Source organism: Jatropha curcas, chromosome 1 (genome assembly GCF_041381405.1).
Source record: "Jatropha curcas cultivar XTBG-Jc1 chromosome 1, XTBG_Jcur_1.0, whole genome shotgun sequence".
In the NCBI taxonomy this organism is placed as follows: domain Eukaryota; kingdom Viridiplantae; phylum Streptophyta; class Magnoliopsida; order Malpighiales; family Euphorbiaceae; genus Jatropha; species Jatropha curcas.
In genome coordinates, this window is record NC_143151.1 from 10,772,852 (window position 1) to 10,844,940 (window position 72,089).

At 33.0% G+C, this 72,089-nt stretch overlaps 1 protein-coding gene, 5 long non-coding RNA genes and 1 pseudogene across 6 annotated transcripts; 4 read left to right on the top strand and 3 right to left on the bottom strand.

Moving 5' to 3' along the window:
* The first annotated feature begins 3,565 nt into the window (after window positions 1-3,565).
* On the top strand, window positions 3,566-6,130 carry LOC149498984 (uncharacterized). The gene is made up of 2 exons (XR_016318461.1): window positions 3,566-3,829; window positions 4,229-6,130. It is a non-coding gene; the product is annotated as an uncharacterized LOC149498984 (long non-coding RNA).
* Window positions 6,131-6,342: 212 nt separating this feature from the next.
* Window positions 6,343-7,445, bottom strand: LOC105643945 (putative CCR4-associated factor 1 homolog 9). Its single transcript, XM_012229191.4, has one exon. It carries the CDS (start codon window positions 7,270-7,272, stop codon window positions 6,442-6,444), a length of 831 nt encoding a protein of 276 aa, XP_012084581.1. The 5' UTR covers window positions 7,273-7,445; the 3' UTR covers window positions 6,343-6,441.
* Window positions 7,446-12,653: 5,208 nt separating this feature from the next.
* On the bottom strand, window positions 12,654-13,410 carry LOC149498985 (uncharacterized; annotated as a pseudogene).
* Window positions 13,411-14,504: 1,094 nt separating this feature from the next.
* Window positions 14,505-17,585, bottom strand: LOC149498986 (uncharacterized). The gene is made up of 2 exons (XR_016319660.1): window positions 17,023-17,585; window positions 14,505-14,734 (listed from the first exon to the last, which is right to left on the bottom strand). It is a non-coding gene; the product is annotated as an uncharacterized LOC149498986 (long non-coding RNA).
* Window positions 17,586-26,792: 9,207 nt separating this feature from the next.
* On the top strand, window positions 26,793-28,762 carry LOC149498987 (uncharacterized). The gene is made up of 3 exons (XR_016318972.1): window positions 26,793-27,174; window positions 27,780-27,845; window positions 28,561-28,762. It is a non-coding gene; the product is annotated as an uncharacterized LOC149498987 (long non-coding RNA).
* Window positions 28,763-33,595: 4,833 nt separating this feature from the next.
* On the top strand, window positions 33,596-35,576 carry LOC149498988 (uncharacterized). The gene is made up of 3 exons (XR_016320524.1): window positions 33,596-33,988; window positions 34,594-34,659; window positions 35,375-35,576. It is a non-coding gene; the product is annotated as an uncharacterized LOC149498988 (long non-coding RNA).
* Window positions 35,577-40,405: 4,829 nt separating this feature from the next.
* On the top strand, window positions 40,406-42,391 carry LOC149498989 (uncharacterized). Its single transcript, XR_016319603.1, has 3 exons — window positions 40,406-40,803; window positions 41,409-41,474; window positions 42,190-42,391. It is a non-coding gene; the product is annotated as an uncharacterized LOC149498989 (long non-coding RNA).
* The last annotated feature ends 29,698 nt before the right edge of the window (window positions 42,392-72,089 follow it).

Sequence of the window (72,089 nt, forward strand, 5' to 3'; positions counted from 1 at the left end):
GATAACGGTAGAAGTGTATGTAGATGATAAGATCATTAAAAGTACTTGGGCATCAAATCATCCCAAAGACTTAAAAGAAGCATTTGAAGTCCTAAATAAATTTAACATAAAGTTAAATTTAAACAAGTGCACATTTAGGGTGAAGGTAGACAAGTTATTAGGCTTCATGATATCACAATGGGGAATCGAGGCGAACCCTAAGAAGATCAAAGCGATCTTGGAGATGCAAGCGCCTATTAGCATTCATGAAGTTCAACAGCTGAATGGCCGAATCACAACCTTAGGACGTTTCGTCTCGTGCTCGGTTAAAAGATGTATGCCTTTCTATCGAGCCTTAAAACAATTGAAGAATTTCTAATGGGACGACAAGTGTTAGCTCACCTTTTACAAGATAAAAGAGTTCCTGTCTTCAGCTCCTCTTTTGAGCAAGCCTAAGAGGGATGAATCTTTATATTTATACCTAGCTACTACAGAAAGCACAATAGCATCCATCCTAGTTAGAGAAGAAGATGGAGAGTAGTACTCCATCTATTACACCAGCGAAGTCCTCCGAGGTGCCAAGCTACGATACCCCAGCATTGAAAAGTGGGCTCTCGCCATCCTCATATCAGCGGACAGGTTGCGTCGTTACTTCCAATCTCACACTATATTTGTAGTAGCAATGCCTAGTAGTTATACACCGATGGGGCCTTGCGAAGTTAGGGAGCTGCTGTAGGGGTCATATTGCAAGGATTGGCGAAGTTAAGGATACAATATTTCGTCTACGCGGGCTTTACCATAACCAATAATGGTGCTGAGTATGAGGCTCTAATCACAAGACTTAAACTGGCTCTTGAAATACAAACCTTGGTACTTCATATCTTCCTAGATTCATAGTTGATAGTCAACCAAGTAACATGCACATTCATAACTAAGGAGGCAAACTTAATAAAATACCACTCTCCAACTCTGTCGCTCTTACGAACACTTGGAAAATAACCCAGATGGATCGAGCAGGCAACAAGAAAGCATATGACATAGCCAAGATTGCAGCACGAAAAGAAGAGTTGCTTAAAGAAGTAATGTTTGAACAGTAGAACCAGCCGAGCTATGAACAAAATGAAATTTTCACCTCTTAACCTAGCGATAATTGGATGAGTCCGATTATTGATTTCATAAAGAATGATGTCCGACCTGACAACAGGCAAGAACTGATCAAGCTTTACAGAAAAGCTGCAAGTTATGTGCTTGAAAATGAAGAACTCTATAGGAGATCAAAGACACATCCCTAGGCGAAGTGCCTGACTGAAGAAGAAGGCAACTATATCATAAGAGAGACCCACGAAGGTGTTTATGGGGCCCATGAAGGCTCGGACGAAATGTTAAGGAAGATAATACTTTAACCTAAAGTGACATTATGTTTATATAGGTGGCTAGGATTTGATACTGTTTTATACATAAATTAAGTATGTAAATATGAGTATATGTTGGTCCTAGTTAGTTATATTAGGAGGTTATTGATCAACAAAGATAGGATTTATACCTTGAGTAATTGGGAATAAGATCCCATGACTATCTAGTAGTTCTTGATAGAAGAACTTGGCTAAGACTAATAGATTCATTGAAAATTGATTTTCTAGTAGGAATATTTTATCAAAAATTGGAACCAAGATGATGACATAATGTCTAAGTAATTAGGGTTCGACATAAACCATAACTCTAACTAAGACCACAATCTTTAATAGAGGGATTAAATTATAAATATTATTATTGATGGTTCGTAAATGTTACCAACCATATTAAAACTACCAGGTTAAGCGATTGTAGCTCATCCTAGCTCTAGCTACCAAATAAGTGCTAGTCCATAGCTTATACATACTAGGCTAGAAAGTCAAATATTAAGCATAGTGACTACCAATCACTTCAAAATGTCTATTCAATTAGTATTCCAATAAGATTTTTAACCAATGTTTTGAGAACCGGACCGGTCATTGAATTGGTAAATGTAGAGGTTCACTGAACCGGAGGGTTTAACTAGATTTAATACGGTTCAATTGGATTTTTATGTATAATATTTAAATATATTTTTAAAAAAAATCAAAAATATAGAATTTGTAAATATAAATTAATCTTTACAAAAATTATAAAAAGTTATATATGATATATCCTTTAACTTATATAAGTCTAATAACATATAAATAAAATATAAAGACTACTTAATAAAACTCTTAACTAATTATAACAATACACAAAATAAATATTGATTTATTTTGGAAAATATAACAATAAAATAAAATAATTATTATTATTTTACAATTATTATTATTATTAGTAGCGGTATTAATATTATTATTAGTGTTATTGTTTTACCAATATTATTATTATTACTTTAACATTATTATTGCTAACTAAATAGTAAAGACTAATCCTTCAATACTCAACACACAAAAAAAAAAAAGTAAAAACAAATACATAAAAAAAAATAAAAAAAAATAAAAAAAAAAAAAAAAGACAACAACATAATAAAAGCCACGTGGCTAAGAAAAAGTTGAAGCTTTGAAAAGTTGAAGTTTTGAATGGGGTAGCTTTGTTTTTTTCACAGAAAACGAAGCATTATATTGCAGGAGAGTTTCCTTCTCACTGGTTGATAAATACCCAGGAGAGAAATTTTCAATAGTGAATTGTAGTACAACCACTGAGAGGTGAGTCTCAACGTCGGCATCAAGCGAAGGTGGTCCGGCCACCATCCGCTTCCAGAGCAACCCACACACTCCAACTCTTTTCGTTTTTTTTTTTTTTTTTTCTTATTTGCTGGTTTGAATTGAACCGTAGTAATTACTCAAACCGACTCGCCAATTATCCGATTCACAATGGTTGTGAGCGATTTTTTTGCCTCTAATTTTATGCACCTAACTCGAACTGGACCACAGTCCGATTTCCAGTTAAATCGATCGAACCAGCTGATCTGATCCGATTTTCAGAACAATCATTTCAACTATTATTCTAACTAAGAGTCTTTCTAGCTTTATATAAAGGGGATAAACCACCTACATGGATATGCAGTATCAACCCTTATCTTTTTATTATAATTATTTATAATTCTTTTACCGAATGAAGCATCAAATTGTTGTATACCTAAGGACTCTTCTTTGCTCCCCCTTCTTTTGTCTATATACATAAATTTTACATTAGTGCAATAAATCAGTATTCCACAAAATGCCAATTTGACACCATTTATGGAAACAACACAAATTATTCAACCATTAAAATTTATAATACATGAAAAATAATATCTAGTTGCTCCACAAGTAATTATGCAATCACATAGGGATAAATCCCATGGATTCACATAGAGATGAATCTGTATAATGATATAGAGGATGAGCCTTACAACTATGTAGTGACAAATCCTACAATATCACGTAAGGACAAGTCCCACGAACACATAGGGAATAAATTCCACAATATCATGTAAGGATGAGTCCTACAGGCATAGTACTACTATTCCACTTGCAGAAAGATTAAATATGAGCTCATATTCCATAAATTCATATCACTTCTTACAAGTTACAAGATGTACAACTAACTTATAGGCTTTGGAGTAATTATAAATTATGCAAGTCACTATTCTGTCAATTCATTTTCACTTATGCAAGTATTCATGGTCGGGCCATACTTTTATTCATGCACATCAGTTTCGTTTAATACTCATATCATATACACTTACACTTACAGTTACAATTTATGAGATTACATTAAATTTTGTCCTAACCTCACCCATACGCCTAAGGAGAAGAATCTGTGTCGATCAGCGCTCCGGTCAATCACGTCGGTCTGACCAAAAGGTCCAGTAAGTCCTTTATGACTCTTAGCTTTTAATATTTGCTCTCTTCTTCTAAATGGCTCCAAGAGCCTTTCTTTTTCCAAAAATAGCGATTTAAAGCTAAAACCATTTTGGACCAAAAATTTGGTGATCCAAAGCCAAGAAAAACCATTTTCAGTGATCCAAAGCCAAAATCACTCTTTTCATGAAAATAACAATTCAATGCCTAAACATGATAATTAAAGGTCTTCAATAAACCTTTCAAATTTCAAATCAACCAACCCCTATTTCACAATGGAAAAAAAAATGTTTGGTCTTAATTCTCATTCCAATGGATAAGCAGGCATGCTTGACTCTCTACACTCGAGTTGTGTACTAAATCCACCTAAAAATTTTATTTTCTTTCTTTCTTCTGATTTTTTTTAGATTGGGAGACGTGTGACTGGCCTAGAATCCCATCAAGGAGCTAGAAGCAATACTCCCTAATTTTGTAGTTCCCTCTTTACCTTTTGCTTTATTTTATATTGTTTATGGCTTTTTCAATTTCTTTTTATCACTTTTAAATAAATTTCATTCTCTTCATCTTAAATCTTTTCGTTTGGATTGGACATTAACAATTGGCCAATTGATTAAACATTTTAACCGAAAACCTAATCTCCAAATCCTCTTTGATTTCGTCGATTATTGCACTTTTACAAATTGGAGTCAAATAAGATTTTTCTTTAATCTACCCCATAGTTAAATTTAAGTGGCGATTCTATAAAAAAATCATTTTGTGATATGAGCGTTTCAATCCCGTTTAATGGATTGAACTTGGCACTCGGTGGGAGCCTCACAGATAGTAAACCTTAATTCTGAATTTTAAACCATCTTTTTTATGAAGATTTTTCCCTCTAGTATTTCAAAGAATAAAATATTTTATAAGACCAACTTTGAAATATTAAATGAATAAAGAAAGATTATTCAAAAATATAGTTTGTGCTTAGAAGTTGCATTTTTAATCTTTTTTATTTTACATAAATCCTAATAAGTCTATTAACCAATATACTAAGCTATAATCTTCAGCAATCTTCATAGTATCTTCAACAAATCTTCAATATTGAAATATGATTAATTCTTCACTTCTTTGAACTTAAATATTTTGCAATTCGAACTTCAACACAATAATAATTTTCAATTTAGTTATTTTGTTATTCATCAAAACATTTGAGATTGTAATCTTAAGCTAACAGGAGATTCATGGGCTATTTTAAATATACCTCTATGTTTGAATGCCATTGATGACAATCCTATTTGAAGTTTAGAAAGAAAAGATATATTTAGTGTCAAATCTTGTTACTTTTTGTGTCACAAAATTCTTAGGAGCAATTTTGAGTTTGATTCCAATCCTATATAGCATAAATTATGGAATTTTAATGTGCTTTAAGGCAAAAGAATTCATTTGGAGAGTTTTAAAGGGGTGTTTCCTACTAAAGAGAGGCTTTTTAGAAAATGTGTTGATGTTGATATGATTTGTTGCTATTGTTATAATGTTGGGGACTTGGATCACGTACTTCTAAGGTGTTATAAGGCCAATGGGATATGGAGGAGGCATTGTTTTATGATCTCTAACCTCTTGTTTTCCTTTAAAGATTTTTTCACAGAGGTTGCTATTTCTTCAACATCTGGTGACTTGGCAAAATTAATTTTTATTGCATGGAAGATTTGGTTAGCAAGGATCAATTTGTATGGCACCAACAACTCCTGTCCACAGATGAAATACGTCACTTAGTTTCCCATTCATTGCAGAAATTGGTTGTTGCATCTGTAATTCATCATCAGTCCTTAATATTTGAATCTCGTGGTAGTAGCAGGTTACAGTTGCATAGTGGTATCCACAGTATCAGGTCTGCATGGTTTTCCACCTGCACGCGGTTTCAGGAGCAGCGAATATCTGGTTTTTGGGTTGTTTTCGAGAGTCAAGAGAGTGGTTTTCTTCATACACTTTTGGATCGTGTCCATGATGATGCTTCGTCGATTGAGGCAATGGCTTTGAGAACTTGTTTATTCCGGGCAGAGTCAAATATGCGAAGACCTAGTTTGATTTTCTGTAATTCTCAAACTATTGTTTATGATATTCATTCTCTTGACGAGGATTTTTCTGATTTGAGAAAGCTTGTTGAAGATTGTAAGCTTATTCTTTGCAAGCTAATCTAGGGGCTCATGCTTTGGCACGAGCATCCTATCAACAATTCAACATACTAGCATGTCTGTTTAGAAATCAACTTTTGTTCTATCTACTCTTCTTAATGAAGCTTCCAAATAATAAAGATTCAGTTATCTAGCTCATTAATTTATTTACATATCAGTTCATAAAAGGCAATGAAACTCTTTTTTCAAAATCTCTCCCAGTTTGAACCATTTTAACGGAAAAAAAGCCCAAAAAATGGACGGGGCTAAATAGAAGAGAACCGCCCGACGCACGCAAAAAATTCATCAAACAGTTGGGATCACCGGATTAGTTGATTAACTTCGTCAGAAGTAAGTAATAATTTAGCAAGTTTATGACCACAAAATAATTTCCTTAATCATTTAATTAATATACAAATTGTAATTTAAACAAATTAATTAATTAATTAATTAACAATTACTTTCAATTCTCAGAACACTAGTTCTAATCCGTACAGCACTCCGGCATGCTTCTCCGGTCCATCGTTAACAAAATAGACATCCCTCATCTTCTGAAATGCGTGCCACGTCAGCAAGCTGTCTGATCCGGCCTGGTGGCATTTACCGACTGCCCGATTCACCTCCAGTGTTCGGGCCACCCGGTCCAAACCACCGTATAAGCTATTGCAGAACCGCATCAAGTGTTTGATGTCGTATACTCTGCTTCCGAAAAACACCCTCATCAATCTCAAGAAATCCTCTAAACAAGCGGGCAAGCAGCGGCTCGTGAGGATCTTTACCAGGTAACCGAAATCATACGCGCTGTGAAACGTAACCCAACTCACTGAGTCGTTGCACACCAGTCCCGAAGACATCATCAATTCAGCGAATCGGACTGAGTCAACTCCTTCTTCTCTGTTTCTCTCGAAGTCAATCCCCTGACGCCTCAGCAACTCGATTGAGTCCGGAGCGTGAGCATCACGTGAGACATCAAAATCCCGGAAATTGAATTCCCAGATGAACCGATCTGAAGTACCAAGATGCGGTAGATTTCCATTAGAGTCAGAGAGAGTTAAGCCTACCTGGATCAGATTCAAAGCGTCGACGTTGGATTTGAGAATCTTGTAGTGATCAGACGGGCGGCGTTGACGAAAGTAGGACTTGGTGGGGTCAACGGAAGGACGGAAAACGAGACCTGGGAATTCAGTATCCATGGAAATGAAAGGAAAGTCATCGACAAGCTCTCTGATGAGCTCAAATTCGGATTCTAAATTACTGGACCAGACTTCTCTGATGACAATATTTGGCTTATTAGAGTCCATAGCCGCTGTTTCTTTTAGAATAATGGAAAAGATAAATAAATTAAAATATTATATATATATGTTTGATGCCGGTGATCTCGTCGGTTGTGGTGGTGGTGAAGAAGAGAGTGGAGAGTGGGAGTTAAATATGGAGAAGATGGAGAAAGTGGGGAAAGAAATGGAAGGATGTTGCGTAGAAAGAGGGGAGAGAAAAGACACCGGATGGAATTTGAGTGTAAGTTCAAAGGTTCAACGCGTTACAATTTGACTGAGGGAAGTAACGGATCAGCATCCAACCAGGACTTGGTCTTACCCAATCCATGTCAGCTCTCTTGCATTATTTTTTATTCTTTTAATAAAGTGATTCTGAGGTGGATGTTGTACAGATTGTTACTTTGGAGTGACCAATTTCAATGCATCAGGTGGACTAAAGATCGTGAAAGCTACAAGCCATTTGCTCATGCGTTTGTTTTGGTCTCGCGGGAACAAGTTGGACCCTTTTTATTTATTTATTATCTAATTTTATTTTCACATGTTCTATAGGATTCTTATTTCTTGCAATTTGATAAAAAAAAATGACATTTTTTCTTACTTCATCATTCAAACTTCACTAGATGATGATTAGTTCACGTTAATTCCTCTTAAATAGAATAAAATAATATTTTTAATAAAAATTATCTAAGAAATTTAAAAATTAAAAATAAAAGAAAATAAATTAGGTATAGATTTAAGATTATTGAAGGCAATCACAACAGATAATGATCCAGCCAGAATAACCATAGAGCTTTTTCAATCTCACTGCTAGTGAAAAATTGGAAACCAAAGGTTATATTCCTATTTAGCTTTCGTTACCCTTTGAAAACATCGCAGTTGGTTGAAAAAAAAAACGTACAATTATCATTTGTTTTATACACTTGGAAACGACATCATGTTTGTTGTTGGATAGCTGTTTGTTCTAACGCTTGGTAGCTTTTATTTTTTTTTTATCTGTTTATTTCTTTAATGATTGATAATATTTATTTTGGCAAAGATAATCTAGTGGCAGTGAACTATAATGATAGCGGTGGTGGCTTTTTATTGCAGGCTAGTTTATGAGAATAATTGTATAATGGAAAAAAGAGAAGAAAAATGGAGAAAAATACAACGAAGGATTAAGTTAAAAATGAAGTGATTACGTTTTAAACTTAAGATTTTATTTGTTTTAAATTATGATTTTTGAAGTTGAATAGTTTTTATTAGTTAAAACTATTAAACATATATTATAAAAGAATAATATATTTGAAAGATAGAGAAAATAGAGAGAGATTTCTTGTATTAGAATATTAGTATCTATATCCATAGGATTAAGGAACTATTTATATAATACAAAATACATTCCAAAGGACATAATCATAAATAAGATCATAAATAAATCTATGGAGAATATAAATAGTTTTATTGATAAACTTAATGAACATCTATTATTTAATATAATATTTATGACACTTTCCATAAATATTGATTACACAAATAATATGTCTCGTCAAAACCTTACTAGTAAAAAATTCAATAAAAAAAAATCCTAATGATGGAAAAAAGAATACAATATTTTTTGTGTGTTTAAAAAATTATTTCTTCCCTAATGACGGTTTGCTTCTAGAACATTAAGTTGGCATATATAGATCTTGTACATCATTTTCTTGAATGTTGAAGTTGGTAGGAACTTTGTGAGTAAATCAGTCATATTGTCACTTCAACGAATCTATTATACATTAATATCACAATTCTTTTTGAAGATCAAATGTGAAAAAAGAACTTTAGTTATATATGTTTCGTTTTATCTCCCTTTAACTGGGCTACGCAAGCTATATTATCTTTATATAACATTGTGGGTATGTCTTTGCAAGATAAACTACATTTTTTCCGAATAAAATGAATCATAGATTTCAACCAAATGCATTCTCGACTTGCTTCATGAATGGCTATTATTTCTGCATGATTTGAGAAAGTAGCTGTTATAGATTGCTTTGTAGATCGCCATGATATAGTTGTACCTCCGTAAATAAATAAATAGTCTGTTTGAGATCTTGCTTTGTGTGGGTCAGATAAATATCCTGCATCTGTATAACTAATCAAATCTGGACTAGATTCATTGGAATACAATAAACTCATATTAATTGTCCTTTTCAAATATCTCAAGATATGTTTGATCCCATTTCAATGCCTCCGAGTAAGAGTAGAACTATATCTTGCAAGCAAATTAATAGAAAAATGCTATATCTAGTCTTGTAGTATTGGCAAGATAGATAAGTGCACCAATTGCATTGAGATATGGTCCTTCAAGACGAATAAGTTCCTCATTGTTTTCTAGAGGTCAAAATGGATCATTGTTCATATCAAATGATCAAACAACTATTGGACTACTCAATGGATGGGGTTTATCCATATAAAATCGCATTAAAATCTTTTTTGTATAGGTAGATTGATGAACAAAAATTCCTTTTGGTAAATGTTCAATATGTAAACTGAGATAAAATTTTGTTTACCCAGATTTTTCCTTTCAAATTCTTTCTTTAAATTACTTACTGCCTTTTGGAGCTCTACTAGAGTTCCAATGATATTTATATCATTAACATACATAACAATAATAACAAATTCAGATGCTGAACTTTTTATAAAAACACAGGACAAATTGGATCATTTATATAACATTCCTTTATCATATATATAATGAGGCGATTGTACCACATACGTCCAAATTGCTTTAAACCATACAAAAATATTTGTAGTTTGATTGAATATAATTCTCTAGAATTTGACTTATATACTTTAGGTATTTTAAATCTTTCAAGAATTTTCATATAAATATCATTATCAAGTAAGCCATATAAATAGGTTATAACAAATCCATTAAATGCCCTTGTCAAAAACAAAAAAAAAAAAAAAAAAAAAAAAAAAAAAAAGAACACCTCCATTAAATGCATTTCAAGTTTTTCATACATTTTTAAACTGAAGAGGTAATGAAAAGTAATTGTATCCATAACAAGAGAATATATTTCTTCATAATCAATACCAGGTCTTTGCAAAAAAATCTTATGCCACAAGGCGCACTTTTTACCTTGTAATTTCATTATGCTCATTTCATTTTTGCACAAAGACTTTATTCTATCAGTTTCGTACGTCTAGACTACTGGTCCAAAAGCTTCACATTTGGCGAGTAATTTAATTCAAATTGAATTGCATCTTTCTATTTTGGCCAATCATGTCTTTGTTGACATTCTCTAACAGATTGAGGCTCAATATCTTCACTATCTTTTATTACATCAAGTGCAACATTATAGGCAAAAGCATCATCAATTACTGTTGTCACTCGATTTAGATTTCTTTTTGTACTGGCAAAAATTATTGATTTTTCCTCATTTTCTTGATGTTCATATAAATGATTTTCTTCAGGAATATCATCATGAGCAATAATATCTTGATATTTTTCATTTAATTCTTCAATAGTGCTATTAGGATTATTTGATGTTTTCTTTCTTCCAGGATTTTTGTCTTTATAACTCAATGGTAATAGCATTAGTAGATGCTCCTGCAGGGACATCAATTTGAATTGGAAGATTATCAACTAACTATATGATTTGATTATTCGTTTCGAATCAGTAAATGCATCGAGCATTTGATTTGTTATTTTTTGCAAATGGATGATCTTTTCAACTTCTTGTTCATATATAGCTGCACGAGGATCAAAATGAGATAAACACAATTAATATATAAAGATATAGTAATGATATTGTGTTTATATAAAGTAATGATATAGTAAAGATAATATAAAGATAATATATAAACACAATATAAACACAATAAAGTAATGATATAGTAATATTGAGAAAGCTAATATAAAAAGTAATGATATAGTAATAAAGTAATGATATAGTAATATTGTGTTTATATAAAGATAATATATAAACACAATATATAAACACATGATTGAGAAAGCTACAAGGCATTTGCTCCTATGTTTGTTCTGGTGTTGTGGGATCAAGTTGGATCCTTTTTATTTATTTATTATTTATTATCTATTTTTATTCATATATTTTATGGGATTCTCGTTTCTTGCAATTTGATAAAAAAACTGACATTTTTCATCAATTTATCATTCAAACTTACTAGATAATTAATTTACCTTAATTTTTCTCAAATTGAATAAAATTATATTTTTAATAAAAATTATTTAAGAAATTTAAAATTAAAAATTAATAAATTACGTATAAACTTGGGATAGTTGAAGGCAACCACAACAGTCAATGATCAAGCGAGAACAACCATAAGGCTTGTCAATCATAGTGCTAGTGACAAATTAGAAACCAAAATTATATTTCTAATTAATTTTTGTTGCCCTTTGAGAACATTACTATTTGTTGAAAAAAAAAAAAAAAACTTACAGCCATCATTTGTTCTATTGAAGGGGCATACACAGTTAGAAATGACATCATGTTATTGTTGAATAGTTGTTTGTTCCGATGCTTTAGTAGCTTTCGTTTGTTTCGATCTGTTTATTGCTTTAAGGATAAACAATATTTATTTTGACCGACATAAATCTAGTTGTAGTGAGATACTGATTATAACGATAGTAGGTGTATAATGGAAGAAAGAGAAAAAAAAAAGGGAGAAAAGCAAAAAAGAGGATTAAGTTAAAGATGAAATGATTTTGATTTGAAATTTAAGATTTTATTTAATTTTCAAATGATTAGTTTTGGAGTTGAATAGTTTTTTTAGTTAAAACTGTTAAACATATTTTTTTTTTGGGCAAAAATTAGAGTTAATTGACCGTTTGATAAAGTTTGAATCGTAAATTGATGAAATGGTCCTTTTTCCATCTAAACTTTGCAAGTTGTTTCATTTTCTCTCAATTATGTCCTTTTGTCTGTGGGACCATGGCTAATCAAATTATGAGATTTCATAACAAATTGGACATTTGGGGTCAACTTACACTCTCATATAATATCATAGCTCTCATTGCTATTTCATAAAATTTGTTTTTCATTTAAGGATAATTATATCTTTAGTGTCTAACTTTTTATTTTTTCTATTTTAGTGGATCAATGGAAAATAATAATAATTAAGTGTTTAAATTTTTCAAAATTTCTATTTTGGTGTTTCGGAATGACATGGCTTGTCGGTATTGTAAGTGTGCATATGTGGGACCTTTTTTTTAATTATATGGAAGCTGAATTGGAAAAAAAATTACAAATCTTGCCAAATAAGTACATAGTGATATGGAAAAGCTTAAAAATTCCACTAAAAATGCTCCCCACCTATCTCCTTCCCTTCAGAACCCATATAATCAAATCCCTAAAAAATCAAAATCAAAAGTTCTAGAACATTCAACCTTACACCTAATTTTGGATACACCTAATTTTGCTTTAATGTTTTCGATCCTCAAAGAATGCTTTAGGAACAAAAATTGCACACAATATGAGACCACAAACCATATGTGGTGGGTTTCTTAACTCTATCTTTTATTGGGCATAAGCAATGAAAGAATGATGCCTTATTCTTTTTTTTCAATAAGTTTTAGAATGCAAACATTGGTACAAAACCAATCGCCTTTAGGAACACCCTTTATCAAAGGATTCCATAGCATATAGTGTATACCATTAAGCACCCATCACAAAAAACTATGGGATCCATTGGATCTCCATATGTGCTTCCACAAATAGCACACAAAATCCCATCATCTTCCTCTTCTTCTACTTGTTGTCAGCTTTTATGGACTAAATGTTAATATTAATGTCATCAAAAAAGCGAGAAGCTTTATACTGAAAGGGGTTGCTTGATATGAAATCTGCAGGTTCAAATGTCCAAACCCGTTTTTTTATCAACAAGCAATAACTAGTAATGGTGGCTTAGGGAGAAGTGGATGGCAAGACTCTTTTCGCTTCTTTACCAGAAGTTGCAGTGAAATGGGCTGATTTTCTTTATTTTCTTCAAGTTGATGTTGTTGTTACTGGAGCCTTATCTTTTGAAATGGGGGCAAGGCTTGAAATTTAGACTCCATTATTAGATTTTGTGCATAGACACGAAAAAAGAGTATTAAATGGATTAGCAAATGAACTTTTGATTTTGATTTTTTAGGGATTTGATCCATAAGGTCATGAAGGGAAGAGATAGGTGAGGAACATTAAATGTTTCACGTCAGTATATTTATTTAGTAAGATTTGCAATTTTTTTTGCCAATTCAGCCGCCACGTAATTAAAAGTGGGTCTGACACATGCACAATCACAATTCAGGCAAGTCAAGTCATTCGGAGACACCAAAATAAAAACTTTTGAAAATTTATACACTCAAATAGAAATTTTAGAAATTTGAAGCACTCAATTGTTCATTGAACCACCGATTAAAAAAATAAAAAGTTGGAACACTAAATATATAATTATCCCTTCACTTTATTAGGAAACCTTCTATCACATAGCTATAGCACTCTTCCGTTTCATCCATTATACTTTAATTGGCCAAAAATACATAAATTCACCAGTGAACTTTGTAATTTTAACCCTATAGCACTCTAAACTTTGTGAATGATCTATCCTATACTTGAACTTGCAAATTTTAATAATATTACAAACATTTCCACACTAATAGCAATATTTTTTTAGAAATTTTTTTATTTTTATATGCAACATATTGATTTGATGTGTAGCTAGCATAACCTTTCCAACAATAATTTTCACATTTTTCAATTATTTAATGGGTATTTAATTGATCTAATTTTTCAAGTTGAAGTATTCAATAAAAAATAATTATATAACTTGAAATGTGTAACACCCGCCACCCAGTCCCGAGAGACCCGACGGCGGATGCCACATTCGGTGCCGGAGACACCGTCTTAACTTAACATATAAATCATAAAACTAAAATTATGAATTAGAAGTAAGTGAGTATTCACAAGTTTAGCGAGTAAATTTTTTTTTTTTTATAATAGCGATTTCATTTCATTTTCCTTGCGTTTTTTTTTATATACATTGGGAAAATTCCTACAGAAATATTGTAAGAATATCCCTTTAAAAACTGAGCTCGCCAAACATGTGAATACAAAATACTCCCATTTAAACTCTAAACTTCCAACATCTCCAAATAATCTTTATAATATAACAACACTTTTATATTTTCATAATTGAATAAATCCTCAATAGTATTTTAGATCCATCAATTAATTGCATTCATTATATCTATCAAGTCTTAATGAACTAATCATATCAACTGACTTCAAATATTTCATATTCAATCATTTAATAAATCTTATTCTTCTCTCCAAATATATACATCAAAATACTTTATAATTACATACTTCAATTATATTTCAAATAACATAATATCTGGAAATGTAACAATTATACATGCCATAATTCTTCATTATATAAATCTCAATCGACTACTCCCAAATTAGTCACTTCTGCTTTGATACTATTCTTCTAATCTTCAAGTAGCAACAACATCTTCAACCTACGCGTGATAAAAATCGACGCGCTGAGTATAAAACTCAGTGGTGCTCATAATTCACATACTTACCAAGTTGCGATAGCAACTTACTTTAAAACAAATTTCATAAAATTATTTACAATCATAAATGCATTAAAATTCAACATACATTTCCATTTATAGGAAAACAAATAGCACATATACTAGTAATTAATAACATAAAGAATTTAATTCTTTATACCATAAATCCTTTACTTAAGACATTTAATCATCATACATACTTTGGCTCCTTCAAATAAACTTATAATTAATAACATAAATAATTTAATTCTTTCAAATCATAAATTCATTACTTAAACATTATACCAATACATATACTCTTTATTTTTAATACCAAGTATCGAAATATCATGCTTTGAAAATTCATTTGATAACATAATCAGTAATTTCCAAAGTAATGTTTACTAAAATAATATGATCTCATTCGTTTAATTGTATTACAGATATTTTCCATAGGGCTCGCATACACTTAGGAGAAAGAGAAGCAGATAAATTTTCAGAACAGATTCAGAATGGCCTTAGGTCGCCAACAGATTCAGAACATATAGAGCGCGTCCGCCCTAACAAAACAGAAGACACCCACGTGTCTAGCATATGATCATAGCTTCTTATCAGAATGGCATCAAATGCCGAGCATGCTCATCAGATAGAATAAAAATCAAATCACGCATCAAATTCACACTAAGTATATTAGAGCCCAAAATCCTTGTTTTAATTCTTTCTTCATATCACTTATCAGAAAACTTGTCTTATTCTTTAGTCTTCTTAAATTCATAATGCAAGCTTACTTTAGAATCATACTTAAACATAATTACTTAACATAGACAATTTCTTATCATATGAAATCATACATGTAAGCTTACTTTAGAACTTAAGTAACTCATATACTTAAACATAATTACTCAATATAGGAAATTTATCATAAATTCCTTTTCTTTTAAAACTTTCTTATTCAAAATTCAAAGCATATACACCTTAAATACCCATTTCTTTGTTAAAACTCTAAATATATAAAAGTTATCAAATAATCATATTTATATCATATATATAAAATAATTAAGTAAGCTTTACTACACTAAGGTGGTACCAAGGGGAGGAATTTCCTTCTCCAATCAAGCATGCTAACACAACTCTTATGCACAAAAGTATCAATTTCAACCCTCATCATGCATTATCTAAACCAATTCCACACTTTTTCAATTTATATCCATTTCAACATATCCACTACAACACTTGTCAAACTTATTGTCAAGTAAATGCTAAACCACACAAATAATCAAGAGAACTTTATCACACATGATTTATACATACTTTTATCCAAATAAACCTATGATTTAAGACATAGAAAATTTCCAGCATTAATATAATCTTGACCTTTGCTGGGTTTTTAAGACATAACTTAAGTTCTGTGTCTCCAAATTGAGTGATGTTTGATTCATTAGAAAGCTAAGACAAAATACGACAAATGTTATGAAGGGACCATAACCCAGATAAATCTGCAAGATAGGCAAAATAAGCTAGGAACACAGACTGATAGTCCAGACCGGATTCAGCAGAACCAAGTCCAATGTTTATTGAATTTCTCCGTAACCAGACACTCAAATTAAACCAATCCAACACCAGGGCAATCTCAAGACACAGGGTAACAAATCTCATGAAGAGCTCAACACCTAATCTTGCCATTATGGTGGTCAAAATAGTCACTCAATCTATTGCTGCATGTGGTACGTTACAACAGAGTCAGTTTAGGTGTTTTAGTCATAAGTTGAGCTATATATATCAAGATTGGACACAAGAGGATGGGTTGAAAAGTTAAGAAATATACCTACAACTTTTATGAAGGACTCAAATACAGAGGGAAAATAAAACGAATAGAAAAACAGTCCTTAAACACACCCATTAACATTTTGTCCTAATTTCAGCTTACTTAAATCATATACAAGGTAGAGATTTCTACCACATACTCAATACTCATCAAATATCATCTTAAGATCACAAATCCTCAAAGAATAACAAGAAAACTTAAGGCCTTATTCATCAATAGGTTCTGCCACTCTTGGAGGATGAAGAAGAAAATGTTTTTCTCATCAATTCAACATATAAGCATGCTTAGAAATCTCCCAAGAACACATGTATACCACCAAAATTCAATAATCAAATTATTTCATATAAAATTTCCAATTTTCACAAAATAGTATAAACTTCACAAAATCAAAAATTTAAACAAGGTAAGAGGATTTATGAATACTTACCTTAAACATAAGCTCTAACAAGCTTAAATAAGACTCTTGATGCCTTAGTTTTTCCTTGTCTTTGGTAGGAAGTTATCCACCCTTTGTCCTCCAAATTACTTGAAATTATTCACCAAATATCATTTCTCAAGCTTTAATCTCAAAGATTGATTAATTAGAGCAAGTTGAATGGTGTCAAATTGGTGGATTTAGTGAGTATAAGTGAAGAAAACAAAGAGAAGAGAAAGAGAGGCTCAAGTTAAAATGGAGGAGAAGAAGAAAGAAGTTCACGTTAGATGGATAGGAAGAGGAAGAAAACATGTTGCTCAAATAATGGAGTTGACTAAAGGGTAATGTGGTCCTTTCACCAAAATTGGATGGCTAGGATTGAGCAATGTAATTCAATCTAATGGCTACAAATATTCTCCAAATTAAATTCCTTCAAAATATTATTTATCTCCATAAAAATTCTTAAATTTAATCCTTAAAAATAATTCCTCTAATTTCCTTAATTAATATAACACCATCTCAAATTTACTCCATAAAAATAATTTCTCTAATTTCTTTAATTAATATAACAACATAATTCACTATTCACTAATTCTCTAATTTCTCCAAAAAAATATTCATTACTTACTTTTTACCCATAAAAATAATGTATACATACTCCAAAAATATTAAAGAAAATATTAAACATACATAGTAATTTTTCCGGACAAAAATAATATTTATTCTCGGACCGATGATACTATTCACAGACCGACACAGAAAAAATGGGGCGTTACAAAATGTTTAATAGATATAATAGTATAAATTAAATTGTTTAATAGGTTAAAGTAAAAGTTAGGATGCCATAAGTTGAAGAAACAAAGTTCATAGGTGAATTTATGTATTTAGCCTACTTTAATTCTATGTCATCATATAGCATGCTACCTTCTTGAAATACATATCCTAGATATCTAGATTGACTGCACTTTGGCACAATGGGATTTACTTACTTAGATCGGGTTCATGGCTTCACTTATGCACGAGACATATGAAAATAAAGTTTTTGTTGAAATAAGAGTATTTTTGACCATACACTAAGAAAAAAAGAAATAAAGTAGGAACATTTTTTAACAAATTCCTATTTCATTGTTTTAGTCCATAAATGTGGCCTTGAACATGATCTAGGTAAGTATTATCCAAGCACCATTAACCTATCCAATCTTACCTCACCTCTATTCTTCATCTTTAGGTCAAACTCGCAATGCAGATCTTATTTTTTACTTCTGCTTAATCTTAAACCTTTTTTCTTAAAAGTATTTCTTCATAATTCCAAGGGGTTGTTGACGCCCCTTGCTAGTTTCATTGATTAATTCAATATCACTTGCATGCACCATAGACTCTTATCTTATTTACTGCTGGTTAGCTCATCTACAATCAGGATAAATACGTGTGGCTCAAGATAGCTCCCTAATGTATATCAAATTCTGGAAAAAAAAAAAAATCTTGTTAGGCTTTTATTTGATTCTTAAAAATAACTTAATAGAAAACTTTTCAGATTTTCTGATATTTGGGACGCTTAAGAAATTAAAACTAATAAACCAAAAATATTTTTCTGATAAAAAGATAAAACTAGATTATTTTAGAAGGAAATTGACTTCCTATTTCTAAAAAGGCCTAATGGCTAAAAGAAATCTGAACTTTGGCATTTTTAATAATTTTGGCGAACTCTTTTAATTGTTACAATTGATACCGCGTAGTAATTTTTTCTTAACAATTGTGTTCACCGTCCATTAACTGTTACTACTATGCTGATGTGGCCGTTAGTGGGACCTTAACCATAACATGTCACTTGCTGACTGTAAATTTGCAAGGTATAATTGTTAAAAGAATTGGCCAAAATTGTTTAAAATACCAAAATTCAGAGTTTTTTAAGTCAATTTCAAGAAAAAAGCAAAAGTTTTTTTTAGTCATTCAAAATTCTCAAGACTCAAGTTATAATAATTAAATATTAAAGAATATCTAAAAATTCAATAAAATTATCAATATAGTAAGAATCGAAAAATCAAATGTTGTATAATTAATCAATCGTAAATCTGCTTTAATTCTAAAAATAATACTATTATTTGTAGGAACTTCTTCAACAATATTATTGCCTTACTTAAACTTGTCCTTTTCTTTAGAAGGATCAACATCAAATACTTTTACACTAATCTTTCCTGAGAAATTTATATATAAATGTAAATCTTTATCAATCTTCATTATTGAAATTTATTTTATTCTAATTGTAAAGTTTAGCGCCTTGTGAATTTTCAAGTTATAATCTCCTTTTCAAAAAATTTTTCCCTTTATTTTGTGTCATATAATTATTATTTTCAATTAATTCTTATTAAAATGAAATAACTTTTTTTTAGCATAATATTGATTGTTGTCATTAATTATTAAATATATCATTTAAAATAAAAAATTTATAAAATATTTAACTATATTTATTAAATTAAATTTTAAGATTAGAAGTTATAAAATTATTTATTGATAAAAAAATATATAAATATTACAAATTAATTTTAATAAAAAAAATTTAGATCTATTGCCAAGTTGTATATGCACTTAACACTAGGATACGCATTGATGTGCATATAATAATCTTAACTAAAATCGGTAAACTAACAAATTTTGGCGTAATGACTTAAAAAAACCCGAATTTTGGTGTAATGCCTTAAAAAAAATCCGAATTTTGGCCTTTTTTTTAACAATTTTGGCCAATTTTTTTAACATTTATACCTTGTAAATTTACAGTCAGCAAGTGACATGTCATAGTGAGGATCCTACTAACAGCCACATCAGCATAGTAGTAATGGTTGATGGACGGGGGCCATAATTGTTAAGAAAAAATTACTTTGCTGTATCAATTGTAGCAATTAAAAGAATTGACTAAAATTGTTAAAAATATCAAAATTCGTATTTTTTTTAGTCATTAGACCTACTAAAAAAAGAAAATTATTTCACGAACATTGATAAATTTATTATAATGAAAAACTAAAAGCTTATAAATATACATTATTGATTCATCAATCATTGATGGCCACCATCAATATTGAATCGAGTACCACCAACAACACTATTGATCACTAGAAATTAGCAAATTTTATTATTTTCTATATATTATTTCATTTTAATAATAAATTTTTAAAATCTCTTTAAATAAGAAATAAATGAAGTTTCAAAATATTAAGTTTTTATAGTTTTAAAAATGTTTTGTAGTCTTATTAATTATAATTTCAAATAAGTTAATTAAAAACTATCTTTTAAGGAAGATTATTTTCCTTAAAAAATATTTTAGAAGTTAATTATTTTTAAGGAAGTTAATTATAGTGTAACTGGCAAAAGCAAATTCTGTCACCGCGAAAAGACAAAATAATAAAATTTGATTCATTCACACAAAAAGTTTGTATAAATTCCACTAACCAATTATTTGGTTCATTCAAGAAGGAAAAGTCGCAGAGAGAAAATGTTACACTAAGCTGATTAGGCATGAAAAACGTGATTCAGTTACTCAATATTTAATTGTCCCTTTCACTTTTTTTTGCTGAGCTAGTTGTCAAACAATTGGATAATTAACAATGAATTAATAATCAATTACTTTATCTTATCAACTTTCATGTAAAAAGAACATGACCAAACTTTAACAATGGATACAAAAGGACTACATTAAAATTATGGTTACATGTATTATATTTGTTACTACATTATCAAGTCATTCTTGGTCTAGCATATAAAAATACTCTAAATTTTACGAATTGTTACAGAATCACTCTTAATTAAAATTTATACTTTGACACACTCATTTTGAAATACATATATATATATATATACACAGGTAGGGTTGTGCGGTTCCGATTTTGGTTCGGTTCTCAACAAGAATAGGAACCAAAATCGAATGGTTTGAGAATCGAAACCAGAACCGAACCATAATTCGATTCAATTTTGGTTCGATTCTTTGATTCTAGTTCTTCGATTCTAGTTTCAGTTTGAGTTCCAGTTCCACTTCTCCCATTAAAAATTATACATGATTCTCCATATTTATACCATATTTCTTTAAATTTAAAGGATTACAATATTAAACTAAAATTGCATTACATGATAGTTGAAGAAATTCATCTATAATAATTATAATAATAACATAAAATTATAATACAATATTAAATCATGATTAATAATTGATAAGTATGAATAATGTTTTGTTTCCATGTAAGAAATATTAAAAATAAAGAAATCCAAATGACAAATGACAGTGAAAGAGAAAAAGAAATTTGAAACTGGATGCTTTGTGATTGTATTGTGTAACTTTGTTTAAAACTCTGTATTAAAATTTAAACCCTACACTAAAATGAGGTAGTTTTATTATTGGCCAATTTAAACCCAAGTTCAAAAACTACGTGGTTTTGATTGTTAAATGCTAGTTATTAATTATAATTATCAATAACTATACTATTATTAATTATTAGTTATTATGAAGATAATAATTATTATATTATTTGAATTAATTATTATAACAACATTAGATATAATATAATGTATACATGTTTTTAGAAATATTATAAATTATAAATTTTAATGCTATTAAAATATTAATTAGTTTTGAGAAATAGTTGTAATTATAGAATTATGATAATAATTTGACTAAAAAGCTACAATTAAAATACTCTCAGAATACTAATACATTTATATGATTAATTGATTATAATTTTATATATAATAAATCTACACAATTATACATATTGGTGTATATATATATATATATATATATAGGTTAAGTAATTTGTAAGTCATAATATAAAAAAGTTTATATAGGAAAAAATGCATGTCTAAATTGAAAATTAAGTTAAATTTAAGTTTCCTTCTAAATATCAAATTCATTGCTAATTAATAATTAATAAAGTGTACTTCAATCAATTACACTTAGAGTCTCACATCATCTCAATATTTATTAGTAAATAGTAATATGATTCTCAATTTAAATAATAAAATAAAAAATTTTCTAAAGTTAAAGTTTTATATTAAACAATATATCCTAAAATCACAATTATATATTTATTAATAAGTTCTTCGGTTCGGTTCCGATTAAGTTCGGGTCCGGTTCGGTTCTAGTTAGGTTCTTAGTAAGAATCAGAACTAGAATTGTGACATAAATTTTTTTTAGCTTTGATTCTTAAAAAATGATTTTTTTTTTCAATTTCGGTTCGATTCGAATCACCTAGGAACCATGCACAACCCTATGCACAAGGGCGGAGCTCCCTTAGGGCCTGAGGGGCTGTGGCCCCCCAAAATTTGTTTGTTTTTTTAAATTTCTTATGAAATAGGTTTTTATCCTTTAAAATATAGAAAAATTACATTTGGTCCCCTAAAAATTTTAAAAAAATTTCATTTGGCTCCCTAAAATAATTATCCTAGCTCTACCCACACACAAATATACATATATATATATATATATATATATATATATATTGGCCTAATGTATAAATTTACACTTGAAGTTTACGCTATTTATCTTATGGCACTTTCAAATTTGCGAGAACCTATTAATCATCTACAGTTTCACATTTTAGTAATAACTATGCTCCACACCAAAATGAAATAATTTATAAAAATTCAATTATGACCATGTACTTTTACATCTTATTTTGACGAGAGATATAATTATTATTGAAATATAAAAATATAGGATCATGATAAATCTTGCACAAACGTAAAGGTACTGCAAGGCAAGTCACGTAAATTTTAAGGAAAATCTATACAATTTGCACGTGTAAATTAAGACTTATATAATTTGTCAATTTTCTGACCAATACTTTTTTGGATTTTTTAGAGACCAACCAATATTTGTTTTAAAAAGAATAAGAGAGTCATAAAAAATTGGTATAAAATCCATTGACCAATTTGGTTGATTCAATAAAGAAAAGTCTAAGGTAACATGCCAAAAGTACAAGTGAGTGCCCTTCTGCTGTCGTATCGTTATTGGTTAATGGTCATAAAAATTGTGGTCAAATTAATTAATATTTTAATGGTCCCTTTGTTGTTCAGTCAATTGTAAGTTTTTGGCGGAGCTGAGTTGTTAAACAAAACAAGTGGATAATTAAAAATCGTACAGAGGAACAAGCCACGAAACTCACATTTTAATCATGCATATAATTATAAATTTATAATAATTAGTAGTAAAAAATGTTTAATAGAACCTTCACACCAGTACAGCTTCAGCCTTCTGAGATATTCAGTTGACTTCCAAAGTATTACCAAGCAATGTCAATCTGTTTTGCAATGAAATTTCTGTAAATTGAAAATTTTTAAAATCATTAATTAATTCATATATAATTCAATAAAAAAATGAAACTCAAATAAAATTAAATACATCCAATTTCATATTTGACTATTATTAAATTAACGTAACAGTTTTTATAATTTAAATATTGTTAATTAACTATTATAATATATTATTGATATCTATCTATATATAATAAATATATAAAAGCTGAATCCTATTTAATGATGCGGCACAATGTTCAGAAATATAGTTGTTTACATGGTTTTTTTTTTTAATTTTTTTTCATTATTTTTTATTTGATTATCTAATTTGAAAAAACTAAATTATAAAATTCTTCATTTTTTTTCAACAATTATCAACTCATAACAACTGATTTTTTCATTTTCTTTCAATAATTAATAAACTAAATAATAAGTTTATTGTATTAATGATAAATGCATTGCATTCATTATTTTTTCAATTTAACTATATATATTCTGAATTTTTTTACTCATAATAATATATGGTTGTTAAAAAGTAATGTTATTGAAAATTCTTCAAAAAAAAAAAAAAAAAAAAATTGTACATCCCGCACAATGCGGGGCACTTGACTAATGAAAAGATAATTATAACTAGGTGAAAGCCACGCTTTACTCAAGTTGCTGATTATAATTTATTTTCTGCAGGTTACATTATTAAATTATTATATTATAGAATTTGTAATGCTGCTAATTTATATTCAATAATTATAAATTTTAATATGGATAATATATCGATAAATAATATTTAACAGTAAAATATAATTTAATAACTATTATTGTTAAATATTAATATATATTATTCCCAAATAAAAATACTTTATGTTAATATAATATATAAAACTTAAATAGATAAAAAATGGAAAGTTTTATGCAAAAGAAAATCATAATTATATATCTTCATATTTTTCATTTAAAAATTTGAAAAGATTTAAAAAATTTTGAGGGCCTAACTTTTATATATATATATATATATATATATATATATATATATATATATATATATATATATATATATATATATATATATATATTATGAATAAAATTTAAAACACCTAAAATAACAAAGTATTTCTACACAACTATCTCTTGTGCTTATTAATATTTATGTTTTTGAAAAATGGAGGTTTATCCTCATTAGTTTTTTAAATTGTAATTTATGAATTTATAATCAGTAATCACAAATCACTAAAGAGAAGGCTATAATTATAATAATCAAATCTAGGATATTTCTCAAATTTAAAGTTTTGTTAATATTTAGGAATTCTAAGTGAAACCCTGCTTCTAATTTATCCAATTATTTAAATACTTCTTCAGCAAGCCTACGCTTGTTGTGCACATAATCGGGTTGCTTCATCAATATCATCCAAGTCCAAGAATCTTGAGAAACCTAATAACATTAGCATCTAGAACAGAGAAAAGGTACTAATAAAACTTATATGGAGATAGAAAAGGATGGAGAAAACCAAATGGCGCCATCACTCTTTAATAGGAGAGGAAATGCCAAGCCATAGGCCTCAGTTCCACGATCACTCTTTAATGTGGGAAATTCCAAGCCATAGGCCTCAGTTCCACTATCACTCTTTAATGTGGCCTGCTCACATGAAAGCCATCAGTATGGAAGCATGAATGAGACATTATAATCACTGCTTTGTGCTAAAACATATTACAAAAATATGAGGCCTAAAGTTTGAATGTGGAGTTATGGCAAGAAAGGTCTATTACAACCTAAAGTTTAAATTATTAGGTGAGGTTGTGGGACTGTGAACGATGGCTGAATACTCTTATTTTCTTTAGTTGTTCTTCCTTTCTTTCGAAGGTTACTGGCTAAAAAAATTCAGTCCTGGCGGTTAATCAGTTATATTACCCTATTGGTCACTCTCTTCAATTTGAACATTGACAACCCTATTTTCAGAAAGGTAAAGAAAGTCATAACTTTGATAAGTGAACTCGGTATAACTCATTCCTTATTCAGATTCAAACCTCTTGTCCAGACAAATAAATTAAACCTGCAAATTAAAATAAAAGAATATCCTATTAGGTAATGATTTTGATTAATTTAGAAGTACCTTAAGTGGATCATGAGTTAATATCACCCATAAAATGGCAGATCAACGGGGTGATGTCTCTATATTGAAGCCTATTCCTTCAGCTTCACCACTAGGCATGGCCGGTTTAGTGAACCACCGGTTCTGATTCACTGAATCGCCGGTTCGAGATGTTTAAAATTTTGAACCGGAACCCACCCTTGAACCTCCGGTTCTGGTCCGGTTCCGGTTCCGGCACGGTTCCGACGGTTCGAATTACGGTTCCGGCATTACGCAAATTTTTAAAAAAATAATAAAATTTTGATTCCGAACTCATAAATAAATAATAATTTTAAAATTTTTAAATTTTATTAACTAAATAAATTATTATAAAATTTTCTAAGAAAAACTTCTATTAACTAACTTAGAACTATTATTACATTAAATTTACAAATTTTGCTAATTCACTAATATAGAAAACTATAAATGGAATATAAAATTAATGACATGAGTTAGAAATTATTATTTTCAGATACTAAGAAAATTATTAAAAAAATCAAATGAAGTAAATTTATGAATGGAAAAAATTGAGATTAGAGAAAGAATTTGAAATTGGATGTAAGAAAATAAAAAATAAACAATAGATAATTCCAATATTAAGGAAAATAAAGCAATAGAAAAAATAATGAAATATGAAAATTTGAGAGAATTTTGATTGAGAATAAGAGATGATTTATGATATAATTGGTTGTGAAATAAAAAATCATCAACTCATAATATTTACACATGTTTCTCATTTATTAGTTTTCCAAATTGTCCCTTATAACAGAAAAATAACAATTATATTTTTGGATAATTTAGTAAATTACAGTAAATAAATAAATAAATGATAAAAAAATGAATAAAAATTTATTTACTAAAAAATAAATAAAAAACACCTATCATATCAAAAACTATTCGTTACACTCTTTTTTTTATACACTTGAAAGTATTATTATTTTTTTTTATATAAATCAACTATTCATGTACCATTTTTTGTATAAATTAAGTAAAAAAATGTGTATTTTTTTTCACCACTTTTTATAACTTATGTACTATTGTACTTCTCTTTACCATAAATCAAATCAACTATAATCAAATCAAGTGATATGAAACAACTCAAATTTTTATTTTCAAAGATTTTCCAATTAAATTTAATAAACCGACAGCTTGGAAATTTATTTTAATATTTTAATGCGAACACTGTGAGAAACCGAACCGAAAACCGATTGAAAAAGTCGAAAACCAATCGAAAATCAAAGATTTGGGTCGAATCGAACCGAATCGAACCGGTTCGACCCAAACCATCTAGAAAATTCCCTTTCCTTTTTTTTTTTCCAGCGCTGCACCTCTCTACTCCTCACCATCACAGCAGCGCCTCCTCCTTCCTCTTCTTCTTCTTCTTCTTCTTTCTTTCTTTCTTTCTTTCTTTCTTTCTTTCTTTCCCTTTTCTTCTTCCTCTCTTCTTCTTTCTTGCTGTGACTGCGCCTGCGTCGACCTCAGCCAGCAACAGCAGAGGCGCGATCCACAGCCAGTCGCACCGCCTCCATCGCGCACAGCACCGCCTCGCCGCTCCTCCGCGCGCCACAGCCAGCGGCTCCACCTGCAGCAGCGCTTCATCCTCAGCCAGATCGCAGCGCCACAGCTCCTCGAGTTCATTGCGCCACCATCCTTGCTGTCCAGTAGATCGCGCCACTTGCTCGCAGTCCCGATGCGCGTAGCTCCGATCTAGCACGCGTAAGCCTTTCCGATCTAGCAAAATTCAACAAAAATTATACTTGGGGTATAGAGCAATTCTTGCTAATTCTCAGAATTTATTTTAGTAATTTGGGTATAATTTAACTTAGTAATTTTAGTTAATTAAATTAATTTTAGTAATCTTGATTAGTTAATTTAATTTAGCAAATCTGATTAGTTGAATTAATTTAATTTAGTGTTGATGAGTCGATTGATAAAAATATATTTGATTAATTAAAATTAAATTCTGGTAATAAATAAAATTGTTGGGAAATTATGATTTATGGAATTAAAGAAAAATTAATATAGTTGATGTGGATAAATGTGGAGGACGGGAAAAATTAAATTGATGGAGGATGGAAAATTTAATTGATTGATTGCCCGATGGATGGGCTGTGTGATTTGGAGTTATTAGATAAAATTGTTGATACTTTAAACAGGTGGAAAGTCCAATTTTTAGGGGAGATGCTGTCGAAATTTCGGTAGAAAATAAAATGAATTTCGGTAGCAAATAAAATTTATTATAGAAATTTAATTAATTATAAAGAGTAAATTATTGATAGAAATTAAATAGGTTAAGAATAGTAGTGTGATGAATAAATATTTTATCTGATATTATTCTTTTTCCGATGTCATTTTTACTTTGCTTAGATCGCTCGGGTCCATCTAGTGCTCCTCCCGGATAGAATCAAAACTAGAGCTTCGTTCTCCACCACAGTGAGTAATAATAAATAATGCATATCAACACTGCATTTGCATAACATTACATTTTTATATATTTACATATTGTATTTTCTCATATATATTATGTTATGATCACTATAATTATACTTGTGCATAATTGTGCATTTGGATGAAATTGGTGTATTATGATAAATGAATTGTTTGATTATTTGTGCTGTGTATATACTGTGCTCTGTTTGTGTGGAGTTGGGATGAAGTGGGTCACCATGGGTTTGTGAGGACGGTCGATAAATAAGGATCCTGATGAACTGATGAAAGTGGACCGTCGGCCGGGTAAATGGGAGATCGGCGCCCCCGTGTGCACCTGATGAACTGATGAAATGATGTTGATGATATGGAAAAGAAAAGAGAGAATGTAAAAATAAAATATTGAGAGGACTGGTCAAGTGAGGATTAGACCGGTCGGCCAGATATGGGGGATTGGCTCCCCGGGTGCACATGTTTGAGAGGATGGGCTGTTTGAGAGGACGGCTCGTCGGGGATTTAGGTGACGCCACTGACTAATTTCCACGTGATGTGATTATTTGAAGGTGATATTGTTGTGGGTGCTGATATGATGACATATGAGTGACTGTTGTGTGTTCATTCAGTATACTAGGGTGCATTTTGCTTGCCTGTATGTGGTGTGTATTATTTATTATTATTCACTGAGTTGCAAAACTCACCCCCTTCTCTCCAAACCTCCCAGGTACTAGGAAGCAGCTGATTCGATTGAAGCTCTGCAATCTTCTCCGCAGAGTTATAAATGTAAACTTTATATTTTTGTTATTTAATTTTGGTTGTATAAGTTACTCTTTTATCAGATTATTATTGAACTCCGCAGTTATAGGGTTGTGTATTTAAATTGGGCCTTATTGTTAGCACTACGCTATAAATTAATTATTGTGTAATTAACTGTAGGTAAACTAGTAAGCCCTTATTGTGATTATGAGTTATTGTGAATAGGCCCTGGTTAAATTTTATGTATTATTTGATATTGGGCCAGATGTTTGAAAATTTTATAAAACTTATATCTCAAGTCATATGGGCTTACTGTTTTGTTGAAATTAGGAGAATCATGTAGACAGATTGAATAATTTAGGCTTACTACGGGCCTCGGGGGCCTTAAGCTTACCTAGGCCCTAGTGCCGGTCCGGCCCACAGAAACGGGTCGTGACAAAGGTGGTATCAGAGCAAAAGTTCATAAGTCTAGATGTAACTGCGGAGTAATTCCTGTCATGTCTTGACATAGTCTTCCTTGCTTTCCTCTTCAGCGTTGTTCGCAACCAGATTAGAGTTAAGTTGTTTAATAAGTAAAATTTTGTATCCTTGTTCTTTAGAGATGTGATTTAGTTACTGATGCTAAGGGGATGGTTTAAACAAAAACCCTTTTATGGAATAAATAATATTCATATATAATTTAAGTATGTAAGAAGATAAGTTATATAGGATTAATAAGTTGAGGTTAGTTGATGAAAGTGTGCTATTTTTTATTTAATACGTGTTGAATGTGGAATACATATTTAAGAATGCATGAATGTGTGTATAGGTGTGCTTGCGGAATTGAGAATGAGTTGCTAATAATTTAACAAGAGAACTAAATGATTCGGATTCGAGGACATCAGAATCTATTTAATTAGAGTATTGAATGAGTATATGAATTTGATGAAATTTACATGATGTTGGTTAGTGGAATTTCTTATATTTATTGAGATAAATATTTTCTGGATGGAATGGATATACATGATTTTTATAAGGTCTGAATGTTGAAGGATTTGGTGCGATTTGGTATAATAATTGGTGATGAGTATTTTTCATAAAGAATAATATTGGTGGAATTATTATATGAAGTGAGTTTTATTTATGAGTAATTACTGCTTGGTGGGACAAAGTGTATTGTAGCATTCATCAGCTATTTCGTTTCAAGTGTATGAATGTAGGGAATAATATAAATTATTGTGGTTATAAGAAAAGTAAATTGTGATTCTTAGTAAAAGATAAACTACTTTAATCATGATGTACTTAGTGGTGGATATTGTGTGGATTGTGGCATCTTATGGTTTAATATGGTACAAGTAAGAATTAAATCTAATGGTATTTAGCCTTTTGATATTTAAAATAATTGTTGCACACTCGATGGTATGTGAATTACAAACAATGATTTTTGTTTAATGGGAGATTCTATGATCTGAGAAGGAGTTAATGACTCCATAAGGGAATTAAGGTACTTATGTTATGTAAATAGTGGGCTATGATGATTAAGTGTATTGATGAATGACATCGGACATGGAGAGATAATTGTCCAATTATTGAATTGATATAATACTAATGAAATAGATAAGTAAGGATGGATCTAGTCCTGTTATTGTTTGGATATTAAGAAAAGAATCAATTACAGAAACGTGAAGGGTATAAATTAATATGATTTAAATGAGGATAGTCAGTAATTAGAGGTTTAATAAATTAAGGATTATGGGTAACAAGATTTGATAAAACTAGAAATAGTGATACCTCAGCAGCTTTAAGATAAAGACTTCTATACTTTGGGAATTCATGAGTGTATTAGACGGGACATAAGTAAGACCCTAGTATATGTAGGATGTTTAATAAGCCAGACTAAGTTTATGGATCTAGTATAATAAAATGAAAGTAAAAGATAATAGAGGAAACTAGTGGACTTGGGATTGGAACGCTATTATGTTGGGTGATAATTATATTAGAAAATGATAATTAGAATATAATTTGAAGGAGAATAATATTTGTGTAATTGTAAAGTTTCTTGTTATATTGATAAAAAAAAAATAGAGATAAGGTGGATATTAAGAATTTAAATGATCATAAATAGTAATTTTATGCTGTAAATAAATTTAAAATTTATAAAAATTTAGAAAGTTAACAGATGTTTTAGAATAAGTAGTTAAGACTATGTAGTTAAACAAAAAAGGAGCGAAATATTATTAAAGATAGAATGATGGAACATGTATACTATTGAAGGTAGGAAAAATGGCTTTGAGGTTTAAAATAATTATCACTGTTGATGATAATTCTAATAGGATATTAAATAAATAATTGATAATGTTATAACCAAACTTTTGAGTTGAGTTAATCGGGTCTTTGCGAGGTGAGTTTCGAGAATTTAGTGGTTCATGAATAGTAAATTTAAATCTAAAAAGAGATCAAAGGTAGGAAGTTATTGAATGTCTTATGTTAAACAAATAGATAAATGATTCGAGGATTGTAATCCCGATGACAAAAGAATTTAGTACTTATATTCAGAAAGAAAGATAGACTTTCTATTGGAGAGAAAGAGAGAAGAGAATTTTGACTACTGTAATTTGATAGCATCTAGTTGGAATAATAGTTGATAAAGGATCACGGGACTTAGCTTGAGATGACAACGAATGTAAATAAATTTAATTTCTTGACGTAAAGCAATTAAAATAAGGAATTTCTATTAATTAGTGCAACTTTTGCAAGTTGCTTGTTTTATTAGATAAAGAAGGGAAGTTATATTTATGTCCTTGGTAGAACATGAAGGTAATTAGAGTATTTTCATTCATTAGTAAGCAAGCTGAGTTTTAATTTACCATTTGCATGGAACAGTGAAACTTGGTATAAGAAGGAAAAGGTGAATTTGGGATAGTTTTAACAAATTAATGAAGAGAATACATGTTAGTGTTTGAAGACTAAGGATATAAACTAGAGGATTATTGGATGTGATAACAGGATGGTCTAAGACTACATCTTGATTATATTGGAGTGCCAACTCATGTGTGTCGATCAGATCACTAATCAATTCAAATTGCTCATGGGACTATTAAGGTACCAATTAGAGGGAAAATTATTGATACATAATGTAGAGTCAATGTAAACCTACTCTGAATTCCTTAGCAATTGGTAGCAATTATGATTGAATGAATAGAATTGTGTTATAAATGGTAGTTGCGACATATCTAATGGTTTAAGGAAATATTTAATTAGTTAGGTGCATTTGAGGAATGGTACATTGAAACTCAGATGTTGAGGAATTCAATGAGCTATTAACCCTGTTTGGAGTAAAGAATATAGAGAGAACATAATTAAGGTTGAAAATCTTCCTAGATCGTATTAGGTATAAATTTTACAATTTTTGGAGGTGATAGACATTATGATAGACTTGGAGAAAAAGGAATAACCCTATGATATTATTATCTGAATATTCTTTAAGAATTCATGGGATTAAGAATAAATATAAAACAATGGACATAGTGTAATCAGGAATTAGATTATAGGTTTAATATCCTTAATCTCATACTTAGCTAGAGCAAAGGCAATACTTGTTTAGGATTTCTGGATACGTAGACCTAGGCAAATTGGATATAAATTACGGTTTGGAGAATTTTACATCTTGATTAAGCTTGTAAAAAAAATGTAGACTGGATTTCATGATGGAATGGAGTATAATAGAACTGTGTTTGCGAATTTTAGAAAATAAATTAAGAATTATTCGGCATGGCAACAACTAATTTGGCTAGTTGCATAAGTTGTTGTCATAATTAGTTAAGAAATGGTATGATATGATAATTCGGGAAGAAGGATAGAGAGGTTAATAACTAAAATAGAGACTTGATTGTGAATTGAAATTTTCTCTATATAGTCGATGTATTATTTGTTTTTATGAGAATTCTCATTAGTAGGAATTGAGAATAAATTATATATCTTTTGTTGGAAAATAGTTAAGTTGATAAATATGTGATGAGATTGGGATAGAAGTCAGTATATCCTATCAGTTGATAGCACTTAGCTAGAGAAATGTCATGATTTTGTTTGAAATAAGCTTGTAGTAATACCATGAATTTGTTCTCTTTAATTGGAAAGGGTTGAATGGTATTTAATGGTAGAATTGATAATAATAATAAGGATTCTAAATTGGAATAGTAATAAATTTGATTGAATATGTGGATTCTTATATCAGTAAGATTACATAATGGGTTGGTGTATGAGTTTCTTATGGAGTGATGATCATTGCCTATGATAGCTAGTGAGAGAATAAATGACGATACATCAATGTAAGGACACATGATATAGAGCTAATGAGATCAATAACCCTTACTTGAGCAGATGTTATAAGTGAATAAAATTCTTACGTGTAAAGGTGAATATTAGTGTCGAATCTGTGCTTTAAGTTATGAATATTTGACTTGAGGTGACAACTTGTAGACATAGTATGATTCACGTTTAAATTAACTTTAGGGATGGATTTATCTTATAATCATCTTAACCTCTCTATAAATTAGATTTTCTTCCCAGGTCTGTTCATTGGTTTGTCTTAATTATTAAATTTAAGAAAAATCAGATTCACCACTCTGACCAACGAACTTGCAACTTTATGTGAGAAGCATAACCACCATTGTCGTAAACAATTATTGTATCCTAGTTTCTTGTTATTTTCAAAATTCGAGGACGAATTTTTTTAAGGGGGGAAGACTGAAACAACTCAAATTTTTATTTTCAAAGATTTTCCAATTAAATTTAATAAACCGACAGCTTGGAAATTTATTTTAATATTTTAATGCGAACACTGTGAGAAACCGAACCGAAAACCGATTGAAAAAGTCGAAAACCAATCGAAAATCAAAGATTTGGGTCGAATCGAACCGAATCGAACCGGTTCGACCCAAACCATCTAGAAAATTCCCTTTCCTTTTTTTTCTTTCCAGCGCTGCACCTCTCTACTCCTCACCATCACAGCAGCGCCTCCTCCTTCCTCTTCTTCTTCTTCTTCTTCTTTCTTTCTTTCTTTCTTTCTTTCTTTCTTTCCCTTTTCTTCTTCCTCTCTTCTTCTTTCTTGCTGTGACTGCGCCTGCGTCGACCTCAGCCAGCAACAGCAGAGGCGCGATCCACAGCCAGTCGCACCGCCTCCATCGCGCACAGCACCGCCTCGCCGCTCCTCCGCGCGCCACAGCCAGCAGCTCCACCTGTAGCAGCGCTTCATCCTCAGCCAGATCGCAGCGCCACAGCTCCTCGAGTTCATTGCGCCACCATCCTTGCTGTCCAGTAGATCGCGCCACTTGCTCGCAGTCCCGATGCGCGTAGCTCCGATCTAGCACGCGTAAGCCTTTCCGATCTAGCAAAATTCAACAAAAATTATACTTGGGGTATAGAGCAATTCTTGCTAATTCTCAGAATTTATTTTAGTAATTTGGGTATAATTTAACTTAGTAATTTTAGTTAATTAAATTAATTTTAGTAATCTTGATTAGTTAATTTAATTTAGCAAATCTGATTAGTTGAATTAATTTAATTTAGTGTTGATGAGTCGATTGATAAAAATATATTTGATTAATTAAAATTAAATTCTGGTAATAAATAAAATTGTTGGGAAATTATGATTTATGGAATTAAAGAAAAATTAATATAGTTGATGTGGATAAATGTGGAGGACGGGAAAAATTAAATTGATGGAGGATGGAAAATTTAATTGATTGATTGCCCGATGGATGGGCTGTGTGATTTGGAGTTATTAGATAAAATTGTTGATACTTTAAACAGGTGGAAAGTCCAATTTTTAGGGGAGATGCTGTCGAAATTTCGGTAGAAAATAAAATGAATTTCAGTAGCAAATAAAATTTATTATAGAAATTTAATTAATTATAAAGAGTAAATTATTGATAGAAATTAAATAGGTTAAGAATAGTAGTGTGATGAATAAATATTTTATCTGATATTATTCTTTTTCCGATGTCATTTTTACTTTGCTTAGATCGCTCGGGTCCATCTAGTGCTCCTCCCGGATAGAATCAAAACTAGAGCTTCGTTCTCCACCACAGTGAGTAATAATAAATAATGCATATCAACACTGCATTTGCATAACATTACATTTTTATATATTTACATATTGTATTTTCTCATATATATTATGTTATGATCACTATAATTATACTTGTGCATAATTGTGCATTTGGATGAAATTGGTGTATTATGATAAATGAATTGTTTGATTATTTGTGCTGTGTATATACTGTGCTCTGTTTGTGTGGAGTTGGGATGAAGTGGGTCACCATGGGTTTGTGAGGACGGTCGATAAATAAGGATCCTGATGAACTGATGAAAGTGGACCGTCGGCCGGGTAAATGGGAGATCGACGCCCCCGTGTGCACCTGATGAACTGATGAAATGATGTTGATGATATGGAAAAGAAAAGAGAGAATGTAAAAATAAAATATTGAGAGGACTGGTCAAGTGAGGATTAGACCGGTCGGCCAGATATGGGGGATTGGCTCCCCGGGTGCACATGTTTGAGAGGATGGGCTGTTTGAGAGGACGGCTCGTCGGGGATTTAGGTGACGCCACTGACTAATTTCCACGTGATGTGATTATTTGAAGGTGATATTGTTGTGGGTGCTGATATGATGACATATGAGTGACTGTTGTGTGTTCATTCAGTATACTAGGGTGCATTTTGCTTGCCTGTATGTGGTGTGTATTATTTATTATTATTCACTGAGTTGCAAAACTCACCCCCTTCTCTCCAAACTTCCCAGGTACTAGGAAGCAGCTGATTCGATTGAAGCTCTGCAATCTTCTCCGCAGAGTTATAAATGTAAACTTTATATTTTTGTTATTTAATTTTGGTTGTATAAGTTACTCTTTTATCAGATTATTATTGAACTCCGCAGTTATAGGGTTGTGTATTTAAATTGGGCCTTATTGTTAGCACTACGCTATAAATTAATTATTGTGTAATTAACTGTAGGTAAACTAGTAAGCCCTTATTGTGATTATGAGTTATTGTGAATAGGCCCTGGTTAAATTTTATGTATTATTTGATATTGGGCCAGATGTTTGAAAATTTTATAAAACTTATATCTCAAGTCATATGGGCTTACTGTTTTGTTGAAATTAGGAGAATCATGTAGACAGATTGAATAATTTAGGCTTACTACGGGCCTCGGGGGCCTTAAGCTTACCTAGGCCCTAGTGCCGGTCCGGCCCACAGAAACAGGTCGTGACAAAGGTGGTATCAGAGCAAAAGTTCATAAGTCTAGATGTAACTGCGGAGTAATTCCTGTCATGTCTTGACATAGTCTTCCTTGCTTTCCTCTTCAGCGTTGTTCGCAACCAGATTAGAGTTAAGTTGTTTAATAAGTAAAATTTTGTATCCTTGTTCTTTAGAGATGTGATTTAGTTACTGATGCTAAGGGGATGGTTTAAACAAAAACCCTTTTATGGAATAAATAATATTCATATATAATTTAAGTATGTAAGAAGATAAGTTATATAGGATTAATAAGTTGAGGTTAGTTGATGAAAGTGTGCTATTTTTTATTTAATACGTGTTGAATGTGGAATACATATTTAAGAATGCATGAATGTGTGTATAGGTGTGCTTGCGGAATTGAGAATGAGTTGCTAATAATTTAACAAGAGAACTAAATGATTCGGATTCGAGGACATCAGAATCTATTTAATTAGAGTATTGAATGAGTATATGAATTTGATGAAATTTACATGATGTTGGTTAGTGGAATTTCTTATATTTATTGAGATAAATATTTTCTGGATGGAATGGATATACATGATTTTTATAAGGTCTGAATGTTGAAGGATTTGGTGCGATTTGGTATAATAATTGGTGATGAGTATTTTTCATAAAGAATAATATTGGTGGAATTATTATATGAAGTGAGTTTTATTTATGAGTAATTACTGCTTGGTGGGACAAAGTGTATTGTAGCATTCATCAGCTATTTCGTTTCAAGTGTATGAATGTAGGGAATAATATAAATTATTGTGGTTATAAGAAAAGTAAATTGTGATTCTTAGTAAAAGATAAACTACTTTAATCATGATGTACTTAGTGGTGGATATTGTGTGGATTGTGGCATCTTATGGTTTAATATGGTACAAGTAAGAATTAAATCTAATGGTATTTAGCCTTTTGATATTTAAAATAATTGTTGCACACTCGATGGTATGTGAATTACAAACAATGATTTTTGTTTAATGGGAGATTCTATGATCTGAGAAGGAGTTAATGACTCCATAAGGGAATTAAGGTACTTATGTTATGTAAATAGTGGGCTATGATGATTAAGTGTATTGATGAATGACATCGGACATGGAGAGATAATTGTCCAATTATTGAATTGATATAATACTAATGAAATAGATAAGTAAGGATGGATCTAGTCCTGTTATTGTTTGGATATTAAGAAAAGAATCAATTACAGAAACGTGAAGGGTATAAATTAATATGATTTAAATGAGGATAGTCAGTAATTAGAGGTTTAATAAATTAAGGATTATGGGTAACAAGATTTGATAAAACTAGAAATAGTGATACCTCAGCAGCTTTAAGATAAAGACTTCTATACTTTGGGAATTCATGAGTGTATTAGACGGGACATAAGTAAGACCCTAGTATATGTAGGATGTTTAATAAGCCAGACTAAGTTTATGGATCTAGTATAATAAAATGAAAGTAAAAGATAATAGAGGAAACTAGTGGACTTGGGATTGGAACGCTATTATGTTGGGTGATAATTATATTAGAAAATGATAATTAGAATATAATTTGAAGGAGAATAATATTTGTGTAATTGTAAAGTTTCTTGTTATATTGATAAAAAAAAAAATAGAGATAAGGTGGATATTAAGAATTTAAATGATCATAAATAGTAATTTTATGCTGTAAATAAATTTAAAATTTATAAAAATTTAGAAAGTTAACAGATGTTTTAGAATAAGTAGTTAAGACTATGTAGTTAAACAAAAAAGGAGCGAAATATTATTAAAGATAGAATGATGGAACATGTATACTATTGAAGGTAGGAAAAATGGCTTTGAGGTTTAAAATAATTATCACTGTTGATGATAATTCTAATAGGATATTAAATAAATAATTGATAATGTTATAACCAAACTTTTGAGTTGAGTTAATCGGGTCTTTGCGAGGTGAGTTTCGAGAATTTAGTGGTTCATGAATAGTAAATTTAAATCTAAAAAGAGATCAAAGGTAGGAAGTTATTGAATGTCTTATGTTAAACAAATAGATAAATGATTCGAGGATTGTAATCCCGATGACAAAAGAATTTAGTACTTATATTCAGAAAGAAAGATAGACTTTCTATTGGAGAGAAAGAGAGAAGAGAATTTTGACTACTGTAATTTGATAGCATCTAGTTGGAATAATAGTTGATAAAGGATCACGGGACTTAGCTTGAGATGACAACGAATGTAAATAAATTTAATTTCTTGACGTAAAGCAATTAAAATAAGGAATTTCTATTAATTAGTGCAACTTTTGCAAGTTGCTTGTTTTATTAGATAAAGAAGGGAAGTTATATTTATGTCCTTGGTAGAACATGAAGGTAATTAGAGTATTTTCATTCATTAGTAAGCAAGCTGAGTTTTAATTTACCATTTGCATGGAACAGTGAAACTTGGTATAAGAAGGAAAAGGTGAATTTGGGATAGTTTTAACAAATTAATGAAGAGAATACATGTTAGTGTTTGAAGACTAAGGATATAAACTAGAGGATTATTGGATGTGATAACAGGATGGTCTAAGACTACATCTTGATTATATTGGAGTGCCAACTCATGTGTGTCGATCAGATCACTAATCAATTCAAATTGCTCATGGGACTATTAAGGTACCAATTAGAGGGAAAATTATTGATACATAATGTAGAGTCAATGTAAACCTACTCTGAATTCCTTAGCAATTGGTAGCAATTATGATTGAATGAATAGAATTGTGTTATAAATGGTAGTTGCGACATATCTAATGGTTTAAGGAAATATTTAATTAGTTAGGTGCATTTGAGGAATGGTACATTGAAACTCAGATGTTGAGGAATTCAATGAGCTATTAACCCTGTTTGGAGTAAAGAATATAGAGAGAACATAATTAAGGTTGAAAATCTTCCTAGATCGTATTAGGTATAAATTTTACAATTTTTGGAGGTGATAGACATTATGATAGACTTGGAGAAAAAGGAATAACCCTATGATATTATTATCTGAATATTCTTTAAGAATTCATGGGATTAAGAATAAATATAAAACAATGGACATAGTGTAATCAGGAATTAGATTATAGGTTTAATATCCTTAATCTCATACTTAGCTAGAGCAAAGGCAATACTTGTTTAGGATTTCTGGATACGTAGACCTAGGCAAATTGGATATAAATTACGGTTTGGAGAATTTTACATCTTGATTAAGCTTGTAAAAAAAATGTAGACTGGATTTCATGATGGAATGGAGTATAATAGAACTGTGTTTGCGAATTTTAGAAAATAAATTAAGAATTATTCGGCATGGCAACAACTAATTTGGCTAGTTGCATAAGTTGTTGTCATAATTAGTTAAGAAATGGTATGATATGATAATTCGGGAAGAAGGATAGAGAGGTTAATAACTAAAATAGAGACTTGATTGTGAATTGAAATTTTCTCTATATAGTCGATGTATTATTTGTTTTTATGAGAATTCTCATTAGTAGGAATTGAGAATAAATTATATATCTTTTGTTGGAAAATAGTTAAGTTGATAAATATGTGATGAGATTGGGATAGAAGTCAGTATATCCTATCAGTTGATAGCACTTAGCTAGAGAAATGTCATGATTTTGTTTGAAATAAGCTTGTAGTAATACCATGAATTTGTTCTCTTTAATTGGAAAGGGTTGAATGGTATTTAATGGTAGAATTGATAATAATAATAAGGATTCTAAATTGGAATAGTAATAAATTTGATTGAATATGTGGATTCTTATATCAGTAAGATTACATAATGGGTTGGTGTATGAGTTTCTTATGGAGTGATGATCATTGCCTATGATAGCTAGTGAGAGAATAAATGACGATACATCAATGTAAGGACACATGATATAGAGCTAATGAGATCAATAACCCTTACTTGAGCAGATGTTATAAGTGAATAAAATTCTTACGTGTAAAGGTGAATATTAGTGTCGAATCTGTGCTTTAAGTTATGAATATTTGACTTGAGGTGACAACTTGTAGACATAGTATGATTCACGTTTAAATTAACTTTAGGGATGGATTTATCTTATAATCATCTTAACCTCTCTATAAATTAGATTTTCTTCCCAGGTCTGTTCATTGGTTTGTCTTAATTATTAAATTTAAGAAAAATCAGATTCACCACTCTGACCAACGAACTTGCAACTTTATGTGAGAAGCATAACCACCATTGTCGTAAACAATTATTGTATCCTAGTTTCTTGTTATTTTCAAAATTCGAGGACGAATTTTTTTAAGGGGGGAAGACTGAAACAACTCAAATTTTTATTTTCAAAGATTTTCCAATTAAATTTAATAAACCGACAGCTTGGAAATTTATTTTAATATTTTAATGCGAACACTGTGAGAAACCGAACCGAAAACCGATTGAAAAAGTCGAAAACCAATCGAAAATCAAAGATTTGGGTCGAATCGAACCGAATCGAACCGGTTCGACCCAAACCATCTAGAAAATTCCCTTTCCTTTTTTTTCTTTCCAGCGCTGCACCTCTCTACTCCTCACCATCACAGCAGCGCCTCCTCCTTCCTCTTCTTCTTCTTCTTCTTCTTTCTTTCTTTCTTTCTTTCTTTCTTTCTTTCCCTTTTCTTCTTCCTCTCTTCTTCTTTCTTGCTGTGACTGCGCCTGCGTCGACCTCAGCCAGCAACAGCAGAGGCGCGATCCACAGCCAGTCGCACCGCCTCCATCGCGCACAGCACCGCCTCGCCGCTCCTCCGCGCGCCACAGCCAGCGGCTCCACCTGCAGCAGCGCTTCATCCTCAGCCAGATCGCAGCGCCACAGCTCCTCGAGTTCATTGCGCCACCATCCTTGCTGTCCAGTAGATCGCGCCACTTGCTCGCAGTCCCGATGCGCGTAGCTCCGATCTAGCACGCGTAAGCCTTTCCGATCTAGCAAAATTCAACAAAAATTATACTTGGGGTATAGAGCAATTCTTGCTAATTCTCAGAATTTATTTTAGTAATTTGGGTATAATTTAACTTAGTAATTTTAGTTAATTAAATTAATTTTAGTAATCTTGATTAGTTAATTTAATTTAGCAAATCTGATTAGTTGAATTAATTTAATTTAGTGTTGATGAGTCGATTGATAAAAATATATTTGATTAATTAAAATTAAATTCTGGTAATAAATAAAATTGTTGGGAAATTATGATTTATGGAATTAAAGAAAAATTAATATAGTTGATGTGGATAAATGTGGAGGACGGGAAAAATTAAATTGATGGAGGATGGAAAATTTAATTGATTGATTGCCCGATGGATGGGCTGTGTGATTTGGAGTTATTAGATAAAATTGTTGATACTTTAAACAGGTGGAAAGTCCAATTTTTAGGGGAGATACTGTCGAAATTTCGGTAGAAAATAAAATGAATTTCGGTAGCAAATAAAATTTATTATAGAAATTTAATTAATTATAAAGAGTAAATTATTGATAGAAATTAAATAGGTTAAGAATAGTAGTGTGATGAATAAATATTTTATCTGATATTATTCTTTTTCCGATGTCATTTTTACTTTGCTTAGATCGCTCGGGTCCATCTAGTGCTCCTCCCGGATAGAATCAAAACTAGAGCTTCGTTCTCCACCACAGTGAGTAATAATAAATAATGCATATCAACACTGCATTTGCATAACATTACATTTTTATATATTTACATATTGTATTTTCTCATATATATTATGTTATGATCACTATAATTATACTTGTGCATAATTGTGCATTTGGATGAAATTGGTGTATTATGATAAATGAATTGTTTGATTATTTGTGCTGTGTATATACTGTGCTCTGTTTGTGTGGAGTTGGGATGAAGTGGGTCACCATGGGTTTGTGAGGACGGTCGATAAATAAGGATCCTGATGAACTGATGAAAGTGGACCGTCGGCCGGGTAAATGGGAGATCGGCGCCCCCGTGTGCACCTGATGAACTGATGAAATGATGTTGATGATATGGAAAAGAAAAGAGAGAATGTAAAAATAAAATATTGAGAGGACTGGTCAAGTGAGGATTAGACCGGTCGGCCAGATATGGGGGATTGGCTCCCCGGGTGCACATGTTTGAGAGGATGGGCTGTTTGAGAGGACGGCTCGTCGGGGATTTAGGTGACGCCACTGACTAATTTCCACGTGATGTGATTATTTGAAGGTGATATTGTTGTGGGTGCTGATATGATGACATATGAGTGACTGTTGTGTGTTCATTCAGTATACTAGGGTGCATTTTGCTTGCCTGTATGTGGTGTGTATTATTTATTATTATTCACTGAGTTGCAAAACTCACCCCCTTCTCTCCAAACCTCCCAGGTACTAGGAAGCAGCTGATTCGATTGAAGCTCTGCAATCTTCTCCGCAGAGTTATAAATGTAAACTTTATATTTTTGTTATTTAATTTTGGTTGTATAAGTTACTCTTTTATCAGATTATTATTGAACTCCGCAGTTATAGGGTTGTGTATTTAAATTGGGCCTTATTGTTAGCACTACGCTATAAATTAATTATTGTGTAATTAACTGTAGGTAAACTAGTAAGCCCTTATTGTGATTATGAGTTATTGTGAATAGGCCCTGGTTAAATTTTATGTATTATTTGATATTGGGCCAGATGTTTGAAAATTTTATAAAACTTATATCTCAAGTCATATGGGCTTACTGTTTTGTTGAAATTAGGAGAATCATGTAGACAGATTGAATAATTTAGGCTTACTACGGGCCTCGGGGGCCTTAAGCTTACCTAGGCCCTAGTGCCGGTCCGGCCCACAGAAACGGGTCGTGACATGATATAAATTTTTTTATAAAAATTTTAAGCTACAATTTTTTTATGCATCCGATTCGAACCGGATCGGAACCGCCGGTTTCGGGCTAGTTCCGGTTCATTTTTTAAGATTTACATGAACCTTAACCGGCCCTTGAACTGCCGGTTCCGGTTCAAAATTATGAACCGCCAGTTTCAGTTCAAAATTATGAACCGCCGGTTCCGGTCCGGTTCAAGTTCGTCTACAGTACGGTTCGGTTTCGATTCTGTTTCGGTTAGAACCGAACCGGTGGCCATGCCTATTCACCATCACTTCCTCAAACATAAGCTTGTTGCTACTCTTAGTTAAATACAGATCATCCCTACATTTTAAAAAGAACAATTTCATTTATAAAAAAGCAAATTAACAAATGTAGCAAAGAATGTTAAATAATTGGATGTCAAGCAAATTCCTTGAACAATTGGCAAATAAATTTTTTCAGGAGACCATAAATCAATGGAAAGCAAAATGGAAATAGGAATAAAAGTTGAGAAATCTATATGTTTCAGGTTCAGTATAAATATATTTAAATATATATTAGTATGTTCTAGATAGGAAAATATTCAAAAATTTCAAAGTTGTATTTATCTGTTTATAGAAAATAATTTTTAAAAAGACATATATTCAATTGAAATATAGAAAAATAAGAAAAAAAAGAAAAAAAATCCAAAATTTTCTAAAAGTAGGAAAAACAGAATGTTGAAAAAATAGAGCGCCACGTCAGTGTTTTCAAAATAATTTTTGTTTCAAGATTATATATATATATATATATATATAACATAATACTAACTAAAAGATCGTTTAAAGCTGTAATTGATAGAGAAATGTCTTAAAAATAATGTATTATTAATAATTAAAAATTATAATTTACATAATAATAAAAATTCAATTAGTTTGGCATTTTAGAGATAACCAAATTGATAACAAAAAATCAATTTTTTTTTTTTTAAATTGATAAGGGGCCTGATGTGACAAAGTGGACATAAAGTTTAGGAATATTATAGTAGACGTCAAATTTTAAAATTTTAATTTAAAAAATATCACTTTGACCTAAACAATTAAAATAATATCAGTTTTATTAGTGATTTACTTATTTGTCCTTTTACCTAAAGAGGCTTCTATTTTCTGTTTGAATGTTTTTTAGCCTACCGTTTGTCATTGAAGTTTCTTCTTCTTGTTTCAATTGTAGGAGATCGCTTCCTTTTTTTCATTTCTTCTTGTTATTGTTTCAATGGCAGATGATCACTTTATCTTTTCTTTTCGTTTCTTCTTTCTCCTCTACCTGTCGGATTTATGCATCGCGTTTGTCATTTCTGTTCTTCTAAAATTTCTATGTGTTTTTGGATTCTGTTTCTCTTTTGCGATTTTGTATTTTGTATAAGTGTGTCAGTGGCTTAATGCTAGTCTAAAAAATATCACCATCATAGATGTTGTTTATACTTTGAAAAAACAAGGTATTGACCACTGTTAAACAAAAAAATCTATATATGTATATGTACCGTATTTACCATCAAATCGGAAAATCTAGTTTTTCGATTGTTTGTTTCTTCGATTACGAAGTGAAAACACATAATTATTTCATATATACACCTAGTTTTTTCCCCTAATTTTCCTGATTTCCTGGGTTGAAAGAGTTGTATTTATTTTCATGGGTTGAAGGAGATGCAATTAGATTTAAGGCTAACTCTGTTAGTTTTGGTTCGACAGTGGACGTGGATCATTGAACTTACTTTGTGTATTAGTGAATTTTTGTTTACCAAAACTAACATTATCTTAATTTGTAATCTTTTTTGACATTTTCGTATAATTTGAAACTGTTGGAGTTAAAGACATCAAACACACTTTAGAATTGTCAAATGCAGCAAATGAACTAAAGAAATAAGAAACATAGTGTAAGAGGTAGTATAACAAACACTTGGTAGGCAAAACAAGCACTGGACTTTATTACTTTTGTTCTATATTTATTCATAGCCAGAGATGCCATTATATAGCATTACAACCAACTGAAACTCAGAAAAATAAGGAAAAAATATTTCCCACTAACCCAAACAACTAAATCAGAAAACCAGCACGTTTTCAACCAAAGCTGGAAAATCAAGGAAAGATAAAAACAAATTTAGACAAAGAAGAGTAAAAGAATAAAATATTGCAGTCAATTTAGAATCACTCTTTCAACACTCCTTCTTGATTCGAAATTGCACACACTAAGCATTGATGTGAAGGGGACATGCTTCTGACATGGGAGTGCTTTTGTAAAGATGTCAGCCACTTAATCATCTATATTCCAGTACTACAGCATAATCTCCTCATTTGTCACCAGCTCACAAATAAAATGAAAACGGATGTCGATGTGCTTCGTTCTTCCATGAAATGTGGGTTTTTAGCCATCGCAATCGTAGACTGGTTGTCACAAAAAATTTAAGTTGCACTCTCATGCTTTTGACGGAGGTCAGCAAGAATTCTTCTAAGCCAAACACACTGACAGGCTGAGGAAGTGGCTGCTACATACTCTGCCTCTAAAGACAATAAAGTTGTTGTAACTTGCTTCTTCAAACGCCACATTATTGTTCCTGACCCCAAGCTAAAAACATTTCCAGAGACATTAAAGAGCTTGCTTAATCGCTATCAGTAAACCCAAGTAGTCTGAAATTGGCAACATTAAAGTACCAAATACCATAATCCAAAGTCCCAGCAACATAATGTAAAATTAGTTTTGCAGCTCCGAAATGATGCTTTGAAGGGTTACTCATAAACCTTGAAACAACTCCAACTGAAAATGAAATATCTGGCCTTGTATGAGCCAATAAATCAGACCTCTAGCTAGACTTCTAAAACTTCTCGCGTCAGCCCCCTCGGTACCATCATCAAGCCACAATTTTTCATTCACATTCATGAGTGTAACAAATTTGCAACTTTCCATACCAAAGCTTTTGAGTAAATCTTATGCATATTTCCTTTGCGAAGTAAATACTCCATCTTGTCCTTGCTTCACTTCAAACCTAAGGAAATAATCCAATAAACCCGTGTCTTTCATCTCAAATTCACTCATCGTGCTTGATTTAAAGTCAGCCATAATAGAGTGAGAAGAGCCTATATAAATTATGTCATCAACGTAGAAGTAAACAACAAGAAAGTCATTGTTATCTTGCTTTCATAAATAAAGAGTGGACTCATTTTCACTCCTTTCTAACCCATTTTGCAACAAATAAGAGTTAACCTTGTTGTATCATGCGCGCTGGGCTTGTTTCAGCCTATAAAGTGCCTGTTTCAGCTTGTAAACCTTTCCTTCTTCACCTTTGATCACAAAACCTTCAGGTTCAGCAACATAAACTTCCTCTACCAGCTCACCATTCAAGAACGTTGACTTTACATCGAGTTGATAAATTGACCATTTAAATTGGGCAGTCAAAGCAAGAGTGTTCTCACCATTTCAATCGTGCAACGGGCGAGAACGTCTCTTCATAATCGATTCCATGTTACTACAAATATCCTTTCGCAATAAGCCTCGCATTAAGTTTTTGCACACTTCCATTAGCATGGTATTTGGTTTTAAATATCCACTTCAGCCCTACAATATTTTTTCCATTCGGCAAGTTGGTCAGCTCCTAAGTCTCATTTTTTTGTATAGCCATCAGCTCTTCCTTCGTTGCATTTCGCCACTCCTTTTCTACTACTTCTTCATAACTTGTTGGATCTATTACAAATAAAACAAACACGCAGGTTTCATATATCTCTTTCAGAGATTTGAATTTCTTTGGCGGTGTCTCATCAAAGGACTCAGTTGACGAAGATGAGTTGTTGTCTTTTGAACTTGAACTTGGCGAACGTGCTGGGTTGGTATTCTTTGAACTGACGGTGTGGAACTTACGGAATTTGCTGGTGTGGAGTCTACCACCTCTTCTAGTGAAGCTTCAAGTTGAATTCCAGCATTGCTACTACACAAATTCCAACTTGCTTCTTTATTAAATACAACATTTCTGCTGATAATCACCTTGCCACTAAGAGGGTTGTATAATCTATTTGCTTTGGATTCAAGACAATAACCGATGAAAATACATTTTTTTTTGACTTTTCATTTAGTTTTTGACAATTTTGAGCATTAATCAAAGCATAAGAAATACACCCAAAACTTCTTAAGTGGCTTACCGAAGGTTTGCTACCTTTCCAAGCTTCATGTGGCGTCCGATTCAGCACTGCTTTTGTGGGAGAGATGTTCAAAAAATACACTGTTGTGGCTACCGCTTTTGCCCAATATTGATCAGGAAGTCCATTGCCTTTCAATAAGCTTCTTGCCATCTCAACAACGGTGCGGTTCTTGCGTTTAGCCACTCCATTTTGCCCTGTGAATTCCATTTTCCTCACAAAAATGGTTAATTCATTTGACAAAAATTCATCGCCTTGGTCTGAATGGAGAGTTATAATGCATATGCCACTTTGGTTCTCCACCAAGGCCTTGAATTTCCTGAAATTCTCAAAAGTTTCATACTTGAACTTTAGAAAATACACCCAACTCATGCAATTGAAATCATATGTGAAAAGTAAAAAATATCGACTCCCTCCAATAGATTCTGTGTTCAGCAGACCACACAAATCAGCACGAATTAACTTAGGACAAATAGATGCTCTTGATGCCTTTCCAATGGGAAATGAATTTTGAACTTGCTTACCATAAATACAACCCTCACATGAATCAAAATAATTAATTTTTGGAAATCCATGAACCATATTGTATACGCTCAAATTTTGCCCCTAAAGGCTCAGTGATGATAAACCGTTTTTCATACAAGTTTGGATCGGGATTCCGATCGCCCCGGTTCTTGGACCAATGGTATGTGGCTGAGAAAATACACGTGTTTAACCATTTTTACTTTTTCGAGTTACCCGACATTTTGCAACGAAACCGAGCCTGGGAAGTGCACCGAGCCCACCCGATGCGTTTTTCAGTGCACCACCTCGTTTTACGTGCCAGCCAGTCTGATTTAGTAAAAGTGGGCATAGCCCTATTTTGGGGCCCACCAATGGCATTTTACCACGTTAGCCCTAAAATAGGGCCACACACTCCCCATTTACCTATAAATAGGGCATTGGGGAGTGTGCCATGGGAGGGTTTTTTTGGAAACTAAGGGAAACTCTTGCCATTTAAAAACTCAACTCAAGAATAAAAAAAACTTTAGTTTCTCTTTGATCCAAGTTTTGATTTTTTGATTCTCAATCACCAAAACCCTTAAGGATCCATTAGAAATTCTAGAAATACATCTATTAAACCTTAATCTCGGATTGTTGGATCTAGAACTCAACCTTTTGGTTCTCTTTATCCATTCTTACATAAAACTTTGAGGAAATCTCCAAAAAGGTAATACCCGAGGGCCTTTACTTCGTTTCTTCATCTTTTTTCATTTCCTTTTTAGTGTTGAAGCACTATTTTTGAGTCTGGTTATAAGGAAAACCTGGGATCAACTAAAGGGGGTTCTCTGTGCCTCTATGGCGCACTGCCAGTTGTAGTGGCACAAACCACTATGTGTGGCATACGCCACAAGCTAGTGGCTCGCGCCACTTTATCTCAAACAGGCCTTTTTGACTCTGTTCTTGGTCGGTAACCTTCCTGATCAGGGAAGGGCCTAGCGCCATTACGTGTGGCGCACGCCACTTCTCTTGTGGCGCTAGGCCTTTCAGTTCAGAGGTTCAGAAATCCAATAATTAATAAATTGGTCTCAAATTAGATATCCAGTGGTAAAGCCCCAACCTTAACTGGTTTGGGATGCGTTTTAGGTCATAAATGGATCAAATAAACATTAATAAACAAGGTTGAGCATGGTGATTGGTGTATTTGTTCATCATGCATGATGAACATCATGGCCATGAACTCTAATCTTGTCTAAATCTTTAAATTATTGCCTTTTATATTCATGCCCTTTACTTTCAAGCACTTTAAATATTATATCTGTTTAAATTTATGCCTCTTTATTCATTGTATTTTGATTATTATTGCACTAACCCTTTATTCATTAATTTTGTATGATGAACATGCATAATTTAATCATCTAATGAATGAAAGAGTGCCCTTTGTTTTTGGATGTATGATTTAGATTTTGTGAATGATGTTTTGATGTTGTTTGTGTTGTATGGATGCTTTTTTATTACTTTGGTTCTATGTTGTATATTGGCCAAATGTAGGACACCTTAATGGGTCTCATTTATTGCGTATATGTAATTGATTAAGGGGATTGGAAAATTTGGAGGGATCAATGGGTAGATGTATTTTTGGGATTTAGTTTGTACTCTTTTCTCCTCACCCCTTCTTTGGATGTTTTATGTTACATGTGTTGTTAATTTGCATGATTGACATGATTTTCAAAATTGCATTAAAAGATTTTTACACCTTAAATTTTAGTTAATGATATTATTGAGTAATTGTGAATTACTAGACAACGAGGAGCCAGTTTAATCGGGCGACATGGGTGTCTTGTAACGTCCCATTTTTCTATTGAATCGAGTTGTTGCTTAGAGTCGAGTCGGGCTGATCCAAAACCCGGTTCGAGCTATTAGAGTCCAGAGTGGGTTAGCATGGGAGGTAATTGAAATCAGGAAAAGAAGTGGACTTACTTGAAAGGAAGCAAAAAGATCAAAGTATAAAGATTAAGACTTGCTTGCACTAAAATATAAAGTTGAGGTCTTGAGTTGTACCATTTTGACACTTGAGGTACTATTTGGTAATTTTCACATAAAAATCATTGATATTTTGGAGATGTAACCGTGGGTTCCATTTCATTTTCCTTTCTTCATCCTTATCTTCATCTTCTTCCTCTACTTTCCTCTTCCACCTTCCTTTCTCCATCACTTTTAATGGCAGTGAAGATTTTAATGGGAGTTAAGCATTAATTCAACTTCTATTCTATCCAAGTAAGTAAACCTTCTTGAATTTCCTAATTGAATCATTTGGTGATATTTTTAGATGATTCATAAGAATTCTTATGTATAGGAGAGGTGAGCCACAGGTAGAAGGAAGCTAAAAAGAAGAGCTCAAGCTTTTTGGAGTAAAGGTGTGCTATCTCTTTTAGTTTAATTCATTTTCTTGCATGATAATTTGTGTGATGTGTTGAAATGAGAAGATATATTGTTTAATGTTGAGTGAGATGACTGAAAATGGTGAAAAAGCATGAGATGAAATGACTAAATGAAGTAGATATTGAGTTTTTACTGAAACAGGTTTTGCTGGAAAAGTAACCAGTAAATTTACCTTGATTTTGACCCTATTTAATGATGGAATTAGGAAGTGTTATAGAAGAGTTATTTGTTCCTCTATGTGTTAGATTTCCATGGGTTTTTGAATCACCCAAATCGGAGTTGTAAATTGAGAGATATGACCAAAATAGTACAGACTGCGTAGGCTAGAAAACATGACGTGCGCTCGCGAATTTCATGTCGAGCTTGCGAATTTGGCCTGTGAACTCTCTGACTCTCATTTTGCACTTCTCGCGCTCGCGAATTTCATTGCGCGCTCGCGAATTTGGCCTGTAAACTCTCTGACCCTCTTGTGTGCTTCTCGCGCTCGCGACTTTGCATGGCGCGCTCGCGAATTGTGTTCTGATGCTCTTTTGGACTTCATTTTCTATGCAATTGTATTCCTTTGCTCAACTTGTATGCCTCCAATCATTTTAAAACAAAAAGACAACATGAGAACATGTATCAAACCAACATGCAAGCATGCAAATGATGTGAAATGAGGTAAACACTATGGTGTATGAAGTTATGAATTCTATGCAATTGTATTCCTTTACTCAACTTGTATGTCTTCAATCATTTTAAAACAAAAAGACAATATGAACACATGTATAAACACAAAATGCAAGCATGCAAATGATGTGAAACTAACAGGACACTAGTTGCCCGCTTGGCAAGGCTATCAGCATACAGGTAAGCAGTAAGGTTTATGAAATTATGAAGCAGTTAATTTCATGACACAAGCATGTGAAAAATAACATGACACAAGCATGCAAATTATGACACAGTTACTATGCATTTGTTTTATCTATTGACATACCATTAATATGCTCCATTGAGGTTAGGTAGAAACCACGTAGATAAGGCTATGTCGTGACATAGGATAGCAGATCTGTGCCCCATACAGTTTGGTACTCCGGCTACAGGCCGTTGAGTGGATATGATTATATAATGGCCATAGCAGCCCAGTCATACAGTATTCATCCAGTTTCATACAATACCTCTTATCACTTTGGTTTCACTATAACCTTATGGAGCTATACAGTTATATTGACTACAAAATTGCATAATCATACAGTATAATGAGCAGCAAGTATGATAATGAAAGTATCATGATATGTGTGCTTACATTCCATATGTGAGTACATGTTTATTTCTACATATGTATGTGCTTATATGTTTCTTTATTCGTTGCGATATTCACTGAGTTTTAATAAAAGTTGCAGAATTCATACAACATAAAGAACATCAGGTAAGATCATGAAAGTATAATGCTATATATGCTTACAAGTTTATTTATTTAATTCTTAAGGAGCCATACCATTATGAGATGTTATTACTCATAACTGATATGATGTGACTAAAAGTGCATAAGTCATACAACATAATGAATAGCAAGTAAGACAATGAAAATATACTGTTATGTATTCTCACATGTTTATTGATTTCATTCATACAACATAATGAACAGCAGGTAAGATCATGATAGTATCATGATATGTGTGATTAAAGGTGCATGTAAAGGAGTTATGAGATAATTAGAAATAACTTATTTATGGTATGAATTAGAAGTTTATTCTTTGCTATAAAGATGCATTGATGTTGAAATTTACTGAATCTATGATTTTCAATGCTTTTATGACATTTGTATTTTAAGTTAGTTGTCATAACACTTTGTTAAGTATGTGAATTATGAGCACCACTGAGTTTTATACTCAGCGCGTCGATTTTTATCACGCGTAGGTTGAAGATCGTGGTTGCTACTTGAAGACTTGAAGAGTACTATCAAAGTAGAAGTGATTAATTTGGTCATAGTAGATTGAGAGTTGTATAATTAAGAATTATGGCATGTATTAAGATTTATGGCATGTATAATTATTACATTTGTTAGAGCTTATGTGATTGGAAATATAATTGAAGCATGTAATTATTTTGGTGTAAGTATTTGGAGGAAATGATTGAATATGAAATATTTTACAATAGTTGGTATGATTAGTTCATGAAGACTTGATATAGATCATGAATGCAATTAATTACTGGATATTAAATGCTATTGAGGATTTATACAGTTATGACTATATATATATAAAGTGTTATTGTGTTATGATGATTAGTTGGAGATATTGGAAGTTTGGAGTTTAATTGGGAGTGTTTTGTATTCATATTTAGCATACAGGATGATATCAGCATGACAGGACATAGGTTCAACCAGATTGTAGCGTCTCGGCTCGGTTCATTCGGGTTAACGGGTGGACCGGGAAGGGATGTTACATGTCTAACACCTTCCCATATGGTACCTAACTCCTGGACCTTACCTCTGGTTTAAAACCAAGTTAGTCGATTCCAAAGAATCGACTAATTCAAGAATATTCCTTAATAAGGGTGGTGACTCCTAAAATAAAACTCTTAACCAAGTAAGAAAACCTTTTCCTGAGGATCAATGAATGAGTTAAATAAAGAAAATCGATTTATTAAATAAAATCAATCAAGCCCGTTTGATTTGATTCTTTCCTTCTTTGGAAAAATCAAACCGCGTCCTGACATATCTTTCTGATCCAACAGCTGCAATCCTTTGAAATTAAGATGGCCATAACTCAAATGCCACAATCTAGAGACATTTTCTGCTCCAGCAATTAAAGCAAAATTTTCCATATTTGAGACATTAAGCGAAACTAATTTGTTGTTGGTGATGTGAACATTAACTATCGTTTGGCCTGATTTTTTATCTTTCATAACACAAGCTTCATCATCAAATAAAATCGAATATACACAAGGAATCAATTGCCCAACACTCAATAAATTATGTGCCAAATTAGGAATAAATTAAATGTCTTGATTGCTACTGTGCATTTTCCTTTAACATGAATGTCTTTGCGATCACCAAGCTTGACCATCATTTTTTATGTCTCATCAAGCTCTTTAAAAATTGCCTTCATGCCTGACATATGGTTGAAGCAGCCATTATCTACAAACCACCCTCACTTGCACCTCCATTAGAATCACAATGAGCCATAAACAACTTACTTTCTTCAGCATATGCTTATGCATAATTGTCTTGGTGATCTCTATACCAATAATCAACTTTTACATGGTCATATCTCTTACAATGATAACATTTAATGCCATTTTTGTTGCTCAGTTGCTGTCCTTGGCCCTTTGTTCACCAATTTGCCTTTATTGCCCATCAAATTGGCCTCTGCCTCTACCCCGACCATGGCAATAGCCTTAAAATCCTCCTCTTTCTCGGCTTCTACTTGTTGAAGATTCACCTTCTCCAGACTTGGTGGCTGACTCCTTAACTTGAAATGCGAGTGGTTCATTCTTTTCAAGTGATTTATTGATTCTAGACTCATGAGCTTGCAATGACCCCATTAGCTTATCAAATGAAAAAACTGATAAATCCTTAAATTCTTCTTTTGCAGCAACAATATGGTCAAAATTTATGGTTAAACTTCTCAATACCTTTGCAACTATTATATCATCAGTAAACTTCTCACCATAAGACCTCATTTGACTAATGATGATCGTTGCTTATGACAAAACATCCTGCCTAATTTCCCATTCTTCATAAATAGAGTTTCAAAGTTACATCGAAGAGATTCCAATCTCACGGTGATAACCTTTGAATCTCCTTGGAACTCCTTTTGCAAAAGTGACCAAGCTTGCTTCGAAGTGGTTGTTGCTGCAATTTGAGAGAAGATGCTATCATGGACAGCCTGCTAAATAATTACCTACGCCTCAGAGTCTTTTTTGTTCTCCTTTAACTTATTTTTGTCATCAAGTTCAGTATACCCATTCTCCACATAATCCCAAAGATCTTGAGATTTGAGTAGAGTTTGCATTCTAATGCTCCAAAATTCATAGCCTTCCCCTTTGAAAATGGGGATGAGTGGTTGTGCAGGACTTGCAGTATTCCTGTTACTAGCATGGAGTTTTTCTTGTGCATCTCACTCACCTCACGTGTTTACTCTCTCTACTTACTCACTCACTGCTCTAATACCATAATGTTGGAGTTAAAGACCTCAAACACACTATTGGTTCTTTTTTGAGAAAAGAACAACAAATTCGTTGGCTGACAGCTTGGGTTGGAGAATTAATTGCAGGCATGCTAGGTGTATGAATTATACCAACTGAAATTAAAGTGCGCTTGATCTGACTTCTAGGTTGTGGGTTTGGATCCTAGGTAAACACTTCGCCGATTGTGCAGTTAAAGTAAATTTGAGGAGAGAAAACTGTAAAGAGAGTTTGATTGCTTGTATTGAAATGAAAGCTTGTAATTATAGGAAATGAAAATAAAAAGTGCTTAGAAAAAATAAAGACAATACTTTGCAAATTAAATTGCTTGACTCGTTGGAGGGTTTGATTTGATTTGTCAAATTCGTCGGAGAATTTGGTTGGCTTTTTGTTGGTTGCTTTACCTTGTTCCCTTGCTCCATTTATAAGCTTCACATGCAATTACCAAAGGGATCCACCAACACACATTTTCGTCATTAGCTCCATTGGTCTCCCACATTCTTGTTGGTTATTTTTTGGGAAGAGCAAAGAATCTGCCAGCTGACAACTTGATTTGTGAATTAGTTGCGGGCGTGCCAGGTGTGTGAAGTACACCAATTGAAAAAATAAAGTGCTTGATCTAACTTCTAGGTTGTGGGTTTGGTTTCACGGTAAACGCTTCACCGATTGTGTGATTATAATAAAACTGACAGAGGAAATTATAAAAGAGAGCTTGATTGCTTGAAAAGTAAATTGAATTTGATTGCTTGTATTGAAAAAATGGCTTATAATTACAAGAAATGTAAATAGATAGTGCTTAGGAAAATAAAAACAAGCTTTGAAGATAAAATTGCTTAACCTGTTGGAGAGTTTGATTTGATTTGTTGAATTCGTCGGAGAATTTGATTGTATTTTTGTTGGTGGTGGTTCCCTTGCTCCTTTTATAAGCTTCACATGTGGTTAGTAAAAGGATCCACTAACATTCCCATTAGTTTCTTTGGTGTCCCACCTTCCTATATGTGAACAACTGCTTATGGAGTGCTATTTTCGTTCAACTGAAGCTCATGTTTCTTTCTCTTTCTTTTTAATTAATTAATTAATAAAAATTAATTAATTAACCACACAAAAATAATATTAATTGGATCTTAATTAATTAAAAATTAAATCCCAAACCCAAAATACAAAATCCAATTTTAAAAACTCACAAAATGAGTTCAACGATTGCCCCCATATTAAGTTGACCTAATAGGTCATGCTTAATATGTTAACCTATTTTAAAAATACTAACCCATTTATAATTAAAAGTTCAAAAACTAAAAATACAATCTCAATAAATAAACAAGAAACTCTAACACTGCCATCACTTTCTCTTTTGAGCCGCCATCCTTCATCGTTCTTTTCCTACTGCAATAATTTTTTTTCAAATTTTTTATAATAAATCTTTGTCATTCTTTGCTTTGGCAAATTTTGGTCCCTTGTGCACACATGATTTGGTCTTTTTATATATATACACACTGCAGGTTCATCATTTCTTTCTTCTCTTCTTCTGTTTTTTGTAAAGGAAATTTGATCACATTTGGTGGCCATCTTTGGCCCACCATTACACCTGCACACGCATCACTTTACTTCTTCCTTTTCTTTTTGTTTGCTTTCTTTTTTTTGTTTAATATATATATATATATATATATATATATATATATATTATTTTTAGAAATAATATATATAAATAAATATATTTTTAGAAATAATATAAATATTATTTTTTATAAATATAATAGAAAAGTGAGTTTTTTTACATGACAGTGAATTTGTGAAATGAGAATTAATGATTTGGTTCCTGTGTTTTGCCTTTGATGAATTTTTTAAGAACAATAGCTATGGAACCAATAAAAAATTATTCCAGAGGCACCAAATTTTCGATACCAATTCCACTGACAATCTTAAGACATTCATGGTTTGCAGCAATTGGGCCATTATCTGACTATTATTTGTCAGTGCTTCCAGCATCATCTTCACATTAGAAGAATTAAAGTTAATGACAACATCATCAGAAACAGAAGGTCTTTTACTTGAGCGTTTATTGAGATCGTCAGAAGTAAGTGTAACTTCTGGGGATTTTAAGCAGGAGAGTTGATTTCTCCTTCCTCATGAGGAGATGTTCCTCTTGTGGGGCTTCCAAGGCCTACTCTCGTAAGTCCACCATCCAAATCCAGAAACCCAGCAGCAGTTTCTTTTTCAACAATAAAACGAGTTTTTCGAGTCATGGAGTTCTCTCAAAACTCAGGTGAAAGATGGAATGCATAAAATTTGTCTCATTAGGCGTGCCACTAAAGATTGCTGGTTCATTTTTAGGAAAGAGCAACGAATCTGTTGGCTGATAGTTTGATTTGTGAATTAATTGCGGACATGCCAGGTGTTTGAAGTACACCAACTGAAAAAAATAAAGTGCGCTTGATTTGACTTCTAGGCTGTGGGTTTTGTTCCATAGTAAACGCTTCACCAGTTGTGCGATTAAAATAACATTGAGAGAGGAAATTGTAAAAAAGAACTTGATTACTTGAAAAGTAAATTAAATTTGATTGCCTGTATTGAAAAAGAGCTTCTAATTATAGAAAACATAAATAGACAATGCTTAGGAAAATAAAATCAAGTCTTTGAAGATAAAATTGCTTGAATCGCTGGAGCTTGATTTAATTTGTTGAATTCGCCGGAGAATTTGGTTGTATTTTCATTGGTTGTGGTTCCCTTGCTCCTTTTATAAGCTTCATAGGTGTTAGTAAAAGGATCCACTAACACACGTTCTCATTAGTTTCTTTGGTGTCCCACCTTCATGTACGTGAACTACCGCTTGAGGAGTGCTATTTTCGTTCAGCTGCAGCCCACATTTCTTTCTCTTTCTTTTTAATTAATTAATTAATTATACAAAAACAATATTAATTGGGTCTTAGTTAATTAAAAATCGAAGCCCAAACCCAAAATATAAAGCCCAATTTTATAAACTCACAAAATGGGTTTAACACTTTTACTTAACAACCGCTTGAGGAGTGCTCTCCTTTTTTCCAAGTGCCGCTCATGTCTTCTATTATCCCTTTCTTTTTTAATTAATTATATAAAATAATATGAATTGAGGTCCAATTAATTAAAAATGCAACCTAAGCCCAAAATACAAAGCCCAAATATAAAAATCACAAAATGAATTCAACAATTGCCCCCCATATTAAGTTGGCCTCATAAGTCATGTTTACTGTGTTAGCCCATTTTGAATATCCTAATCCATCTATAATTAAAAATTCAAAAATTGAAAATGCAATCCCAACAAATAAACAAGAAACACTAACACAACATTCACTTTTCTCTTTCAAACAACCACAATTTTCATCGTTAACTTCTTCTTCTCTGGCCAAAACTTTTGTCCCTTCCAATTCAATGAGCCATTTTTCAATTTTGATAACGAATTCTTTGGCACCTACAGTTTCCATTTTCTTTTCTATATATATATATATATATATATATATATATATATATATATATATATATATATATATATATATATTTCCTTTCCTTTTCGTTTGCTTTTTTTGAATAATATATATATAATAACTAATATACAAACATATATATTATATATATAAATATAATAGAAAAGTAGATCTTTTTATATGGCAATGAATTTGTGAAATGAGAATTATGGTTTGATTCATGTGTTTTATCTCTGATGAATTTTTTAAAAATTGTAGCTATGGAATTAATTAAAAAAATTATTCCAGATGCACCAAATTTTCGATACCAATTCCACTGGCAACAATTTTTCTGTATCTTGGCACCAGTGAGAATATTTTTTTACTCTGAAAAAGGGAAAGAATTAGTTCCTCTGAGATGTAATAGAAATTGTGTACCTTTTAATTTTTCAGTAACTGGTTCTATTGCTTCATTTGCTAGCTCCTTGGGCGGTGCCCTCACTAATGCACTAGCTCCTCAAGTAAGTTTCTCTGCTAAATTTTGCACCTTTCTTTTTGCTAGGTTATCTCAAGGGACATTTGTGATCGGTTCCTTTTCCTCTCTATCAGCTGTTTCTAAATATATTTTCCGAATTGAGGTGATTCCCTGGCTCATACGTTGGCAGTCTCCTCTTCTCACTGGTTAAGATTCAGATGTTTCATTTATCTCTTTTCCACAGATATGTTCTCTATTGTACTTGCTTATCTTTGTTGGATCCACTTGTTTATACTTTGCAAACGGCTCCTCTTTCAATTTTTTCTATTGTTATTATTGAGATTGAGGATCGAGCACCTAAGATTTACTCCCTCCCTTTTTTTTAGTGATCTACCTAGGCATGGAAGTGGGATGGATACCCACGAATTTTAAACTATTTATATTTATATATGTTTAAAATTATATTAATCATACCCGTTAAAAACCATTTTAAATATCTGTTTAATTACTTGTATCCGAATCCGATAATTATTTTATTATCCTTATCCATTTCAAATCCGTTTAAATCGAGTAGGGTACCCGTAAAATTTTAATAACTCGAATCTGAATCCGTTTAAACATCATTTAAATTAATATTTTTTGAAACTAATATTTTTCGTTATTGTTTAAAGATTAATAAGTATTTTTTTTATACATCAAATTAGTAACAATATATTACTGATCAAAAATATGAATTATTATGGATGAAAAAAATAAATTAATGTAGATTAAAATACATTGACATTACAACATCAAAAGTAAGACTTTTTCATGTTACTTTTACTATAAATGCTTTATAGAATCAAAATAAAGATTTAAATTCATATTTTAAAGGATAGTATTTGCAATATCAAGATACATAGATAAATTATAACTAAAATTAGGAATAAAAATATTAAGTCATGGGACTTTATATAATTGATATATAAAGTTAAAATATTATTTAATTTTTAAATGGATTCAATCACTATACCTATATATATATTTTTATTGAAATGTTAAAATAAAAAATTCATCTATTATAATATATTGATAAATTATATTACTTAGTATTAAAAGCATAATATATTCTTTGAGAAATCAATTAAAAAAAAATACTATCCTAAAAAAATAAAATAAGAAATTATAATTGATAAAAATTCATGAATTCTAGCTAATTAATATGTATGTATAGGCTTATATTCTTTAAGTTAATAAATACACGAATATAGTTAGTGGTAAATATCATTTTTATTTTTAAAAAGGTCAAAGGTTCAAATCTCTAAGCCAAAACTTATATAATAAATATATTATTATTATGGATAAACGGGTAGAGTATCCATGGGTACCTGCATGGGGGTAACGGATATCCATTGACTGAAATCCGAATCCTACCCGAATCCATCGCGATTAGTAATTTTAGTATCTATCTCAATTTTAAATCCGTTTACAACTATCCAAATCCGTAATGATCAGATCGGGTACACTTAAATACCCATTCCACTTCCATCCCTAGATCTACCTTCCTCTTCTTAAATACAAGCTTGGATAGAAAGCCATGAGAATCACTTCCCAGATATTTTATAACACAAGTGGACCTGGTACCTTTCAAATATATGAACCTTGACTCGCCTTTTTTTTTTTGTATGAATATATTTAAAGCCGTGAATCGGCCTTTATACATTTATGAAAGAAAAAGCCATTAGGCCTGTTTACTTTATTCATAATTGTCATGGTATCAACTATGTCACTTGTCTATAATTGTTGCATTGCTTGCTATAGGTGACCTTTCTTAATGGGGTCGTAGGATCAACCCCACTGCCATTGCTGATGATCCTTCATTTCCCACTTGGTGGGATAATACTCCTTGAGGTAACAGCTACTAGCATTTCTCTTGTGCGGCTCTCTTGTACTATTTGATAGCCAATAAGCGTTTCCTCTAGGCCCTTATAACCGTAAAAATGTATGATCTTCTCTTTCAACTCAGGTTTCAACAGGCTGCTAATATATGAAATTCTTGAATTCCCAAGGGTACTGAGGTTGACTTCCTCCAAAAGATCTTGGACTTCAGTGAGAACATCGTCCAGCTTAAGAAATGTTAATTCTTCCAAGAAGATCACTTCAGCACCATCAACCTCCAGGTACTCCTTTGTTGCTAACCTGTCAAATAGTTACTGCAAATAAATTACAAAGATAGTAGTTGCAGCTGCTGCCAACTCCTTATTAGTATATGACTTAATAATCATGGAGCTCTGAGACATTAGTCTCCCACCTCAGCCTTTTGTAAGGCACGATGGCTAATGATGGTGTTGAACCAACTCTAGAGGTCTTTATAGCTAATGAGCTATCAGAAGATGTGCTAGGATCCTCTGAATCTTGACTAATTAAACACTCTAATTATTTTGTGGGTCTAGCTCCCTCTAAAAATTTCTGTTGCCAATATTGTTGTGACTCTTTAGGTGTCTTCAAAGACTTCGAATGAACCTGTAGCTTCTTCAATTGATCAATGATACTCCTTAGATCTACTTCAACAACGTTGATAGATGCCACAGGTGGGAAAGATCCTCATCAATCAACATATGCTCTTTGTAAGGGAACCTCAACACTCCTCTGTTAATATGATCTTGTAGAGCATTCCTGAATCTCCAACAGTTATTAGTATTATGGTTCTAGGAATCATGCTACTGAGGATGTTATATTTTCGCTAAAGGAAAATAGAACGGGCTTGGTTGATTTTATTTAATAAATCGATTTTTATTGTTCAACCCATTCATTAATCCTCAAAAAAATATTCTCTTACTTTGGTAAGAGTTTTATTTTGGAGTCGCCACCTTCTTTAGGGAAAATTCTCTAATTAGAATCAAATAACTCAATTTTAAACTAGGGACTAGGTAAGAGAGTTAGTGTATGATATTGGAAAGGTGCTAGGCACCCAAATCTCCCAATTAAACCGGCCTCCTCGTTGTACATTAATTCACAATTATTTAATAATAAGATTAACTAAAATTGAGATGCAAAAATGGTTTTAATGCAATTTTTTAAGAAATGTTAAATATGCAAATAATCTAATACATTAGACATAAAATTAAATCATCCAAAAGAAGCGGGGAGGAGAAATGATTACAACCCATAACCTAAGAATATAATCTACCCAGACCCCATTAAAATTTCCCAACCAAACTAATTTATTACATTTAAGCAGTACTAGGACCCATTATGGGTCCTTTACATTTGGCAAACATAATATACCAAAAGCAATAAAGAACCATCCACAAAGTATAAATATAACACATAAATGAATTTCAAAGAAGGATAAATCATCCATAGAATCATATGATCATACAATAAATTAACATTTAATTGTTAGCATAAGAACTATAAAGCAATAAATAAAAGTGTAGAAATTTAAAAGCCAGAAAATAAAGTGTGCATAAAATAAAGGACAAAAACTTAAATGCAAGAAATTTAGAGATTAAGACAAGATTAGAGTTCAAGATCTTGATGTTCGTCATAAATGATGAATAAATACACCATCACTATTCTATATCTTATTTATTGATGTTTATACAATCTATTTGTGGTTAAAAATGCATTTCAGATAACTAAAGTCTGATGTTTTACCACTAGATCTCCAAATCTGGCCCATTTTACTGATTATTAATGTTCTAGACCTCTAAACTGAAGTGCCTAGCGCCACTTGGAAGGGGCCAGTGCCACACGTAGTGGCGCTAGGCGCTTACCCTAATCAGATGGTCGCAGAAGGATAGAGAGCCTCAAGGGCATGTTTGTGAAGAAGTGGCGCATGCCATTTGATTGTGGCGCACGCCACATGTAGTGGCTTGCGTCACTACTGTTCTTAGTGTGCCGCTTCAACGCAGACAACCCTTTTTCTTAGTTGATCTTGTAATTCCCTCATGACCAGGCTTAAGAATGGTGATTTAACACCGAAAAAGAAAGAAAAAGAGAGGATAAAGAGATTAATGGCTCTCAGAAGCTACCTTGTGGAGATTCCAACGATTTTTGAGAGGTTGAATGCAAAAAACCTAAAAGTTGAGTTCTTAGATCAAAGATCCGAGTTTGAGATCAAAATGAACGTGTTTATGGACTTTTTATCAATACTTAAGGGTTTTAAAAGCAAAAATGAATGTATAGCAACCTAGATCAAAATGGAAAACACAAGTTTTTTATTTGATTTTGATTCCTCCTTAGCACTCATCGTAAAGCCTATTTATAGGCAAACAGGTAGTGCTGCCCCATTATAGGGCTTATATGGCAAAATGCCACTGGTGGGCTCCAAAATTGGGCCCGTCCCATTTTTACAGGATTGGATCGGGTAGCACGTAAAATGAGGTGAGATAGCGGGTAGTGTGTCGGGTGAACCAGAAGTGCTTTTCGAGCCCAGTTTCATCACGAAATGCCCAATGACTTGACAAAGTAAAGATGGTCAAATGCGTGCATTATCTCAGTCATAGACTTTTAGTCCAAAAGTCGGAGCGATCGAGAGTCCCGATCCAATCTTATGTTTAAAATAGGTTATTATCACTAAGCCATCAGGGGCAAAATTTGAGCGTCGACAGTTTGCCCCCACTTTGATGATATTTTGCTTTTTGAGCAAGATGTTGTCAAAGTGTAAAGTAGACCGTAAGTAAAAAATACCTACCCGGTGGTTGTTGAAGTGCTGAGTCTGGTTGAGACGGGGTGGACATCCTTTGGACTAGTTTTGCGTTCTTTGAATGACTTAGATGAATAAAGTGCTTTTTGGCGGCTTTGCTGATGTGGGGTGCCATTTTGACAGTTTTGACTAAAATGCTCTACTTTGGGAGGTTGTCACTAAGGACGTGAAATTTGGATGAGCTGCGCCATGGTGGTTGTTAGTGGCTTAAATGGATGTGTGCCTTTTTTGAAGGGCTTAGGTGTGCCACCTGAGATGACTTAGTCTAGAATGCTCCACTTTGGGAGGTTGTCATTGAGGACATGAAATTCGAATGAGTTGCACCATAGTAGTTCTCGACGACTTTAATGGATTTGCGCCTTCTTTGAAGGGCTTAGGTGCACCACCTGGGATGACTTAGTTCTGAAATGCTCCACTTTGAGAGGTTGTCACTAAGGACATGAAATGTGGATTAGTTACATCATGGTGGTTTTCCGCAACTTCAATGGATGTGTGTCTTCTTTGAAGGGCTTAGGTGCGTCACTTGGGATTATTTAGTTCTGAAATGCTCCACTTTAGGAGGTTGTCATTGAGGACATGAAATGTAGATTAGCTGCGCCATGGTGGTTATCTACGACTTCAATAGATGTGTGCCTTCTTTGAAGGGCTTAGGTGCACCACCTGAGATGACTTAGTTCTGAAATGTTCCACTTTGGGAAGTTGTCCTTTGGACGAGTGCCTTCTTTGAAGTGCCATGGTGGTTATCCGCGACTTCAATAGATGTGTGCCTTTTTTGAAGGGCTTAGGTGCACCACCTGGGATGACTTAGTTCTAAAATGCTCCACTTTGGGAGGTTGTCCTTTGGATGAGTGCCTTCTTTAAAGGGATTTGGGTGCACCACTAGGTACGGGTTGGTTTTGAAATGCTTTATTTGGGGAGGTTCTTACAAAAAGAAATTGCTAACAGAAAAGAGGACTTTGGCCGGTGGTTAGAACGAAAGTTTTGTGATTATGCTTGGAAAAGTGTGCTCGTGTGAAGCGTGAGCTTGCATGAAATTGGGGTTGTATGCAAAAGGCGTGAGTTTTGTGTGAATTTTCATGAATTTATTATAAATCATGTCGTGCCATACAAAACGAGAAAATTTTATCTATTGGGCAAAAATTACCTCTAGCCAGTAGTGTTGTCCCTGCTTGGTTGGCGGGTTGTTGACTAAGCATGATAGCTGGTTGTAGCAAGTGGGTCGTCGATTCATTATGAGCCCAAAGACCTAAATTGGACCTACAGGCCCATTTAGCTTTATAAATAGTTGAAACTGACATTCATTTGTCACTTTCAACACTTTCAACCTAACTTTCAAAAGCTTTTTTCTTTAGAATTCTCTTATTTCTCTTTCTCTTGATCAAAACTCATAGCCGACAAGAATGTCACTCATTGGCTTCCCAAAGGCACAGTCATCAATCTTGTGACTCGACCTGTGAGCCACGACATGAAGTTGCAAGAGTTCATCCCTGACGCAGGGAATTCTATCAGCCTGCAACACAATTTGCCCAACCACCTCTGCTGGGGCACATCCGAGGTAATTCAAAAGTCTTTTTCTTGTATTTTCTGCATTGTAAAGACTAGAAACATGCAAGTACTAGGTTAGAAATAAAAAATTAGTTAAAAATTTACCTTTTGGGCAAATTAGGGCTATGTTGTGCGCCATAGTAGTTGTGGCATGCGCCATTAGGCTAGCTATTTGGCAAGACTACTATCTTGTGGCATCCTACAAAGACGTAGTGGCGCACACCACTTGAGTAGTGCCTTATGCCACTACTCGGTGGCTTGCGCCATAAAGACTGTGAAACACTCGCTTTATGTTATTTTTTCTTGATTTCCTGAACTAGAACATAATATTTATGCCTTGCATTTATTCATTAGTGTATTTATAGTGGTTTATTTTGTAGAAGAGCATGAAGCGTGGGAAATTCGGTGATAACACCTATGCAGCTGGTGGATGGTTTGATCGGTTGCCTATCCGGGTTCAGGACCGTGTTCAAGAGGCAGGCTTTGGTCGCTTTGTCGACACTTTACCACGGGTATAGGGGCAGACCCTTCCCTTTAGCATCTTAGCACTGATGGAGCGATGGATTGACACCACGCATACCTTCCATTTGTCATTCGGTGAGATGACTATTACCCCTGTAGACTTTATTGCCATTAATAGCCTTCCTTTCGGAGGGCAGTCGATTATATTCGATGATCAGCTGTGGACTCTGGATCAGTTAGGCTTATGGGCGAGCCTTAGAGTAGCTATCGTGATGGAGCCTACCATCTCGGACAAGAGGTTCCGCTACGAGAGCATCATCTCACATTATGAGGAGATGCTTCGAGCGCGGGTGGAGGAGATGGATGTGGACATTGTGACTCGGGCTTTTCGCTTCTATCTGCTGTCGACCACCTTCTTTACAAATCATGGTAACGATGCGAATCTGGAGCTGTTGCCACCTCTACAGGACCTAGATGCGACCAGGCAGTTTAACTAGAGAGTTGCTGCCTTATCATATCGATACTATGGGATGGATCTCAGTGTCCGAGGAGCGCATATGAAGGTTGGCTATAGGTGCGTCATTGAGGTACAATGTCGTATTCTTTTTAATGATTCTTTTCTTTACTTCTCTTTTGCTGTTTTATCACCGAGTGTTGTTTTATTCTTGGCATAGATTTGGGCTTGTGAGCACCGGGTCCTTCCTATGCCGACCTTATTTAGTTTTGACACTACCACTAATGAGAGGACTCTCCCTCAAGGCCGGGCTTGGAGATTTAGCCTAAGGTATGCCCACACTACTTCAGACATATCAGCATTCAGGCAGATGCTGAATGGCTTATCCTGGGATCGGGTGAGTTGTTATTTCATACTGCCCTTATTCTTTTTCTTTTCTTTCTTTCTCTGATTTTCCTTCTTTTTTCTTTTCCTTTTTTTTCTTATTTTTTTTCTTCTTTTACTTTTCCCCTTTTTTTTTTTTCAGATAGTAAAATATTCGTGGGGGTAGATTGCTAAGTATCTTGACTTTGTCCAGGCAGCAATTGGGTATCAGCAGTGGAGACTTCTTCTGCCTGGACTCTTCTATGACATGTACTACATCGGAGAGAGGGTGTACAAATGGGACCTCGACTCAGAAATGAGGAGGGTGCCTCATAATGTACCTTATTACATGTTGTCCACTAGGTCTATCAAGCTTAAACAGGACATTGGGGACGCAAGCATGGGATGGACAGCTACTGATCATCTAATAGCTTTCGTGCTTAGTGCCTATCCCATCTTTGTGGGCTTTTGGTCCATGCATCTCCACCTGCTGAGTTTGATCCTTTTGCCAAGGCAGATGAGCTTGATAGGAATTAGGATGGTGCCCCAGCTCGGGTAAGCCTTATTTCCTTTATTCTTTTCTCAGCTTTGTCCCAGTGTCTCATTCTGTTTACTTACTGTTTGTGATTTGTTATTGCAGCGACAACAGCGTGGTAAGCACGTTAGGAGGGATCTAACTTTGAGGCTTTGGATACGACTACCATTATTGGCAGGCTAGAGCATAGCTCGGGTGCCTCTTTCTCTTTTATTTCAAAAAGCACTGGCGGGCTGCACAGGGTATGTTGGAGACCCATCTTGTGAGCCCGTATCGGATGACTCCTCCAGGCTGCACCTATGTAAGCAAGCCTTTTGGATTACTCCACTCTCTTATTGAAGCCCCCTTGTCTGATTTGGCAGGGTGATGATTGCTGACTACAATGAGGTGAGTCAGTTGCATGAAGCAGTGCGCCTCAAGCTGGCAGTGGCAAGTATTTCAGACTAGCACATATCTGCAAGTATAAAAATAACAAAATAGATAAAAGTATGCAGTGTGTATGCCATGTATGCATGATATGCAGTTACTAATGATCTATGAATGTATGCAGAGAGCTAGCATGGCACCTCTGGCGGGCCGAGGTCGAGAATTCTAGTATGGCGGGTGAGCTGATCATAGAGCTAGATGCAAGTCTGTTATCGTTGAAGAGACCGAGGAGTCCGGTAGCGACGACTCAGAGGAGACGGCTTCGTATGCATCTTGAGTTGGCTGCCCCTATCCATTACTTTTCTTGTTATTTTAGTTTGTACTTAGGACCCAGTTGGGGAAATGACATTTTGTAAAGAATTAGATATTTTTCTTAATATGAAGGCACAATCCAATTCATTTAAAAATTTCTAAGCTATGATGGTTTGTTTTTGCTTTATAACTGATGTTTGCACTGCTTGTCGAGTTTGAAAATTGAAATACAACAAATCAGTGAAATTTTAGCTATCTGCTTTTGAGTAGCATGCGCCACTCAGGCTATGACTTGCACCACACATAGTGGCGCGTACGACTAGTGCTACAGTAGCAGCCTACTGTCAAGCTTGTCCTTTTATTCCTTATTATAAAAGCCTATAACATCCATACGCGCTTTAAAAGCTCATTTCTCTCTTTCCAGATGAAACTTCAACTCAAAAAATTCCTTAAACTCTTCATTTTTTCATCATTCTTTGTGGATCGATCATTAGCACCTACATTTAAAGCATTATTCCGTAGTTTCACCTAAGAAAATTAGAATGTGCTTTTGCCTTTCAAACTCAATAGGCTAAGCTATTACCGGAATATTCGGGTCCAACCTGAACTACTGCAATGGTTGATTAACCATTTCGACCATTTGGATAACTTATTTTCGTCACAACGACTTTGAGATCTGTCCATTATTTGAAGAGTTCAGAATCATTTCCGGGAGGATACCCGTGCCGAAGAAATTTCTGTGGTGCCTCGGCTTGACATTAATCTTACTTCGATGATTCTGCCGGTATTCAGTTTCTCAGCTTATGAGATTCCATCTTATTATTTTGAAGCTGATGTCATGCCTTTGCAACCACTTATAAACTGTGCCTTGGGAATGGACCGTACTAGTTTGTACTGGTCTCCAGTCGTTTGTTTTTGCACCCTGAGCCAATACTTATTACTCAGCGATATTGATGGCATTAGCAGCCTTCAATTGGTGCCCATAGTCGAGCAGATGACTAGGCGATGCACACCGTTTCCACTTATTCTAGCTGAGACATTCACTTGGCTGGGGCATCACGCATAGGACTTCAGGTCAGTAATTGGTTCGATGGGGAGCTTGCTTCTACTGCAGGTAATAAATGCATTGTCTTTAATTTTTCTTTCTTTTTTTTTTTATTTTTCTTAATGCTCTAACTTTTGCTTAAGCCGCCCTTCGTAGGTTTTCGACTTAATGAGCTTTCTTTTCTTCTTTTTCTTTTTTCTTTTGTCTTTTTTTTATATATATATTCTTTTTGTAATGCTCTAACTTTTGCTTAAGCCGCCCTTGTGGGTTTTCGACTTAACGAGCTCTCTTTTTTTTTTCCTTTTTTTTTTTTTTGGATTCATTTGTAGTTGTGGGCTTTTGAGAAGCTTCAGGTGATGAACCCACCATCAGACAATTTGATGTTTGATTACAGACTAAGAGTCTATGTCCGGCACCACTGTTGCTTGACCGACGATACTGTCGAAGACTAGACTGCTATCTTTTAAGATCTTACTGCTGAGAGTGTTAGATGGACTTGCCCCTGGTGGTACATAGAGCGAGTTACAGTTTCTTCTTACATGCTCTTTGTGCCCCTGTATGGATTGACTATGGCGATGGCTTATTATCCAGCCGTGTAGCTAGGTAGTACGGTCGTCATCAGACTGTCCCTGATTACACTCAGTTCAAGGGTGGACTTATAACTCAGCGATTTTTGTCTCACTTTATTTCCACTTAGCCCAGTCGCACGACTGTACCCATCTCTGATATAGTTGACACCTCTTCTTCAGACTTGTATCGGTCATGGCTGCAGGCTTATTCTGAAATTGGTGCAGATTCTTAGTCGGTCGATTTATTGACTACTAGATTTCTGTTGGGACTTGGCATGTAGATGCATCTATCTTGCTTTCTAATGATAATGACTAGAAAATTATTAATAGTGCCATTATATGAATGTATGCACTTATTATGAATGAAATGTCTTTTGCTTAAAATGCTTGATATATTTCTTGCTATTCTAGATCATCAATGTAAATTCACATCATTTGCACATTAACAAAAACTTAACATAATAGGCTTTAAATTTAATATGAATGCAAAAGCTTAATTTTATTGATTGGGCTTTGCCATAAACGTTTCAATTTATACATAAAATTTCTTCAGTCTATCCAAATTGACCGGCTTTATAAATTCATTTCCTTCCATGTCTAATAGCTTCACTGCACCTTTTAAAAACATTTTTTTGATTAGAAATGGATCTTCCCAGTTAGGCTTGAACTTCCCCCTCGGGTCATGAATGTGTGGCCGCATCTGTTTTAGGCCCAAATCTCCTACTCTGAGTAGCTTTGGATGAACTCTTTTATTGAAGTGCTTAGCCATTCTCCTTTTATACAGTTGATCCATTAGTCGGGCGTTGAGCCTCTTTGCGTCTAGGAGTGCTAATTCTTGATAATGATTCTCGGCCCATTGGCATTCTAGAATCTTGGATTCCATCATTATGCACAAGGACTGCACCTCTATTTCCGTTGGTAGCACGAGTTCCACTCTGTAGACTAAAGAATGAGGAATAGCCCCATTTGCAAATTTGGCGGTGGTCCTGTAGCCCCACAAAACATATTATAGCTTGCTTGCCCAATCTCGATAATTTTCTACCATTTTTCTTAACATTTTCTTGATGTTCTTGTTTGTAGCTTCCACTGCCCCATTAGCTTATGGACGATATGGTGAAGATTTATGATGCTCAATTCCATACTTTTCAAACAAAGTCTTCACTGCTACTTGGAACTGAACTGCATTATCTATCACTATATAATGGGGAATTCCATATCTGCATATTAGGTTCTTTTTGATGAATTTAGGCATTTGCTTGGCTCCAATGTTCTTAAAAAGATTCTACCTCGACCCATCCTGAGAAATAATCCACTACCACCACTATGAATTCATGTCCATTGGAAGCTGGTGGTGAGATTTTACAAATGATATCTATTCCCCACGCTGCAAATGGCCATGCTGAAATAGAAGGACGTCATTCTAAAGGTGGAATGTGACTCACGTCTCTGTGGATTTGGCATTCGAAGCACCTTTTCACAAAAGAAATACAATCCTTTTCCATTGTCGACTAAAAGAATCCTTGTCTAAGAATCTTCTTAGCTAATGCTTTTCCGCTATGTTAGTGCCACAAACCCCTGCATGGATCTGTTTCATAATCTCTTCAGCTTCTTTCCTCGATACACATGTCAATAATTCCCCATCTGACATTCTCTTGTACAATTGACCGTCCAAGACTACGATTCGAAAGCCAAACGCTGTATAGCTCTTCTATCATCTCTAGTAGCTAAGTAGGATACACTCTCTAGGTCAACCATTGTAGGACATCATGAAACCGTGGCTGATCCTCTTCCTCTATTTCCATAATCCTTTCTCCTTCATAACATGGGATACTACTTGAAGACATCACAAACGGCTTCTTAGGCATAACTGAAATCTCTTCCTAAGCTAATGCTAAATTTGCTAATGCATCCGTCAATCGATTATTCACTCTAGTTGTGTGTGTGAAGGTTACTCTCTTAAAGTTCTGAATAATAGTGTGCAGATAGTCAATATAGGGCTTCGACTTGTCTTCCTTGACTTCCCAATTTCCATTAGCATACTAGATTACCAATTTTAAGTCTCCAATCACTTCAACTTCTTCAGCTTTAACTATAATTAGAGCTTCTAACTTAAATAAGTAGGCTTCATATTTTGCCATGTTATTCATTACTACAAATCGCAACCTCTTTAACATTGTGATAACTTTTCCTTGTAGAGATTCTAACATGACGCCTACACCAGCCCCTTTACTATGAGCTGATTCATCAAAGTAGAGCTTCCATCCTCTCTTCTCTATCAAGGTCAAATGTTCATCAGGAAAATCAATTTCCTACTGCTCAATATCTTCTACTGGATGTGCTGCTAGAAAATCTGCAACTGTTCATCCTTTAACATTTTTCTTAGTGGCATATTCAATGTCAAACTTTGATACCAGGATTAACCATCTTGCTAGTTTCCCCACTAGTGTTGGTGTTCCACACAGATAATTGACCAGATCCATCCTTGAAACTGCTTTAAACTTGTAAGATTGAAAGTAGTGTCGAAGTTTTCTGGTTGCCCAAACCATTGCTAAATAGGTTCTTTCAATCAAGTTATACTTTTATTCATTTGGAAGGAGCTTCTTACTCAAGTAGTACACTACCTTCTCAACACCCGCTTCATCAACATGTGCTAACATGGCTCTAATTTCGGCATCTTCCACTGTCAAGTACAAGATTAGTGGTTTCGTTAGTTTTGGAGGGCAAAAAACCTCGAGACTTGATAAATATTCCTTAATCTTATCAAAAGCTATCGGGCAGTGATTATTCCACTTCACTGGTTGATCTTTCCTTAAGAGCTTCAAAATTGAATCACATATGATAGACAACTTCGATATAAACCTACTGATATATTGAATTTTTCCTAAAAAAAATTCTCACTTGTTCTCTGTCTTAGGTGGCTTCATCTCTTGGATCGCCTTGATCTTGTCTTGATCGATCTCTATTCCTTTTGGACCGACTATGAATCCTACCACTTTTCCTGAAGTTACCCTAAATACACAGTTCTTCGAATTCAGCTGTAGGTTGTATTTGATCACTCTGTCCATGAACTGCTCTAGAGCCGCTGGATGCTCCTCTAGCATTTTAGTCATGATAGATGTTATTTTTATAGTATTTTTAATATAGTTTTTATTAGGATTTTTAGTATTTTAATTACTTTATTTAGTTTTTGTTTAGTTTTATTTATGTTTTTGTTTAAAGCTTCCTTGAATCAGATTTCACTTGATCTTGAAAAATTTTGTAGCATTTTTATAGAAAACCAGCTAAAAATACGGAAAAGAGTGTACTTAAGCAGAGAGGCTGGTAAGCCTTGGGTGTTATATTTAGCACCCCCGTGCTGTGTTCAAGATAAATTCAATAGAGGTTCAGAGTCTAGCACGCCCAAGCCGTGCCAGAGAGCATGCCTGTGCCCATGCTACAATAGGTTGTCAATCTCTAAACGTGCTCATCCAAGCACGGCCCATGCTGTAACCACCTTAAGGACTCAGAGCCTAACACGTCCAAGCCGTGCCAGATAGCACGCCTGTGCTGAAGACCAGATTTTGCATTGGGCTGAGAACGTCAGTTCTAGCCCATGCCGCTTACATGGACCTGGATGAAACACTCTCTGACTTGCCAATCAAGCTTAAAATTTATCAAGCCACTAGGAGAATCCTAATTTGGAAGAAATACAAAACCTAATCTTTCTCCTACCCCTAAACGATTTCTTCCTCATTTAAGATTTTGTTTCCTAAACGAAGTCGGAGGTTCCCGAAGAAGTCTACATAAAGAGAGAGATAAGCTACATTAAGGGGTTGAATCCATTCATTGTATATTCCATCTCTTGTTCTATTTTTTTCTACATAATTTTCATTCTCTTTACAAGACTTCAAACAATCAAGTTAAAGATCAAAATTCAAGGAAGCGC

Coding starts and splice junctions, on each gene's coding strand:
- LOC105643945 (XM_012229191.4), bottom strand. CDS start 7,272: ATGGACTCTAATAAGCCAAATATTGTCATCAGAGAAGTCTGGTCCAGT.